The 72,089-nt window shown below is 36.2% G+C and overlaps 2 pseudogenes; one reads left to right on the forward strand and one right to left on the reverse strand.

Annotated features, from left to right (window-relative positions):
* The first annotated feature begins 36,557 nt into the window (after positions 1-36,557).
* Positions 36,558-37,170, forward strand: LOC143541119 (RING-H2 finger protein ATL80 pseudogene; annotated as a pseudogene).
* A 2,541-nt stretch (positions 37,171-39,711) lies between these two features.
* Positions 39,712-40,729, reverse strand: LOC143541120 (uncharacterized; annotated as a pseudogene).
* Positions 40,730-72,089: the final 31,360 nt, after the last annotated feature.

The following is a 72,089-nucleotide window of genomic DNA, read 5'->3' on the forward strand; positions in this document are numbered from 1 at the left end:
TTTCGAGCAAGGTCTCGAGCAAGCTCGAGTAAAGACAGAAGCATGCTCAAGTAACAACAGAAAAATACAAGTGTTTTCTCGAGCAAGGGCCTCGAGCATGCTCTCTAGCATGCTCAACACAGAAAAACACTAAGTGTTTTCTCGAGCAAGGTTTTGAGCAAGCCCTCAAGCAAGCTCTCCAGCATGCTCGATGAAAGAATAACACAAGTGTTTTCGAGCTAGCCCTCGAGCAAGCTCCCCAGCATTCTCAATGAAAAAAAAAACACAAGTGTTTTCAAGCATGCTTGAGTAAAAACTGAGTATGCTCGTGAATGGACTTTGACTTATGTGTGCTCGTGGACTGAATCCATGCTCGTAAATGAATTACACTTGATATTTTTGGTGCCGTTGACCGTTTGACCAAGCTGACATTTACGGAAGATATATACCAGGGGTATGTTGGTAAGTTTTATCCAATCATCAACAAGAAAAAGGAAATCAAAGCCTTATCAATTTTTCACAAACTTCATCAAAGAGCTTTACGAGAACAAGTGTTGACCAAGCTTACGGATTTAATCCTTTATGAGTGTCAACTAACATAATGTTTTGTTTATCTTTGTTAATTACAGAATCAACAATCTTGATAAGGATGGTCAAGGTTGTTTCACCCATACTTGATTTGAAGACGCAATTTTCAAAGACAATTGCAACGAAATTGGGGGAGTAAAAATTCTTGAATTTCATTGCAAATTGCTTGCTTCAAATCAAGTTAAAAGAATCAACTTAAGGAAAAGTTGATCAATAATCCAAGATTCTTTAGAAATGTTTCTTTGTTTGTAAGTATGGTACGATCGAGCATGATTTACTACTTCGAGCAAGGTTCTGAACCTTAAATGGTTGATTCTTCTAAGTGTTAAAGGCTTCGAGCAAGCTACACTTCATCTAGCAAGAGTATTCTTCTATCGAGCATGGATTGCCAATCGAGCAAACAGCTTGATCATACAGGTTTTAACCAAGTGTTACAAGCACAGGATGTTCGAGCATATGGGGACGAGCATGGATGCAATAATAGGATGTCACGTGAATCAAAGCAAATACTTCGAGAACAGTTCAGTTACCGAGCAAGATTTACATCAGAGCATGCTAAAGATTGCTGAATAAGAAAAGCTGAAGACATCAAGAAGAATGAGCTTACTCGATGGACTTGTTCGAGCAAAGCTTGAACAAGTCAAGAGGAACGAAGCTTACTGTCACACCCCGACTAGCACAATGCGGAAGCGTAAAACGGGAATGTAACAGACACCTCTGGTATCAACACATTGTTTATAAAGAAACATTACAAATAATTTACAATATATTACATTTCTTTGTTCTATCATTGTTTTACAGTCTAGGTGGTACAAACAAAACTAGTTTGTTAACTAAACGTTCTTACTACTAACACCCTTGCTTCCATTCACATAGCATCAACCACACACTTCAGGCAAGTAACAGATCACCAAATTACTCCGATTTAGGTATACCTGAAAAGCAGTTTAAAATGGGTCAACTACTAGAGTTGGTGAGTTTCACGAGTTTCAAGAAAACAGTAATGAGTATTCACAAGTCAACACTTGTAATCATGAAATAAGTATGTATGTATGTAAATGATGTATGTGATGTAATTATGCTAAGCTACAGTGAAGCCTGGACTGTTCGTGCTGCGTGTCTCTTCCCACGCTCAATCAACCACTGTGGCCCCTTTCCGCCCACAACATGCCCCGGTAGCTATGTCTAACACTACATAGCTGGTTCGTAAAAATATAATATTGACATGTGCAAACGGGATAATGTCTCAGCAACCGTGCTGGCCCCGCCTGGGTTTGTCAAACTAATAGTACTATTCACAAGCCACCGGCTCGAAGTTAATCACTGTGATCGTGGGGACTTTCATGTGTTAGGACTTAGATAATTCACATCATCACATGTTTCAGATAATTATATAGATATAAGCAAACATGCTTTTCACTCCAAAAGTTCGTAAAACAGTTTAAAAGTGGGGTCATGAAACTCACGGTTTAGTAGATAATCAGTACTGTATCAGCTTGTGGTTTGTTCGGTCCGCTATCAATAGTTCCTATGATCAATATTATTATAATATTAATATTTTAATATTATTATAATATCAATACTAAACTGGGCTGTATAACTAATCTGGGTGTAGCTGGAACGCTCAGAAAGTGGCAATAGGCTCAGGTTGTGATGTTGTTCAATGTCTAATACTAAAAACTGAACTTGACTCAGATTCCCGTTTTCCCAGCTGTGCCAAGTTGTTCGTTTACGCGTTCAGAAAACAGTTATGGGAAAATAAGCTTGGGTAAATGTATTGGTTAACAAAATGATTAAGTTATAAAAAAGATCACATACTGGGGTCCTGGATTAGCCACGGGGCCCGTTTCCATTTATTCAGTTAGATTTAAGAAGAAACGCGCACAATCCACCCGGATTGTCCAGGTTTTTCATAGAAACGCGCACAATCCACCCGGATTTTTGATCACTCTTGGTGTTTTGATATTCCCGCAGATTCGCTAGTCGCGAACTTGCCGGTTGTTATAAAAACTGAATTTGTTTAATATTCAAATTAGCATAATTAATTAACCGTTAATTATTAAATTATGAAAATTTAACCACTTATCAATTAAAATATGTAGATTTTAATAAAAATATTTCTGGAATTTATTTACTGATTTATTAATTTATAAAAATTCGTTTTATCAGCTATATTTCGCTTGAAAATCGTCCGTTTACCCCAAACAATTTCCAAAAATTCCACAAAAATTCCTGAATACTCAAATCATGTCCCAAAATAACCTGTATCAATTCCAGAAGGTAAAAAGCTCGTGCAATATTCTTTTCGGCCCAAATTCGGTTGTAAAAATTCACACGAATGCAAATAAACAAAACACCTTTAACCTTCTCCAAATGATCCCAAAATTCATATGTGATCAAAATACATAAAATCTGAGTTCCTAGAAAAATTTCATAATTTTTGAAGTATTTAGCTATTTTTCCCAAATAAACGTCCCAATTCGGTAATAAATTCGCCAAATATTCTCGGATGGTCGAAAAATTACCAAATTTGTACAGGGACTCACTGACATGGTCCCTGATGTCCCTGCAAAATTTCAAGTCCTAAAAATATGCACATCAAAACCTTAATCTAAATAGCCCGTAAGCGAGTGTTTCGGCATTACCTTAGCGGGTTTGGCTCGTTTCCGACTTTTTAATCAAGTTTTCAGGTTCTTGTGCTTCTAAGAAAGCTAGGTACAATTCCTATATCACAAACCATGCAATTTTTCATCAACATAACAGCCCTTAACTTAGGGTTTCGGCTAGTACACAAAAACGAACTTTTGAACCGTAAAAACGTCGTTTCAACCCTTTAATCCGTGTTTATGGCCAAAAAAACTATCAAAACAGGTTCCTTACCATGTGTATGATCAAAACATGCTTATGGACCATTTTTAGGATTTTTAGACGGTTAGGAATGATTTTTAGTAACCAAGACATGTTTTTATGGTAGTAAAGGAGTTTAAACAAGCCGAAAATCGATTATTTAAGACCTCTTTACCTTGTTTTTGCTGGTTTTTGGCTGGAAAAAAAGTTGTGTCCAGAGTTTTCAAGAAAATTATGCTAAAAATATCTTGTATCTAGTTTATATGTGAAAGAACAAAAAGGGGGGGGGGGCTGCTGCTGCGATCGAGATTTATATGGGCCCACCTTGGGCCCATTTTGGCCCAAGTTTCTGATTTCTCAAGCCCAAACACGAAAAGCCCAGTCCAAATTTAGTTCGGGTTCGGTTTTTGGCGCGAAAAACTTATCGGGTGCGTTAAACAGCGCGAAAACGAGTGTTTTTCGGCTATTTTTGTGTAAATTTATAAAAACATACTATATGTTTGTAAAAATCAAAAATATTTTCACGGATCGCTTAAAACATTTTAAATAAGTGTTTGGTAAGTCTTTTTCGGCTTAACGGATGATACAATGCTTGGTTTGTAACTATCTTTCGCGTTTAAATCAATAGCGGGTAGTTAAACGAGCATGATTTCGTTTAACTTGCTTGCTATCAAACTAAGACCATATTTCTAATATTTTAGCTTGTATAGATCGTATATCACTTATAGATGGCCCCCCGAGATATCTGGGTCATAACCCGACCCGTTCGGTTAATCGTTCGTTTGTTACGCAAAAGGCGTTTATTTGCTTAATCGGTAAATACGTACTGAGGTGTACCTTGTTTTGGCTCAAATGTCACACTTACTCAAAGGGAATACGTATTCTTCGAAAGAGAATATATTCCAATTAAAATCTTCTCGAAGATACTCATCGAGCATACCTAGCAAAGGAAAGGTTTGAAGATGACTTACAAGGAAAGAAACGGATTTGAAGAATGGAAGATTATTTGTTGATCACATAGAGTTGAAATTCGATGGCATTGGTCTAAGGGGGAGATTGTTGGGACTTATATTTTAGACCGACGCATCGAATTATTATAATTATGGGTGAAAAATAATTAATATTTTTGGTCTCAAACAAGGGTGGATGGATTGAAGACCAAGACATGCTAGACTAGTATAAATAGATGTATTTGCTAATTTGTCTAGTAATGAGTGTATTGTGTTTATTGTGTGAGATCTAGGGTTTTATCTCTTAGAGAGAGCCTCCGCCTCCAGGATGAGCTGTCCTGGAGGTGGCTGATCTTTATTGTATGTATGTGTGTATGTATGAGTGATTTGTACGACAACCTTTTGATGAATGAAATCATACTGCCACCTCTTTATATTTGTGAATCGATTGCATATATTTGTTCATCCAGCTTATTGTTCATTGTAATTGATTCAGGCTCTCTCCTGAACACCACTCATCCGTCCAAAACCCCCTTTCAAGAGCGAATACGATTCGATCCTAGCTCAGATCCGAGCTCCACCATTAATAATGACAATTATCACGCTTCCGCACCGGGGCTCGGTTCTCAGAAAACTTCAAACCGTAATCACACAAATGTTGCTGGATCCAGAGAAACTGTGAACAGCAACTCGAGGCCGCCACATACTACGCTTCGGCTGTTGAAGTTGAGACCGTTGTCTGCTTCTTACACTGCCAGGAAACAATCCGGTTTCCTAAGAATTGACATCCCATCGTTGTCGATTTGAAATTGATCTTGCAACCTCCATAGTCCGAGTCAGTAAAGGCGGTGAGATCAAAGTTGTCGTCTTTGGGGTACCATAACCCGATGTCTGGAGTTCCCCGTAGATAATGTAAGATACGCCTTACTGCTGCCAGGTGAGTCACTCGGGGACTCGATTGATACCTAGCACACAAACAGACAGCAAACATAATGTTCGGTCGAGAAGCAGTCAAATACATGAGTGATCCAATCATAGCTCGATGTAGGGTCGGATCTACAGTATCCTCCAATTCAGCCAGTGATAAATTGTGACCCACGGGAAGAGGAGTAGAGGGAATTTTTCCATCGGATAAATTGTGTCTCAAGACATCGTTCACATATTTTGTCTGATGGATAAAGATCCCGACGTCAGACTGGTGAACTTGCAAACCCAGAAAGAAACTAATTTCTCCCATCGAACTCATCTTGAATTTTATCTGCATTTTTTGCTCGAAGTCTTTTCAAAAACTATCGTTTGTCAAACCAAAAATAATATCGTCAACATAAATTTGGATGAGGAGCAGATCATCACCCATATTCTTGTAAAATAACGTACAATCCACAGTTCCCCTCTTGAATCCACTTTCAATCAGATGATCAGCCAACGTGCTGTACCAGGCTCTCGGGGCCTGATGCAAACAATATAGAGCTTTGTTTAAACGGTAAACACGCTCAGGAAAGTCTAGATCCTCGAAGCCATGAGGCTGTTTCACGTACACTTATTCATGAATTGCTCCGTTCAAAAATGCCGATTTAACATCCATTTGATAAATTTTGAAGTTTCTGTAGGCTGCATAAGCAAGAAATATTCGTATAGCCTCCAGTCGTGCCACCGAAGCATACACTTCTGTATAATATATGCCTTCTTGTTGATTGTAACCAAGAACGACCAAACGCGCCTTATTTCGCACGATAACCCCACGATCGTCTTTCTTGCACGTAAAAACCCATTTTGTAGGAATCACCTTTTTAACGCGATCGGGTTTGTCGATTAAGTCCCATACACCCAGTCTAACAAACTTTTGCAGCTCCTCCTGCATAGCTTCAACCCATGATGGTTCCTTGAATGCCATTGCGACACTTGTTGGTTCTATCTGTGATAAAAAGCAGGTGTATTGTGCGATACCAAGGATACCCGAAGAGTGAAAATCCGCATAAGCACAAACAATCGAATCCTCAATAGGACATACATTATGATCCGATTGATCATCACATATGTTAGCCAATTGGTGCCTTGTGCGAACCCCGTTGTTCACATCACCAATTATCTGATCCTGTGGATGTTGCGAATGAATCCGTAAAGTAGGATTCGCAGGAACAGATACATTATCACCCAAATTGGTGATATTCTCCTCTGCAGTGTCTAAAGAGACAGATGATGAATCATCACTGATTAGAATAGGCTCGGTAGTCTCTTGAGCTTCAGCTACCATTCCAGATGATGAATCAACAAACTCAGCATCATCGGAAAATTCAGAAACATCGTTTGACGTTTCAGATACATTAGGACAGTCATTTGCATCAACCGAGGAAAACCTTGGACTTGGAAGACATTGATCCTCCAAATACGATCTAACGAGATCTTTAGGTATATCAGTAACTGTTGATGTAAATGAATTAAATAATTGTTCATAATCGAACATCCAATCGGGTCCTGTACCAGTTGGTGGAGTAGTATAACTTTGACAATCAACGTGATACCATTCCTCTACGCAGCCAGAAGAAATATTGAAAATCCGTTTCTTCGGAGAATTATAACCCAAGAAATAACCTTCAAAAGCTTTCTCCTCGAAATTTCCAACATCTTTCTTCAACACAGTACATGGACACCCAAATGGTTCCAAATACTTTAAGTTCGGTTTACAATTATGTAGAAGCTCGTAACTAGTCTTCTTGCTTTACCGTTAGTACGCGATTCAATGTGTAGCAAGCAGTATTCACAACTTCGTTCCAGAATTGAACAGGTAGCTTAGAATCAGCCAGCATTGTACGTGCAACTTCAATCAACGTACGATTCTTTCGCTCAGACACACCATTCTGTTGAGGAACATAAGGTGGACTGAATTCCCGATGAATTCCTTTCTGTATACAGAAGAAATCCAATACATTATTCATGAACTCAGTTCCATTGTCACTACGAATTCGTCTCACTTTTAGTTTGTAAAATGATTCGATCTTTGTAATAAGGTTCTGAATTAGCACTGGAGTTTGATCTTCCGATCCCATAAATAACACCCACGAGTAACGAGAGAAATCATCCGTCACAACCAAACAATAAAAATCTCCAGCAATGCTAGCACGGTTCACTGGACCAAAGAGATCCATATGAAGTCGTCCCAGAGGAGTAACGATATCGTTTAGTGATTTGGTCGGGTGAGATTTCTTCTTTTGTTTCCCCTTCTTGCATGCGACGCAATGATCATTAAATTTAAAGTTCTTGAGGGAAACTCAATTCACTAAATCATTTGTCATCAAAAAGTTCATTTTTCTTAAGTGAATGTGTCCCATGCGTCTATGCCAAAGAATAGAGTCTTTCTCTGTTGCTTTAGACACGAAGCAAGTAGATGAGGGCGAAACTTTTTTGACATCGTAACTCATGTCAAGTACATAAATATCATTTGATCGAGGTGATCGCATGACAACCATGTCTTCTGGAATTGTGAATCCTAGTTGAAGAATAACACATTCCTTGTCGGTAAAAATGGTGGTAAACTTCTTATCGCAAATCTGTGAAACACTCAACAGATTGTGATCCACCTTTTCACAATAATTAACCTTTTCAAACGTAATTCTACCGTTTGAAACATCTCCTTCTTTGGTAATCATCCCTCCTTGATTACCAGCAAACGCCACATAACCCCCTTCAATATCTTTAATGTTGTGCAGAAGGTCTATGTTACCAGTTATATGCCGAGAACATCCGCTATCCAATATCCATTTTTGAGTTAATACGGACCTAGATGTACCCTGCATAATCAAGTAAAATGATTAGTTCAAAAAGGCAGCCCAAGCCTCAGTCTTGGGCTCTCCCTTTGAAACCTTTGGAGAACTTAATAAATTAACACACATATTCGGTACTTGAGAATAAGTGGCAGTTTTCTTAGATTTCTTCTTAAGATAACCATCACGGATTCTTCCCGAATCTGTGTTTGAACAAATGGGTTGAGCACGGTCAACACATGTGTTCAATACATTAAGTGCATCAATCCGAATAACTTTCCTCGGATTGATGTTCGAAAACATTATCAAAGAATCATCAACTTGATTTTCTTTTATGTTAGAAAAATCATTCGTTTGGCAAGTTAAATAATTTTTTATATTATTGATCTTTGCTTTGCATCGTCTTGAAACGTGACCCGGTTCACCACACTTGAAACATAGTCGAGTCTAAACTTCGTTGTGATGATGTACCGGTCGGTTGTGATAACAAAGTTTTCAGACTATCAGATTTAGGTGTCTCAAAAGTGACCTTCTTTGATGACTCATGTTTTAAACCCTTCTTTGTTTTGTAAAATTCAAGATCTGTTAAATTCGATGAATTTTCCAAACCTGACGATTTGATGAATTTTATAGGTTTAAAAACATTTGCTTTTTGTTTTTGAACATTACTAGTTTTTGATTGAAGAAATTTCCTCTCAAGTTCAGTCATTTGAGTAGTTTCATCTTGAAATACACTTTCAATCAATTCTGGTTTAAGAAGATTCAATGGAACTTCTTTGTCTGAGAACACTTTTGAGAGACCTTTTAATTTAAATACTTTTCCAGTTGAAGTTTTCAATGGAGGATTAATAAATTGCATTAATTCCTCATCAGATACTGAAAGCTTGTCTGTGGAAATTACATTAACTTGTTCCTTTGGAATTACTTTAGGAAGCTCGTTAGGAACACTTGAATTGTTTAAAGAAACATTTGAAGATTTTGCATCATAAACAACTTTTTCAAAATCTTCTGGTTCACACAAAATGTGATTATCAATTGGAATGTCCTTATTTTTAACAATCACATCTGTTTCAGTCAACTCCTCAATTGAACCGTCCATTTCATTTTTGGTAAACACCTTTTTGCTTTCAATAGTAGCTGGTTCACGAGTCGGTTCACATGACTCAACATTTTCAGGTTTAATAGTAGGCATATTTAAAGAATTTTCTGCCTTAGGAATGCTACTGTAATCCTGATTAAATGGAGGAGGAATTTCAATGTATCCCAAACCTGCTTTTCTGTTTTTTTTTGTGTGAATGATTAACCTCGATTATTTCATTCAACAAGAAAGAAGAATCTCTGAATTTACTAAGTTTATGATTTAATTCCATTTTTTCTTGTTCGAGATTTGAAATGCAAGTTCGGAGACGAAGAATCTCCTTTAAATGTTGATCCACTTCAATAATTTTACAATGAACCTTAGCTTTAAGATCATGATTACTATCTGATAATATCTGAATTTTCAGATTAGCTTGCTCAAGCAATTTTGTCTTTTGCTTATAGCATTCCTTGATAGTAAATTAATCATTAGTAAATGTATTGTTTTGAGTTAATGATGTTTCAAGTTTGGCTTTTAACACAGCATACTCAGAACAATCCATCATTATTGATGCAGGATCATTTACACTAATTTGAGGTGTAGGACATACCTTATCTATCTTAGCCATGCAAGCATAAGATTCAGTTTTCTCAGGAGTTGATTCTGATTGAGATAACAGAGATTGATCACTGTCAGTTTCCGAGTCAGATGAATCACTACTCTCCAAAACATTTTTGCTACTGGCATCCTCAAAATTCTTCACAGGCTCAACGATAACAACGTTTTCCTGGTTTCCCAATAAGCGCTGAGACCAATCAACTCCATCATTTATCAATAAAGCTTGAGTAACGGGAGATTTGTCTTGATCACCAGAGCCAACAGTGTTACTTTTATCTCCTCCAGATGAAGACTTTGTAGAAGCACGGTCAGAATTGCGTGAGCCAGAATAATCTTTCTTCGGCTTGTCACACTCTTTGGCAAAATGGCCAAATTCACTGCAATTATAACATTTGACTTTTAATTTATCAAATCCAACCCTTTTGTTCAACGTGGGAAGATCTTTTCCCGTTCGTTGCATGAATCTTTTAACCTTTCGAACAATCATGTCCATGTTCCACTTCAAATCCATAAGCTCAAGATCATCTGGGTCGATTTGATCATAGTCCTCATCTGTGAGATCACTCGTAGCAAAATTACTTCCCACCAGTTGTTCATATGAAGTCATGAACACACATATAAAAGCGAACTGTTGTTCAGCTTCTTGTAAATTAACCTTGGGTAGGCTTGAAGTATGAGCATTTGAGTTTCCAGTTGCACCACTCGCCATGAAACATACATTAGGAGAATTGTTTACGTTAGGACCCTCTTGAGATTGAGCAAAAAATGCATTAATAGGCACTGAGCTTGTCGCATTGTTTGCCGGTAATGCACCACCATAAAGTAACGGATTCTGAGTTGATGACTGCTGATTTTGATTTTCTTTCAAGGTAGATTGACATTTAAGATCAAATTCCCTTTCTTCGATCTTGTTAATGAATTGTACAGCAGTCAGTTCAGGTTTCTAAAAGAAACCGTTCTCTTTAAGCACGAACTAGAAAGTTGAATAATCTGTAGGTAAAGCATTCTTTAAAGTATCAATCTTATCTTGTTCAGTTGGCTCAAGATCAATAGATGACATTTCAACAATCAAATGGCTGAAACGGTTGATCATTTCTTCTACAGTTTCATCTTTCATCAGGATAAAATTTCTAAATTGAAATTTCACCAAAGTCTTCTTGCTTTCGAGAGTATTTCCCGAACTTCTCGTTTTTAAGGTAGTAAACAGTGAAGCACAGACTTTGATCGTACTATATTGATGAAAAATATGTTCCGGTAAAGCCATAGTGAGTGTAGAATATGCTTTCGTTTCACTTTCAAAGTCCTTCAACTCATGTGTTTCATAATCCTTAAAAGGTTTCGGAGTCCAACTTGTATTGTCATTACCGATCAGTGGTGCAGCATAAACATCATCAAGAAAACGAACACTGCTAGGATGTACGGATCCCAGATGTGCACGGAATCTTGGTTCCCAACGGGCAAAGTCCGATAGTTTCAACAGCTTCGGACACTTATTATGACTTCCAATCTCGTTATCCATCGTCAGCATCTGTTGTAATAAGACATTCTGTGACGCTAATGCATAATAAGATGAATTCTGAGCAGCCATGATAAACTTCAGGGATTAAAATTGTCAAACTTTCTTAGGTTATTCGTTTACTATTCACACGAATGAACCAGTAACGAATGGGATATTCGTTATACTTTAACGAATGGGATATTCGTTAAAAATTGATTACTTTAACGAATGGGTTGTTCGTTAAAATTTTGCTAACGAATGACAGTTAACGTATGTGGCTTAACGAATCAGGCTTAAGGAATAAGATTGAACGAATGAGTTTTGACCTTGACGAATGAATGGTTAGGTCTTATCGAATGAGTGTAAACAGTGTAACGAATTAGGCTTCATCCTAACGAATAAGACTTCATCATAATGAATAAGTCTTCAACGATTCAAACTTCCAATTTCAACTTCCAACTCGTCCGAATCTTACTGAAACTACTCAAAACTTATATCAAAACAATCCAAAACCAAATCCCAACCTTAATTGCCTAGTCCGAACTCACAATCACAGAACAAACTGGTTATGTTTCTACAATTATCAATTTACCTTAAAACTCAATCAATTCATCATGAAACGAATCAATTGAATACGATTAAAACTCGATTATGTATCGTAGATCAGATCCAAGGCTCTGATACCACTTGAAGGAACCTGGATACGGATCTAGATCTTGATAACAATGATACATATGTTGATTGATATACGATTAAGTTATAATACGTTATGGAGATGACAATTTGACAGAGTACCGAGAGAGAATGATCACTGAACTGAAACCTTACATTAATGAATAATTTACAGACTATATATAGGGGATGACCACATTCGTTACATTAAACCATACGAATGAACTCTTCATTCGTTAATACTTTAACCTATAACGAATACCTCTCATTCGTTATCTCATTCGTTAATCTGGGTTAACGAATGAGCTTACAATTAGACGAATGTGTTACATTCGTTACAGGGTAATGAATGTAACATTACATTAGAGCGAATGGCTCATTTAGCCATATTTACATTAAGACCCCTATACTTTATACTGAATACATTAATACCCTGATAAAGACTAAGACATACAAAACGTGTATCAAAATTATCTTAGTGGGTGCATGCAATGGTTTGGATTGGTCACTTGGAAGGTGTATTCAAACAAAAGACTTCTAGCTTCTCTCTTTCATTTGTATGCAAAAAATTTCACAAGTAAATTTTTCTCTCCTTCTCCTTTTCTCTATAAATTTTCGGCCAAAAAGGGAGGACCCAAGGAAGGAAGAAATTTTGAGTGTAAATCCTAGCTACAAGGTGTTTTCTTGAATTCTTGAAGGGTATACAAGCTTGAGGAACTCCTACCTTGAAGTTCTAGCCTACCATTCATCATCTCTCTCACATTTCCTTTGGTTTTGAAAGGTAGTCTTGACATGCATGGACTTATTGTGAGATGCATGTTTTTGATAGTATGTATTTCGTATTTGGATCCGGGCATGGGTTTTGCATGTATAAAATTTGTTTTATACATTTAAAATTAACAAGATTTAAAACCTTTATCCGCTGCGTTTTTGGTAAAAGTAAGGTTTTATCACATTGATAATCTTGTTAAAACCCAACAATGGCATCAAGAGCCGCTTATACGGATGCATGCTTCATTAGACCAAAAAATTTTATGGTTTATGGTGGGGTTTTACCATATGGCTGAAAATTTTAGTGGTTTTGGTTACCCCATGGTTTTTCAAGGTTATACTTTACATGCATGTGATAATCTTGAAAAACTAAGTCATTTGGATGATTGAATGTGTTGTTTTCACAAAACCCGAAACTTTCGGCGAAACTTTAACCACTTGGAGCATTTGCATGTGGGATCAAGTGAGAGTTCACCGACACAAGCTTTTGTCCTTTTGGGTCCCTTAGGAGAGACCTTTTGGCACACTTTCTTCGGTCAACAAGTGTAGTCAACATAAGGAGGCTATGGTTAAGAACTTGTGGTTGTATGTTTTATGCTTGCATGGTAGATTTACTTTTGTTTGTGTTATTGCAATATGGTTTGCTAACTACTTAAAATCAACAACTAGCATAAAAATGGTTCCTTAGAAATCGTTAGGTAATAAAAGTTGGTTTTATTAAAGTCTAATGATTTCATAATAAAATGGGTTTTATTAATAGGAACTTTGAAGGTTTTTCAACTAAGTACCATACATTTGAATGCATGCAAATGAAAGGTACATAAATGGTTTTCCAATCTAGAATTTAGAAAACGAAAATCCCTTTTATAAAATAAGTCGAACACCATCCTTTTATACAACACTCGAATCACTAGGGAACTCGATGTGGGATAAAGGTCACCTAACCATGTTGGAGGAAACTTGTGAGTTTGAGGTGGGTTTATCACATAAGTGGGATAAAGGTCACCTAACCACTTGTATATGTAAACTCACATGTGTGTATAAGTAGGACGACTTAACTTTAAACCATGTGAATAAGGTCACCAAAGCATGGTGTACAATGGTATTGATGGGATTAAACATGCCAAATAAACATGAGATGTTTAACTGATCCCATAAAACTAGAAGTTGCAAAAGGTTGCAATCGTCAAATGTTGACTACCTTGTTAATTTAAATAGTAGGATAAAGGTCACCTAACTACTATTTGAACATAACTTTGGGTTCTAGATTTTAATCTTTAATTGTCTAGGATACATAAAGGGTATTAACGATTAAAATTAATTATTGATATCGAAAATACAAAAATTGAGCTTTGTTATATTTGTAGATGGCCGCAATCAACAATCCACCTAACGTTATTATCCCACCAGTAAATAACCTATCACTAAGATTTATTCTTGACAAGGATTGGTATCGAAACTTGAGAATCATTCTTAAGAAAAAAAAGAAATACTACGTAACAGAAGAGCCTATTCCCGATGAACCAAGCATTGATGATGTCCAAGACCATAACGATTGGGTTAAGCACAAAGAGGATTCAGTGCAAGTTTATTGCCTCATGTTGGGAACTATGATTCCCGAGATTCAAAAGGATTTTGAACTTTATGGGGCATACGACATGATCACCCAACTTAAAGAAATGTTCCGTACACAAGAAAGGGTGGAACGCTTCAAAAAGGTTCGAGCGCTTCATGCATGTCGTATGGAAGAAAACTAATCCATTTCCTCTTATGTGCTTAAGATGAAAAGCCACATTGATTGTCTCTAGCGCCTTAATTGTCGCGTCTCAAACGAGTTAGACACGGATTTGATCCTAAATGGCTTAACTAAAAAGTTTGAGACATTTGTTATGAATTATAACATGAATGGGTGGGACAAGAGCATTGGTGAGCTTCACGCAATGCTCAAGACAACCGAGACGGGAATGGGTATGAAGATTTTACCCGTTCTCACGATCAATGAAGATGGAAATAGCAAGAGGCATCACCCAGAACCCAAGGCAAAGGTTGCCAAAGGTAAGGGACAAGTCAAGGGCAAGTTCAATAGAAAGGCAAAAGTGGAACCACCCAAACCAAAGAATCTAAAGGTTAGCTTGGAGGATCCATGCTTTGGATGTGGGGAGATTAGGCATTGGATGAGAAATTTTCCAACCCGTCTCAAAGAGTTGAAAGCTAAGACGGATGCGGGGCAAACCTCGGGTACAACTTTCATGATTCATGTTGATCTTAATATTATTCCCTCTAACACATGGGTATTGGATATCGGATGTGGAACTCATATTTGCCATTTGTTGCAGGGGTTCAAAGGAAATGAAGGATTCAAAAGGGGAGATATTAGTCTCTTCATGTGCAACGGAGCAAAGGTTGTTGTCGAAGCCTGAGGGGACTACATTTTAAAGCTTCCAAATAGTTTGGAAGTTATTTTAAATAAAGTTTTGTATGCTCCTAGTTGACTAGGAATATTATCTCCGTTTCACTTATATGACAATATGGTTAAGATTTTAAGACATATGGTTATGATTGTATTTTATGTTTTCATGAATGATGTATTTTATTTTAAAGCAATGTCATCTCATGGAATTTATGAATTGGTTAATGATAACACATCTTATGATAACATATTATACCAATCAAGCACCAAGAGACTCAAAATGGATTTGAGTAAGACTTATCTTTGGCATTGTCGTCTTGGTCATATAAACAAAGATCGCATACATACACTTCAAAAGAATGGTCTTTTGGAATCAAGTGAAGGTGATTCATTTGATAAATGCGAGTCTTGTATGTTAGGAAAGATGACCGAGGACCCCTTTAGTGGAACAAACCAAAGGGCAAAAGACTTATTAGGTATCATACATTCGGATGTATGTGGTTCTTTTAAGGCAATGACAAGGAATGGTGAAAGATACTTCATTACCTTTATTGACGACTATAGTCATTATGGGTATGTGTACTTATTAAGACACAAAGATGAAGCTTTTGAAATGTTCAAAATCTTCCAAAATGAAGTACAAAATCAACTCGATAAAACCATCAAAGTACTTCATTCGGATAGAGGAAGTGAATACCTAAGTGATGCTTTCCAAGATCATCTTAGAAGTTGTGGGATCATCTCACAACTTACTCCACTTGGAACACCACAACACAATGGTGAGTCAGAGAGGAGAAATCGAACTCTATTAGATATGGTTCGATCGATGATGGCAAGAAGCACATTGCCTCTATCATTTTGGGGTTTCGCTTTGCTCTCCGCGGCCCGTATTCTAAATATGGACCCAACCAAGAAAGTGGACAAGACACCTTTTGAAATATGGAATTGAAGGGCTACATCATTATCATATTTAAAGGTATGGGGTTGTGACGCTTATGTCAAGAACAACACCTAAAACAAACTTGAAAGTCGATCCACTAAGTGTATCTTTGTAGGATATACCAAAGATTCTATGGGATATTATTACTACAACCCAACCGAGCAAAAAGTGTTCGTTGCTCGAAAGGCCGAGTTCTTGGAAACTAAGTTCCTTATCGAAGGTACTAGTAGAACGCCGGAACTCGAGGAGGATCGAGAACCACAAGCCGATACACCTTTGGTTGATACTAGCAATCAACAAGAGGATATTCAGAATGATCAAATGATTGATCAAAACATACAAAACGTTCGAAAATCCGCTAGAATTAGTCATCCACCCGAAAGATATGGATTTTTCATGGATGGATTCTATGTGGTAGATTTGGATGAACCCACCACATACCGTGATGCAATGTCACAATCCGATTGTGACAAATGGCTTGAACCCATGAACGTTGAGATGCAATCCATGCTTGACAACCAAATATGGTATTTGGTTGTGCCACCTCTTAATTCCAAACCGGTTGGAAGTAATTGGGTTTTCAAGAAAAAAACCCGATATGCATGGAAACTTGGATACTTATAAAGCAAGACTTTTAGCAAAAGGTTTCACTCAAACTCAAGGGGTTGACTATGATGAAACTTTCTCTCCCGTAGCAATGCTAAAGTCTATTAGGATATTGTTTGTCATAGCCGCACATTATGACTATGAAGTATGGCAAATGAATGTCAAAACCGCTTTTCTAAATGGGCATCTTGAGGTAGATGTCTATATGATTCAACCCGAAGGTTTTGTTGATCCACAACATCCTAACAAAGTATGCAAGTTAAAGAAATCAATCTATGTATTGAAACAAGCATTTATAAGGTGGAATCACCGTTTTGATGAAAAAGTTAAGAAATTTGGATTCATCAAGAATGGTGATGAAGCTTGTGTGTATAAGAAAGCTAGTTGGAGCATCATCACTTTCTTAGTATTGTATGTTGATGACATACTATTATTTAGGAATGACATTCCAACCATGGAAGGTGTAAAAACATGGCTTGGAAGTTGTTTTTCCATCAAAGATCTTGGTGAAGCCGCCTATATTTTGGGAATAAAGATCTATAGGGATAGATCAAGGTGGTTGATAGGTTTAAACCAAAGCGCATACATTGACAAAATCTTGAAAAGGTTTAAGATGGAGAACTCTAAGAGAGGTTTGGTATCTATACAAAGAGGAACCATATTGAGTGTGTCTCAATGTCCAAGCTCGAAGGAAGAGCAAGATAGAATGAAAGGGATCGCATACACATAAGCTATTGGATCCATCATGTATGCAATGGTATGCACTAGACCGGATGTGTCATGTGCTTTAAGCATGACAAGTAGATTCCAACAGAATCCGGGAAGTATCCATTGGATGGCGGTTAAGAGAATATTGAAATACCTTATAAGGACTAAGGACATGTTTCTAATATACGGTTCGGGTGAGGAGGAACTCGTTATAAAGGGCTACACTGATGCGATTTTCCAAACCGATCGAGATGTTTCTCGATCACAATCGGGATATATTTTCGTTATGAATGGTGGGGCAGTCTCTTGGAAGAGCTCGAAACAAGATGTGGTAGCATTGTCCACCACAAAATCGGAATACATCGTCGCCTCATTGGCAGCTCAAGAAGATGCGTGGATAAGGAAATTCATTGCCAATCTAGGGGTAGTCCGTACCATTCAAGACCCTCTAGAGATCTTTTGTGACAACGAGGGCGCGATTACTCAAAACAAGGAACCTTGTGCTCTTCAAAAGACGAGGCACATTAAGCGGAGGTTCAACTACATAAGGAATGAAGTTGAAAAGGGAAAGATATGTATTTGCAAAGTTCACACCGATCATAACATTGCGGATCCACTCACGAAGCTCCTTAAAAGGCTAAAGCATGAAGGTCACACTTGTGCCTTAGGACTTCCATATTCTAGTGATTGGATATGATCGAGTTTTGTGTTTGGATATCGGAACAATTTTTATTTTTACTCATTCATATGATTATGGTTTATGATTATGACATTTTGAGTTATGTTCCATTTTATCATGTTTAAATCCATGAATAAGTTACTTATTCTAAATGTCCATAGTCGTTCATATTTGTGGGAACAAACATGCAGGTAAGACTATTATGAACTTGAATTGGTGGATATTCATAAGGTATGAATATAGAGCAAGGGTCGCTGCCAAGGTTCATAGATATTTATGAGATATAAATATTGGACTGACCCGCTCTCAAATATTACTACATGGAATCTTTTTGATTGATCATAAGTAAATTTGAGGAAAGGCGAATATCATAGTATCCTACGACCTGAGTTACATATTGAGTCTTGATATTCACCAAGTATTATGTTTTGACTTAGTTCTTCGCTGCTCTGAAACATGACAGTACATAAGTCTAAGATCAGGTATAGTACTAGGTGATTGTGAAAGACATATATAGTCAAAAGGGGATTTCTCCCTCTTATTCATTTAGAGTAAGATGTCTAAGGCCTGCAAAGTTAAATCAACAGAGAATGATCACTCTATGTCTATGGATTTGACATGACAGCTGAGACAAAAGGATAAATGATAGATTCACCTAAATCATTTCAAGTATGGGACTTGAAGGGGATGATGTTATTGAATGGCACTTCGTCATGCGTATTAGGGGTAGTAAATCGTAGTTAGGCGGTATTTGCTACTTGCATCAATCTTCTATGTATCTTGTGCAAGTGGGAGATTGTTGGACTCGGTCTGCCCAGGACACATATTATTATTGATGTGGCTAGTACGTTATGATACAAGTCGGGCCATACCCAACAACAAGCTAGACAAACACCAATTATATTTGTTTATTTATGATGTGATCATAGTAAATAAATATTAACACTTAAGCTATTTGGAAAAGGATTTCTAAATACATTGTATTTGTAAAATAAATAAATCATATGGATGATTTATATTTTGAGAGAAGACATTATATAGTATTATTTAAGTTGTTAAATAACAATATATATAAGACTAATTAACTTTGCATGATACTTATGTTATACAATTACTAAGAAATAACATAAGATTATATAAATGTTTTATGTTTTAAAAATAAAAATATAAAATTTGAAAGGGAGAGAAAGAGAGGGCTGCCCCCCCCCCCCTTGCTTCTTTTATTTTTATATTATTATTATTATCTTAGTGGGTGCATGCAATGGTTTGGATTGGCCACTTAGAAGGTGCATTCAAACAAAAGACTTCTAGCTTCTCTCTTTCATTTGTGTGAATCATATTTCACAGATAAATTTTTCTCTCCTTCTCCTGTCTCTCTAAATTTTCGGCCAAAAAGGGAGGACCCAAGGAAGGAAGAAATTTTGAGTGTAAATCCTAGCTACAAGGTGTTTGTTTGAAGGCTTGAAGGGTATACAAGCTTGAGGAACTCCTACCTTGAAGTTCTAGCCTACCATTCATCTTCTCTTTCACATTTCCTTTGGTTTTGAAAGGTAGTCTTGACATTCATGGACTTATAGTGGCATGCATGTGTTTGATAGTATGTATTTCGTATTTGGATCCGGGCATGGGTTTTGCATGTATAAAATTGGTTTTATACATTTAAAATTAACAATATTTAAAACATTTATCCGCTTCGTTATTGGTAAAAGTAAGGTTTTATCACTTTGATAATCTTGTTAAAACCCAACATTTACTACTTCGAGGATGGTTTTCAGAACCTTGGGTGGTTAATTCTTCTAAGTGTTAAGGCTTCGAGCAACCTACTCTTCAACGAGCAAAGAGTATTTTTCTATCAAGCATGGATTACCAATCGAGCAAACAGCTTGATCATACAAGTTTCAACCAAGTGTTACAAGCATAGGATGGTGGAGCACATGGGGACAAGAATGGATGCAATAAAATGTCATGTGTTCAAGGAAAGGACTTCGAGCATAGTTCAGTTCCCCCGAGCAAGATTTACATTCCAGCATGCTAAAGATTGTTCAATAAGTCTAAGGACAAGACTGAAGACATCAAGAAGAATGAGCTTGCTCGATGGACTACTTCGAGCAAAGAAAGGATTGGTCAAGAGGAATGAAGCTTGCTGGAGGAGAATATCTTCATTGAAGATATTCTAAGTAAAGTATGCTCGAAGAGATTTATCAAGCATACCTAGCATAGTGAGTCTTCTCGAGCAAGATACTTACCTTGCTCGACGACTCTTACACTTGTATTTGTTTTTATCTTTCATTATGTAATAGATAGGGATTCTAGAAGGAATGTCATGGTCTATAAATAGGGTCCTAGGTTTTCCATTTTAGGGTAACGTTGGCACACAAGGATTACGAGAATCATTTTAAAAGAATATTCATTTTGTTTCCTCGTACAGCAGCCGCCGCCACCTTCACGAAACCCTAGACATTCCTTTACTGTTTCATTGAATGATGAAATTTATTACAGTAAATCTTTGTCTTTGTATTTTGCTTACACTGAATATTTGTTGTTGTTTCGTTTGTTATAGTCACACCTTCGGTCCTGTCCTTTGGATATCCTGATTCCGCCGGGATATTCAATTAGGCCTTTGGGTTATAGAGTTGGTGTGTTCTTGTCAACCTTACCAAGGTTTGCACCCGACTCCCGGTCTTGAAAAGTGGTATCAAAGCTTTGGAAGCTCGCTGAAGGCCACGGGACCGAAGGTTTGTGACAAATCTTGAAGCTTTACTCTGTTTCTCTGCATCAAAGTTTAGATCTGCTGAAATGGAAGACCAGGAAATTTTGACGAACAAGATTCCAAGACTTCTTGGACAAGAGAACTATAAAAAATGGAAGGTGCTTTTGAAGCAAATGTAAACTATAACGACCCAGAACTTTGGACGTCTATCACTGGAGGAAATTACGTTCCTTCAACTGCTTCGAACAACAATGCCACTATTGAGCTGAAAATGAAGAAATGGAATGATAAGGAACTGTCAATGCTGAAGCTAGGTCTGTCTTGGGAAATATTGACAACTGTCAATCATCACAAAACTGCTAAAGATATGTATGACGCAGTTATTGATATCTTTGAGGGCAATACAGAACTGAGAGACATTAAGAAGGATAGACTGAAGCAGCAGCTGGATAGATTCAAGTTCAAAGATGGTGAAAGATTAAAATCAGTGCTGCAAAGATTTATGGTGATTGTGAATGATATAAGAACAACTGACCTCCAAATCTCTGATTTTGAACTGAACAAGAAGCTTCTTTCATCTTTATCTGGTAAATGGTACACAGCAAGCAAGTTTATCAAGGAAAAGACAAGCTTTCCTAACTTTAAGTTGGATGATGTAATAGCTTTCCTCAAGGCTGCAGAACATGAAATGATCGAAAACCACCTGATTAGAGAAGATAAGCCCAGTTTTCAAGTCAACAATGCTCTTGTAGCTCCAATGGGAAATCTCTCAACCAAGAATCAGCAGCCAATCATTGAAGAGCCATCTGAGACAAGTTCAACATGTGGTGGACAGCCAAGATTTAATATTCAGTTGATAGAAGATGATGTAGCCTCAACAGCAAGTGGACAGTTCACATTTGTGCAGAACAATACAACTCAGGGAACTAATTACCAAGCATTGTTCTCTATGTTTACTGAGTCATATCATGCATTTGTGGCCAAGAACCCGATCAACACAAGCATTGTGCAGGAAGACCTTGAGCAAATTGATGCCGATGACTCGGAAGATATGGACATCAAATGGCAGGCTGCCATGTTAGCTGTGAGAAGCAAGAGGTTATACAACATAACAGGAAGATCAAGCTTCAATGGACCAAATGAGAGAATAGGTTTTGACAAATCAAAAGCTATCTGCTACAACTATCAACAACCTGGACACTTTGCAAGGGAATGTAATTTGCCCAAGCAAGTTGGAAACCAAGTGAATCAAAGTCAGTTTTACCAGAATCAGAATCAAAACTTCCAACATCAAAGAAATCGGATCACAAATCAAAACCCATATCAGAACTAGAATAGACCCCAGCAGCAACCTCTTCAACCTCAAAGAAATACCCAGCTACAAATTCACAATAACCAGAACAGAGTCAATCAAAACAATGTGAATCAGATTAGGGATTAAGGGAATGTTGCAGTCACTAGGGTACCTCAAGATGGGGAGTTTGACTAGAGTAATCATGCAGCTGAGATGGAAAAAGCAAATGTTGCTTTCATGGCCAAAGTGCAAGACAAACCAAAATCTTCAAGTGGACAGGTACATTCTGATATTTCAATTTCTGATCTTCTTATTACAATTGATGAACTCAATCAGGAAGTTGGAAAATGGAAGACTGAGTTTGGTAGAAAGGAAGCATTTCTGAATGTGTATGAAACTAGTGAAGCATCCTATGAGACACAAATTAAGGGACAGGAAGAAGATTGTATGCAAGCATACAGAACTCAATCAAGAATGACAGTTGAGATTGAGGGACTGAAAAAGATGTATGCTGAAGAGAAACTTAAAAATGTTGAACTAACAATTCAAATGGATTTCCTGAAAAACCTTGTGTCTACTGGAAACATAGTGGGATTTGTGGATAAAATGACAGATGAAGAGAAATACAAAAAGGTGCCACCACCTTTTTGTGATAGTTATCCACTAAAAGTAGACAAGGAAAGTAGGAATGAGTATTTGAAACAATTTAAGAATGTGTTTGAAGACAAAGCTGAATTTATAAAACAATATGAAGATGTGATTGTTGATGTGCTAAGAAGCAGAATGAACAACAAGAGGAAAAGAAGGATGTAAAGAAGGATAGTGAGAAAAAGAAACGGAGTGAATACTCCAGTGAGGAGAGTAATTGCAGTTGTGGCAGTACCAAATCATCTAAGGGTAAGAAGAAAAAGAAAGGATCAAACAAGAAGAAAGATGAAAAGATTCCTCTACTGCAAAAGATGACTCCCAAGATGAAGAGAAATTATGAACAAATAAGAAAAGACCATGTAGTATTTGACATTTGTGCCAAAGAAATCTTCATATGATCAGTCCCACCCTCCAATCTATCCAGTTTTCTCTAATCATGAACTGTTTGATATTGGAGATGTGGAGTATGTACCCATAAGAAGATTTACTGCTGAAGAAGAAGGAAGCTGTTCAAAATTACCATCTAAGTTGAAACCAATTGTGCTTGTCAAGGAGAATATCATTTGGTTCCTGATATGAACAAGCCAATCAAAATGGACTTCAGCAACTCTTTATGTCCAAAGACATCCCTAGGCTTTGACTTCCCCAAACCAAGTGACAAAATTAAAGACAGACAATTGCTTGAGGTTATGAGAAGCTATGCAAAGGTGTGGTGCAAGAAGTGTGATGCTTATGGTCATTACACTGATTCTTGCTGGTTTGAAAAAGAAGAGTTTGTGGTCCCTGATGTGGTTTATGGTTTGATATGAAAGGATACAAGCAAATGTATCAAAGATATTTGAATGAAGAGAAGAACAGCTCAAGTGATGAAGAGAAAAGATCAGTTTTGGAAAAGAGACTGAAACAAGTTTTGAAAATCAAGGATGATACAAAAGTATCAAGCAAACCTGTAAAGAACAAAAGGTCAAATGACAAAGGAAAGGCCAAAATGAGACCTGGTGTTGTTAATGGGGATGAAAAGTTCTTGATGAAGCAAGGTTATGAACCAAGAGGGTTTCAGTGGAAGACAAAGAAGGAGTCAAATGAACAGAAAGACTGCGATTGAACAAAATGAAACTCGTATCATGTCACAAGTTGTGAAAGTTGGGTCATACTCACACTCAGTAGAAGAATGTGAAGTTATCTATGAAGATCCACTTCCACTTTTAGTTCCAACTTCTGATGAATCCTCACTTGAATCTGAATTGCAAACTGATGCAGTTTGTGACTCGGAATCCAACTGATTCTCTTTTGTGTATATGTGCAGGAACAGTCCTTGAACAGTAATGACTTATGGTACATGGACAGTGGATGTTCCTGGCACATGACCTGTGAAAAGGGAGCTCTTATCAATTATGAAAGAAAGTATGAAGGTCCAGTTGCCTTTGGGAGTGATGAAAATGGAGGGAAAATTGTTGGAAGAGGAACACTCACCAATGGCTACATGTTGAAGGATTACAATACATTCTACTCAGCATTTCTCAAGTTTGTGACAAAGGGTACAAAGTGGCTTTCAATGATGAACATTGCCTAATTCTAAAGCCTGAATTTGTGATTCCAACTAAGATGATCATGATGATGGCTCCAAGAAATGGCAACCTCTCTGAACTGAGAATGAATACTGCTACATCTAGAGGTGGTTCATGCTTTGTTTGCAAGGCTACTGAAAATGAGACTAAATTGTGGTGTAGGAAGATGTGTCATGTCAATTTGAAGAACATGAACAAGCTAGTGAATGGTGAACATGTTATTGGCCTTCCCATAAGAGAATTTAAGCTTGAAGAAAAATTCACATCTAGCCTAAAGGGTAAACAACACAAATCCTCTCACAAAAGCAAATTGATAAACACCATTGATGAGGTCTTGGAACTGATCCACATGGACCTTTTTTGTCCAGTGAGTGTTTCAAGTATTGGAAAGAAACGATACTGCCTGGTGATCACAGATGACTACTCAAGATTTACTTGGGTATACTTTATGGGCAGCAAGGATGAGTCCCCAGAGTTAATCAGAGCATATGTGCTAAAAATGGAAAATCAACATGAAAGGAAAGTGAAAATCATTAGAAGTGACAATGGGATAGAATTCAAGAATGGAATAATGGAAGAATTCTGCACTTCTAAGGGGATCTTTCAGCAATATAGTGCACCTAGAACTCCTGAGTGGAACGGTGTTGCAGAAAGAAGAAACAGGACATTAATTGAAGTTGCAAGGACCATGATTACTGATGCAAATCTGCCAGTTACATTCTGGGCAGAGGCAATCAACACTTCTTGCTATGTTCAGAACAGGGCTCTACTAAACAAGACTCCAAATAATACCCCATATGAGGTTATCTTCAAAAGAAAACCTTATATAAAGTTCTTAAAGCTTTTTGGATACAGATGCTCACTGTTGAATACAAAGGACTATCTAAATAACTTCTAGTCAAAATCTCTGGAATGTTTCTTTGTGGGATACACATCTCATTCAAAAGCTTACAGAGTCTATGTGAAAGAGCACATGGTAGTCATTGAGTCTTCAGACATAATATTCAATGTAAACCACTTCAATAATGTTGAAGGTCCCAAATGGCTATTTGACTTGGAGGAGATGATCAAGTCATTCAAGATTTATAATGAAGACATGGATGACAACATGTACAGAACTAGCTTTGAATATAAAGGAAAACAAAAAAAAGTTGATCTGGACAAGCAATGGTCATTTGTTGCTCCTGATCCAAATGGATTTACCTTTAAGAGATGCAATCAAGGAGCATCTGAAGTGGAGATGAATGGACAAGAGGCTGTAGTAGAAGTTTCTAATGAAGGTCCAAGTGATATAGAGAGTGAATCCATACAAAGTCAGCAACCTGTTTAGCCTGAAGTGTCAAATCAATTTGAAGATCGGTTTCGGTCTTTGTTTGACTCTCTACAAATTGGATCAAATGAAGCATCATCATCTAAGATAAATCAAACTCAAGAAGTTGTTGAAACTCAAGAAAGAATTGAAAGTGAAATTTCTGAGATCAATATGACCAATCTTGAGACAGAAGTGTCAGCACAAAAAATTGTGCAGACTACTTCTGTTGAAAAAAATCATCCTGTAGTGAACATCATAGGAGACTTGCATGAGAGAGTGACTAGAAGTTCTTTTGAAAGAGCAAATATCTGTCTGCATGCCTGCTTTCTATCTCAAGTTGAACCAAAGAACATTAATCAGGCTTTAAAAGACAACAGCTGGGTAGAAGCTATGCAGGAAGAGTTGGCTCAATTCAGAGACTTACATGTATGGGACTTGGTTGACAAGCCCATAGGCAAGTATGCTATTGGAACCAAATGGGTGTTCAGAAACAAGAAGGATGAGAGAGGAATTGTCATGAAAAACAAGGCAAGACTGGTGGCTCTAGGGTGCTTACAAGAAGAAGGAGTGGATTTTGAAGAAGTATTTTCTCCAGTTGCAAGACTAGAAGCCATCAGAATCTTTCTAGCATATGCAGCATCTATGAACATAAAAATTTATCAATTAGATGTGAAATCTGCATTTTTAAATGGAAAGATAGATGAGGATGTGTATGTGACTCAACCTCCAGGATTTGAAGATCCAGTCCATCCTAACAAGGTGTACAAGCTCAGCAAGGCATTGTATGGACTACATCAAGTTCCTAGAGCATGGTATGATGAGCTATCAAACCACCTGTTAGACAATGGTTTCTGCAGAAGAGCCATTGACAAAACCCTGTTCTACAAAAGATGGAACAAGGATCTGCTGATATTGCAAGTCTATGTAGATGACATCATTTTTTGCTCCACCAATGAACATATGTGCAAAGAATTTGAGAAAGTAATGAAGTCTAAATACAAGATGAGTTCAATGGGAGAAATGAACTTCTTCCTTGGACTTCAAGTGCAGCAAAAGGCAGATGGGATTTTTATCAATCAATCAAAATATGTCCAAGAGATTCTTAACAAGTTCAAGTACCAAGACTACAAGACAGTGTCTACACCAATGGACACATATGAGAAGATGGTACCTGATGAGAAGGCGGAGCCGGTGGACCAGCATGAATATAGGGCCAAGATAGGATCACTGATGTATCTTACAGCATCTAGGCCAGATATTATGTTTGTTGTGTGTGTCTATGCAAGATTCCAAGCTAACCCCAAGGTCTCACATATGCTAGCAGTAAAGAGGATTTTTAGATACCTCAAAGGAAAACAAGATTTGGGGATTTGGTATCAAGAGAACCCTTTCTTTGACTTGATGGCCTACACTGATAGTGACTATGATGGTTGCAACATGACTAGAAAATCAACTTCAGGAGGATGCTAGTTTTTAGAGAACAGGTTGGTGTCATGGCAATGCAAGAAGCAGACTACAGTGTCCATTTCAACTGCTGAAGCTGAATACAATGCTGCATCCGCTTGCTATGCACAGATTCTATGGATTCATAATCAACTGCTGGATTATGGTCTGAATTTCTTATTTACTCCAATTTTAATTGATAACACTGCTGCTATGTTCATTGTTAAGAATCCAGTGCAACATTCTAAGACTAAACACATTGAGATTAGACATCATTTCATTAGGGACTGTCAGGAAAAAGGCTTAATAGAAATGAAATGGGTAGATACATCTGATAATCTGGCTGATTTATTCACCAAGCCTTTAGGTAAAACCAGGTATCACTTTCTGTTAAAATGCCTAGGAATGATAAATGTTGATGAAGTTTGATTGAGGATGGGTGCTTAATTGAGGTGCTTACTGATTATCTATGTTTCTCACTTTGAATGTTTGCATAATGATTTTCTTTGTTTAACTGATCATTCTGATTGCATGAATCATGTATGTGATTGTCTTTGTGTGAAAAATGTTATATCATTGACAATTACAGCTTTTAGTACTTTGATTTTTGCTTGCATGATGTATTTCTGTGGTTTAAGTACATCGAGCATGAATCTGTACTTGATACTGTGCTTGTTGCTCCTCGAGCACAAGCAGGAGTACTTGGAAGACTTTTCTAAGTCTTTCAAGCACAGATGTCATAGCTTAGTTGCTCGAGCATAGATTCTTGCCTTGAAGAACTTTTTTATGTATTTCGAGCATGACTTTGTGTTTGATGGTGTGTTAAATGTTCTTCGAGCACAAACAAACCATACTTGAGATCTCTCAAAGTAATTCGAGCACAAATGATTTGTTATTACTGGTCGAGCATGGACATGTGTTCTGGAAACTTTCTAAGTATTCCAAGCACAAGTCTATTGCTCAAGCACACGGTTTAAGTGTTTCGAGCACAAGCACTGAAATGATAGATCTTAAGGTTGCTTGATAGATTTCAGAGTATGCTCGATGAATTTTTGAGCATGCTCGACAGACATATGTACTTATCTGAATGATTTGTGCTGTCTGAAGGAATGTGTTTGATATTGTTAAAGTGTGTGCTTGTTAAATGTGCATAAATGACAACAATGTTTTCAGAATCAATGTTTTAAATGAACTTTCAAAAGAAATGACTTTGAAACTGTTAAAAGTTTTTGACTAAGCAACACAGTTTTTGGTGATCTCACATATGAGATATGATAAGATTATTCAGTTATAAGCTTTATAGAAGCTTAAAGGTCTTTGGATAGAAATGGTATCCAACCTTATGGGAAATGATAGTATATTAGTTAAACTCCTAACCCATGGATTATAGGCTTAAAGATCTTTTGTTCAGTAAATTGACATAATGTATGGCATCTTTTCATGAGTATAATGACATACGTGATACAAACATAATGATCATGCTAAGCTTGATGTGGTGACTCATTTGAAAATCAAGATATGTTTCCTTGCACATCTCTCCAAAGATATGCAGAAAGGCAATTATCCGATCATACACGAGCCTGCTGGTGTCTTTGGTCACACAAAATATTTATAAAATATCTGAGCAGATATCTATAAGTATTGCTATATAAAAGCATATAAAAAGGAAAAAGAAAGAAAAAGAAAAATATGAAAAAGAAAAATGACTCAAAAATAGCATATAAAAATATTGTTAGTTATCAAGTAATAATATATCATGACTTAAGGGGCACTTCAGGAACTACAAAGGTGGGGCACTCAAATAAGTCCTAAACACTCTGAATGTAACGCATGTAAGTCCGGATGGCATGTAAGTCCAACGTTTCAAAAAACAAATTTTGACCAAGGCATCAGGGGGTTGAAGTCAAATTGGGGTGATTGGAGAAAGCTAAATAAGCTTTAAGAAGAGATTAGGACAATCTGAGGTCTAAGATGTAATCATTCTATCTTTAGCAACTAATTGAACTCTAAGTATATCACAAATGTTATGATACTCATGCTAAGTGCTACTACCCAATGTCAACATGACCTAAGAGTATTCTTCTATCGAGCATGGATTTCCAATCGAGCAACCAGCTTGATCATACAAGTTTTAACCAAGTGTTACGAGCACCGGATGGTCGATCACATAGGGACAAGCATGGTTTCAATAAGAAGATGTCATATGTTCAAGGCAAGGACTTCGAGCATAGTTCAGTTCCCCGAGCAAGATTTACATCCGAGCATGCTAAAGATTGTTCAATAAGTCTAAGGACAAGACTGAAGACATCAAGAAGAATGAGCTTGCTCGATAGACTAGTTCGAGCAAATCAAGGATTGGTCAAGAGGAATGAAGCTTGTGGATGAGAATTTCTTCATTGAAGATATTCTAAGTAAAGTATGCTCGAAGACACTCATCGAGCATACCGAGCATAGTGAGTCTACTCGAGCAAGATACTTACCTTGCTCGAGGACTCTTACACTTGTATTTGTTTTTATCTTTCATTATGTAATGTTGGCACGCACGATATACGAGAAACATTCTAAAATAATATTCATTTTGTTTCCTCGTACAGCCGCCGCCGCCACCTTCACGAAACCCTAGACATTCTTTTACTATTTCATTGAATGATGAATTTACTACAGTAAATCTTTGTCTTTTTATTTGCTTACACTGAATATTTATTGTTGTTTCATTTGTTATAGTCACACCTTCGTTCCCATCCGTTGGATATCCTGATTCCGCCAGGATATTCAATAGGCCTTTGGGTTATAGAGTTGGTGTGTTCTTGTCAACCTTACCAAGGTTTGCACCCGACTCCCGGTTCTAACATAAATATAGGCATGAATGTACATGTGCGAATTTTGGTCTCCTAATAAATTACATACATTAAGAGATATAATGAATTATGAGTTTTATAGCTAACTAGGTTTTATAACCCGCGCAATGTGCGGGTTTGTGTCAATAATGTAAATTAACCACAACTTCTAGAAAAGGCATATGGTAATGTCAAACATACACAAATGCATCAAAAGTATTGTGTCATACAATCTAGTGATCAGTGATCACCAAGCAAACCTTTTATACATTAGGAAGCTTTTGACTTTTAAGAGTCGAACTACAAACATCAAACACCTTATTCAGACTTTAAAATCCTGTTTACATATAATGTTTAACATAACATAATTTGCTACCCTCACACAAACTGCAAGAGCATAGTATCCCGACACCTTTGATTATTCGTTGTAGATTATTTACCTATAATAAAAAACAAATCTCAATTGAACCATACTTGAGTTTGAAAGTTTCATGAAAGGGAGGTATTCTCGAAAATATCTCGGTTGTCCAGCTTATATACTCCTCGAACCAACCATTGAACAGTTGAACTCTTACTGAAACATAAGATGAATAAAATTACAATATGTATATTATGTCATCATTTGAATTGACATGAATTTAACAAATCCTACATTTGCTAAAAAAAAACAGTTTTGCTACCTTGTCCTACATTTCACACCAGACAAACAACTCATACTGATATGTATGTTTTATTTAGAGTGTACCTTTTCTTTTAGAAGAACCCCTACAAAGCGTGTTTAGCTAATTTTTCACAACCATTAAACCCATTTATTTACTGTTTTTCCGGGTACAAATTGCAATAAAACCTGCACCCGAAGTTACTTCCTTTAGCCCATTCAAACTCGTAACCGATAACTGTTCGTTAGTATTCAATGCTTAAATCAAATGAAACCTCACTAACCCATCTATAAAAGTTCAAACTTAGTATATTACCTTTTCTATGTCGTTACTTGTCGTTGGTCTCCTTGTAGGCCAGCCATTTTTATTATCAATTAAAGTGGATAGTTACAATGAAAATCACATGTTATTAAAGTGTCACTCAACTTGCAGCTTCTCTTAATCAACTAAGTTTTACACTTATTAGCAGCAATACACAAAGAATTGAACTAAACCAAAGGATATACATGTACAGTTCATAAAGTTCCCACTCAATTCACTTTCCTACAAACCTATAGTTTTGAGTTTCTAACTTCAAATGAGTTGTTAAGGTCCTAAACTTGCTACGATGTTTGCATAAACATTGAAACACTTAAAATACATGCTACTTGATTACATGCATGAATTTCATGTTCCAATTAGAGTTAAAATTAAATAGGTCATATATGAGAGTCTTAGTTTATAATCATAAATTCATTGAAATATGTGGAGAAAAAGAGCCCCAAATTTTACCGTGTAGCTGAATAGAAATGACATTGTGTTGAACGGATACGATGTCTAAATTCTAGCCTTCGGCAATAACGTATGCCCTTTGCGTCTTCGAGGGATAAATGATGAAACAGAGAGAAACCAAGCCTGCAAAATAAACACCCAAGCAACCAAAATAAACAACCACCAGAGAACATCCTTTTAACCTTAAAAGGATACAAAAGGCCCGAAATTAAACAAACATACCTACGGAAAACACGATGAAGCCTACCTCTGATTGCCGGCAAACCACCGCTACAACACCGTCGCCTGGGGTTCTGAAGTGGAACTCGGCAACAGTAGAAGTAGATATGTAAGTAATCATCGGGAATCGCCACCGTCGGTTATAGCCCAAATCGGTTGAGAGTCAAGGCGGTGGCCAACAAAGTGGAATCAAAAGTTGTGAGCAGTCAGCCGCTTTATGATTGATGTGTATTTCAAAAACATCAGAGGCAACAAATTAGAGGCACGTGTAACATCCCATAAAGACGTGGAGTAGCCAGAAATCAAAACAAAAAGTGCAATAGTTACTGCATGATATACAACAATTTAAAGCCCAAAATCAAATAAACAGTAAAGTTATGAGTATTAAGAAAGTTCCAATTTAATATATATAATAATAACACCGGAAATGATTACTACAAACAAACCATAACATAAATATAACCTTAAATTTTCTTGAAGGATTATGATAACAAAATTAAAATAATACCATATTAATAGCTGGAACCACAATAAGTTTTTGTACAATAAAATACACTTGAATTATGATCAGTAAAGTTTAACCGGAGCCATTCACATATAGAATATTGGAATCTGCTAGCATATGTCCAAATGAATATTATAATGAAGAATATCAACCGAGTCCTGCTTTTGAGATCCTCCTTTTTGGTATTAGATTTGCAGATGGACATTATGAAGAATAAAATAAATAATGACATTCCCAAAGTGAGATATCAATCCTTTATCCATAAGTATAAACACCTAGTAAAAGGTTGCCTGCCATACTTTCACTTAAGTCAAAGTGTGAGAATAAATCAAGCTAACACCATGGTTAAACAAACAACTCTGACTGCAAACTTCCCCAGGAGACGGCTGCCAGTTGGAACAAGAACAAAGTGACATGATAGCTCTAGATGGAGTGTAATTAGACTATTGCTTGTTAGACAATAAACCTTCACTCTTTTTCTTTCTTTCTTTAGTCACAACAAACACAAATCCACACACACATTGCATGGATTAGAGATAGTAAACAAATACAAGATCCGAGAACACGTTGCGGAAATCAATAACAGCTCCTAGATAAATCAAAACAGATCTAAAACCCTTCATTCTAAAACTGATCACATGGATCACCAGCCCCTATATAAATAAGCATTGCACTCTTCACCAACCACACCACACCACACTTGCATTGCTTTACTCTTAAAATTGATTCCACACTAGAAGTTGTTGCGGTTAGGCCAAGGATAAGGGTGGGGGCTAGAGTGCTTAAGTTAGAAGGTTAAGTAAGTAATGACGAGGCTGGGAAGTGCTTATTAGTGTTGTTGGAAATCACCCACCTTCAAACCTTGTAGTTGTAAAGTTTAAGTAAAACCTACAACGTCATAATATAAACTAGAACCATGGCTGAAATGGTTAGTGATCACAACACAATCATGCTATAAATTGCCTTTTAGAACATTTTAGAGACTAATCTTCCTTGCAAGAAACTTTGATTTATGTAACATGTGTGTCTAACATAAACAAAACCATAAACATGAATTATTTGAAACGGTAAAGAATAGATAATACATACTTCTAACCAAAACAATAAGCTACCAAAATAGGATAATAAACTGTCCAGAAACAAACCATGAACTTTGATTATGGTGTGATTTAAGGTGTTGAAATATATTAAGTCTGGATAAAAGTTATGAAAATGAAACCTATTATATGTATATTGAATTTGATAACAAAGTATGGCGAATAATTTAATACCATAGTGAAAGCAACAACCTGGTAACACTCACCTGACGGTTTTATAAAGGAAAGATACTACTTTATAAATGTTTTAATATGTATATCAAAAAAGATTTTAAACCCCAATTAATAAGCTATGACCTTATATAATGAAAGTGGAATGCCAAATGGTCTATTAGGGTTTTCATTAGCATGCAATGATAGTTGTGTAAACGAGTCTCGACTAAACTTTAACTTAAATGATTGAAGTGACATAAAAGAATGACCAAATCAAACAATATATGAAAACTTACAAAGAACCATCATAATGTAAGGTTCGTGTAGGTGGCTTCGAACATTCCAAGAATCTAAGATCCGTTTGCTTAAACTGTAAGTTCTTTTGGGCACATTTTAAATGCTTTATATGCTTTTTAGGGGAAATATGCTTACTTGTTTACTTTGAAAGCAACATGAAAGTGAGGCTTAATGTCATATGTTTATGCCTGATATTATGTGTTTGAGTAATTTGCAAGAGGTTGTTATCATGTTAAGTCCCAATTTTGTATGCATAACCTTTAACTTGGTGTGAGCCGCTGGTTAATACGGATAGTACTTTCGGGAGGGACGTCCCCATTCATTGTTGGCCACCACCACGTAAACCCATGTGTGTTGAATGAATGTATATTTCTTCTATGAGGTACTAACGTTAGTTATAAGGAGTTAGAGAGGGGCAACATTATCATTATTGTTAGGTTATGGACTCATGTTGAAATTAGAAAGCTTACTTTGTGCATATTTACATGGCATTTGATGAGAAAGTTTCACGGTTTAAGAAAATATGTTTTATTGTGTCTTAAACCTACGAGCTCGCCAACTAGTTTTAGTTAACATTTTCTAGCATATTTGTCAGGAAGTAATTGAGTCAAGGATAAGAAAGCATGGTCTAATTACACAAGGAGATTAATATAAATTGTTTGCTTATGTTTTATTAATTTGGATAATCTACCGGTTTGTAGTTAAAACAATGATCATGTAATAGTATTTGATAATGATTATGAATGCATGAAGTGTTTCTTGGTAATCTATGTATTCATGATCCGATTATTTGTAAACCTTGTGTTTCCGCTATAGCTGGGTGTTACAGTACTAGTATCAGTTTGATACAAGTACGTGTTTGCTCGTCTCGAACATTAAGATGGCTCATAATGCTAAACTTTATGTCTGGATATCAAATTGGTGGACACTAAGATGGCTAATAATACCAAATCTTCATCGAAAACTAACTTGATTTTAAAAGGTTTAAAATAATTAAGAACTAAAAAAGAGAACTAAATGGAACAAAATTAAGTGGAAACTCAAACAAATATCAAACTAACTTGAGTAGAACTCAAATAACGAGAAACTACTATATAGGCTAAGAATCCTGTTGACAACTTGACTGTTCACGGAATAAACAAACTAAATTTCACTAGATATAAAGAAAAACTGACTTCAAAATCGCACATATTTGCTGGATCACCACTCACTAACCTATTTAAACGACCCTAAGCGATATGAAGACTCATCGGGATTACGACGTGCTAATCCTATGCAACTTTAACCTAACCGAACAACGGAACAAGACCAAATCAACTTCATATCACCTCTTATCACATGTTACTACTATGGTCTCCTATCTCTAGCTTAACCAAAAAATTAAATAAAAAACACATATAGATGATTAGATGGTTAAACAAGTACTTCTAAGCTAATGACACGCATTCAACCAAATAAAACAAGAGGAATAATCATGTTATCAAACCTCATAACCACTACAGAAACACATCATAAATCATCGAAAAATAACTTTTTAGTAGCAATCAAGGCAAAAGAATAAAGTCAAAGCCAAAATATAACAGAATCATATTTTCAGTGACGGATTTAGGAATTTTAGCCAGTGGGCACCAAAAAAGGTAGACCTAAAGCATATCAAGTCAAACTGAAACTGGTCAAATTAAAATGGTCCGGGTGAAAACTATACGTTACCTAAACTCTGTATACAAATGTAAGCAAAATGTTTCATTAAACATAATAAACGAAATAAACATTAATATTGACCTATGCGTAATTTCATATTTTAAAACGGTCAATCACAACTTAATTCGGAAAATGTTTCTTTTTCAACAACTACAAATTACAAAGCGCATAATCTTTCATATTTTCGCAACTATCAATGTATATAGCATATGCTTGTATCCCACTCTCGTATATGTTGCAGATTGCAAATTTCTAATTGATGAAGTGATTAAACAATTAAGCAATTTGTGCTTAATTGTTATTTTTTAAAACAAAATTAAACATGGGCTTGAAAGTTTGGGTTCAAAAGGTTGCTTTTTTGGCACTAACAAAATTATGGATGGGGCCTTTAGTCTTTGGGTTTAATAGATTAGAAGTTTATAAAGAAAACTATAGATTTGAGGAGGTGCCTGTTCTCTCCCTGACCAAATACTTAATTCGCCCCAACATATTGTATTGCAATGAAATTATCTAGTCGTAAATTTAAGTAGTAGCAAAAACAATTATTAGAATTTCTGCAACTAATGTTGTTGTTACAAGTGAAGCTTTTAGAATATATGAAAATGTTATGCCTGACATTTTGGTCGACAGTTAATTTGCTAATGAAATATTTATGAAATACTGAGAAGAGGAATAAGCTTTTAGTGGTAGGACTATACGATGACTTTTAGGCCACTTTAACTTTATAACTTAAATCACTTTAATACTTCTTTCTAAATTGACATGTTGTAAATTTTGTTAAAACCCATTGTGACCTAAAACAAATATACCATATTTCGAAGCTGCCTGTTAGCACACCTGATCCTCTCCACCCATTGTACCACGTATAATCATTTGTCAATACTATAAAAGCCCAGCCCTAATCCTAGGATTACCTGACCCGAAAGTTGTCTATATTGATTTGTTCACCGTTATCTTGTATGTATGTGTGCATATGTATGTAAGGTATGTGCCTATTTATGAACATATAAATTTTGTTACTCTTGGATCATTTATTGGCCTCTTGTGTTAAACGTGGTCTTTTTGTTTAGTTATTCATTTTTATAAAAAAAAGTGCATTGACATAATGGGTACTTTTGATTTCTTTGAAAAAACTTTGCTTTCCAAATGAAAAAGCACATAGCCACGTTGACTACAGCTTCAGACTTGTTAATAAGAAGTGACCATCCTCCACCTATATATACCTCAACTTAACCCTCTCAAATTCTCACACTCACCTTACCAAATAAAGAACACACACACACATTAACAAAATTACTTGAAAGTGCAATGACCCGTCCACACAGATTCCTATCCACTTTGGCAGAATCGCCTCATGAAGCCGCCGTTCAAGCCGAGTTCACCTTCATCCTTGCTGCTATATTATGTGCTTTGGTTTGTATTGTAGGATTAATAGCCGTGTCTTACTGCACATGGCTTCAGCGAAGATCACTAGCCAATCGGGTATCAGCCCAATCCTCAACAGCTAATAAAGGAATCGAGAAGAAGCTCGTTGAGGAGATCCCAAAGTTCACATATATTTTGGCTAAGGAAGAAAAGGGTGAAGATTGTGTGATATGTTTGGTGGAGTATGCGGATGGAGATGAGGTCCGAGTGTTGCCCCAGTGCGAACACAGTTTTCACATCGAATGTATCGATAAGTGGCTTGATTCTCACTCGTCGTGTCCCTCGTGTAGACAGACTGTGGTGATTAATAAATGCGAAAGTTGCGTTAAGTTCCCGATAACTATAGCCGGAAAAGCTGTGTTGGTAGAGGGCAAACAACACAATGGTGGTTCTAGTTCAAATAATAAATTAGTACAAGAAAGTTAAGCAAGTTAAGTAGTTCACATAATAAACCAAAAGTAACCTTGTGTATATTTTGTTGTGACTTTTTGAACTATATATATATATATATATTATAAGGAAAAAGTACCTTGCTAATTTTGAAGAAAATAATTAAATTAGCAATTTTTGTGGGTACCATGTCATGATTATTTAAGTCTTCAGATTGTCAGATATCATTGTTTACTAACTTTATATCTAGTGAAGATACATCAGTTAGGTGTGTTATTAAATTTATACATTGTATTAGTTTATTCTGTTGAATATAAAAATAAAGAAGATACATAAGTGAATAAAAAGCCAACACATCATTAAGGTTTATGGATGTAGGGAGTGAGTGGATTCACTGCATTAAAAAGGGACTACGGTCACGTCTTTTAAAAACAATTGTCTTACCACACTTTTGCTTAAAACGTGACTATATGTAAAATTTAACATTTTTGAAACCCATTAAGCCACACCTTTCATATACTCGTGTAGCAAATGTATAACAATTTAACTTCAAAACCTTTAGCCACACCTAAAGAAAAAATGTGTAATCATATTTTACTTGTACGAAACCTTTAGCCACACTTTTAGAAATAAATATATCATTGAATCTCCTCACTAGGATAGAGTGTAGTAAAATGTGACCAACTGTCACGGTATTTGATTCATGTGATAAAAAGTATAACCTATAGACACAATTAAAGAAAAAAAACGTTACATATACTAGCCATGCTAGTGAAGTGGTGGCAACTGTGATCAACTGCCAAAGTATTTATTTGATATTTTACTCATCTGACCAAAATATACAACCTTCAACCACACTTTATCACGAAAAAGTGTGTCATTTATTAGCCACACTTGACTAGTGTGGCCAAATGTGACCAACAACAACGAGTATTTATTTTGTAGTGTGGCTACAAGCTAACATATATGACTACTTATATTAGCTTGTTTGACTAAAGCTACTAACTGTTAGGCTGGTTGTTAAAGTTTATATGTGTGGCTAAATATATCAACTGTCATGGTTTTTGTTTGATGACGTGCGACTAAAAGGTAAATATACATTACTAGAAAAAAGGTCTTTAATGACCTGCGTACAATGACACAGGTTGATTTATGACGCCCAATTGTGCGAGTATTAACAAAAGTCATATTTAAAAAAAATAGAAGATTTATGATACTCATCTTTGTACGTCATTGAACCAGCATTGTCATAAATTAAAAAAAAAATGTGTCATATATGCGAGTCATTTTTCAATCAAAATAAAAATATCAACCTCCACCCTATTTCTCTCCAAATACCGCTTAAGTGATTTTCCCCAAATTCAAACCCTTACACTATGTTCCCAAGTTCATTTAAAGAAAGAAAAGAAAGGAAAGAAAACTAAAAGAGAAAAGAAAGGAAAATATGAGATTTTATTTGGTGTTCTCGAGTTTAATTAAAAGGAAAGAAAAGAAAAGAAAATTAAACATTTTATGTGTTCCCAAGTTTGAAATGAAAGAAAAGAAAATGACAGTTTTACTATTATACCCTTTAAGTTAAATTATAATTAAAAAATCCATGTTATAACATTACTAGCATACCTTCTCCAACTATGTTGAATTGATTGCAACTGGTATGATACTTGATTATTCTTCTAGATATTGAAAAATTAATTTACTCATTTTGCCTTATAACTTTAATTTTAACATTTGCCCGCTTGCCTTCTGTTTCGATGTAATCCAAAAGATAAATTATAAACCTATTAATAATGTATATGTAAAAAACATATAAGTTTCAAAAAAAAAAATTTAACATTTGACTTTATGTACATGTTCAAACGAATCTAGATGGTTGCTGCACATCCAGAATATGATATTGCTTCCATGACATTTAATGTCTAGCACAATCTTTAAATTTGCTTGATAATCGGTTCAGTAAATGAATGTAATTTTGTTATACGGGTTAACCGGAATAACCCGACAAAGTTAAAATTTGAAACAAGCGTAATTGCCTTGACATCACAGTTGACTAAATCCTAGTCAACCTGCCAAATCACAACTTAAATTGGTAAAAATTATCAATTTTATGCAGCAATATTCATAAAAATCGCTTATAAATGTGATATTCAAGCACATCAAAAAATGGTAAAAATTACGCAATGCACTTGTGAATCATCAAATCTGTAACATAATAACCAGTAACAGTAGGTAAAACACAAAATTCATCACAAAAACAAAAATAACAAGCTCTTTTTCTATAATTCGAGCTCGACTCGTGAGTTATTTTTTCAAGATCAACAATGAAATAGTCACTGAAACAACATATATACACCTGTGATTTAGCATCAAAACAGACTCGAACTTTAAGGATAAAAAACGCAATCACACTATGCATCTGTGAATAATAAAATCTGTAACAAATAATAGCAGTAACAGAGTTGCAACAAAAACATAAACAATCCCAAAACAATAAAATACCAACAAATAAATTGAAGTCATAAATGTACCAAGTTACTAAAAAAGAAAACTTCAACTAGATAAAATGCATCATAAGCTCGCTTAGTTACCTGAATCCATCATATATTTTAGTAAATCTAATCGCATCTGAGGAGGACAACTAAATAATGTCCTTGCATCTGATTGGTTGGCCGCCAAGTACCTTAAAGCTCTTCGTATTTCATGGGATTCCAAACCCATTGGCTCCAAAGCATTGCAAATTTCTTCACCGTGTACTCTTGATGATAAACTCTTTCTAATATTTTATTGCCTTCTAAAAGAGCATTAGCCACACTGCCAACATTGCACATAATCATAGAGGCTAAATCTTCATTCTCTTGTTCAACTTTTCTTTTTCTACTCTTACATTTCTTTGCACTTGAAGACTGCTCAGGTAGAGACGACATAGCATTTACAACTTGAATATCATCATCAATATTGTATTGGCTTTCCAATATTACATCATTTACAGCACAAAAAGAATCCACTTCTGGAACTGTTTCTAAGTTAATTCCGCCATTCTTCTGGAAGCGAGCATTTCTCTCTTTAGCAGTTTCAGCTTGTGCCCCTGATGCCCTGTCCTTTGCAAAAAGTTTTATCATTTCATTAAAGTTTGAGACTTTCTTCGTCTTCAATGCTTCAGCTTCAGGCTTCGACTATTAACAAAAACAAGATAATTAGTTTTATAATCGATAATCTAAATATTCATGTTTATAATTAAAGTAGTGGTAGGCTTTTTTAACCGCACCCGAACACCAAATTCCAACCACGGTGAGCCAAGACCCAATATAACCAAACCCAAATACAACCAACCCGAAAGAACGGTAAGCCCGAACACGAATAACCCACCCAAAAACCTAAAGAACACCCCTAAATTAAAGCTTACCTCTATTAACTTTTTCCAGACTTCATCCTCTGCTTCAATTAATTGAGTAGTTAAATTCCACGAGAACCCACTCAATGAGGTTCCACGAAACAAATCGTACCATTGAGAAAAATGTTCTTTCAACGTTTTTAATCGGTTTTTCAAATGTTTTTTGGAGACCTTCATTTGGAACTTTATGCTCAACTCCTCCACCATATTGTCGTATGCTGTTGAGGTCAAAGTTCCATTAACCCTATTGCCGTTATCCTTTTGCGTTATCATAGCTTGTATGAATGCGTTGTCCATATTTTCCGTCCACTTTAGTGTTTCCTTCTTTACGGTTGCTTCGTGTTTGCTCATTGTAGTTTTCTACATGGTAACATAAATAAAGTTCGAATATTTAAATATGTAAATAGTTGCTTATGCTAAATAGAATTACTAAATGCACACACAAGTAATAAAAAAAGAACCAAAATCATCAATTAATTGAAATCATAACAGACTTAGCAGTCAATACAAAACCAATATGAAACACTAAAATCTACTATTCTAAAACTACTTTGACATGTCTATTTCATCGTTTGGATACATTATATAGTTAGTCCACATGTTTGTTGCAATTGAGTTCCTTAGTTGTTCGTATTCGGTACTTCCCTCACGTATGTCTCTTGTATTTCGACGTTCTTCCTCTTGCGGTCCATCTAACACCTCTTGTATGACCTCATCTTCAAGATCTTTGTCACGGTCTTCCTCAAGTAAAAAGTTGTGTAAAATACAACATGCCAAAAAGATATCAGATTGTGTTTCGCAAGAGTAAAATGGTTCGGTTGTACTTCTGATGATAGGAAACCTTTTTTTCAAGACACCAAATGCTCGTTCAATTGCGTTACGTAATGATGCATGACGAAGGTTAAACAACTCCTTTTCATTCCGAGGGGCTCGAGTGGAGTACTCTTTCAAATGATACCTAACACCTCTATATGGTGTCATTAGGGTACTCGTATGAGGTAAACCCGCGTCTACTAAACAATATTTACCTATAAACATGTTGTAATTAGTATTATAACAAATATTTACACAATTAATTAAACTTGGCTTAAAAAATACCTGTTGGAATAACTAGTTTATCTTCTCTAGTCAAGGCATTTTTAATAATTCTTGAGTCAGATGCTGTGCCCTCCCATCCAGTTAGCACGTAAGTAAACTTTAAGTCAAATGTACAAGCAGCTAGCACATTTATCGTAGGGTATCCCTTACGACCGCGATATCTAGGGGCATCCCTGTTAGGTACTTTGACACGAACATGTGTTCCGTCAATTGCACCGATGCAATCCTTAAAAAAAGGATAGAATCTCTTTTTCTCTTGAATTTCTGTCGGGACAATATCACCTTTAGGTTGTTGTATGTAACGATCTTCTAATGATATAATCGCTTGCAAAACTCTATGGAGGCACCGACTAGTTATTGATGCAGAATGACGGTATAACCAAGAGGTAAATCGATTTCTCAAATCGTTACCTACAACATGTAAAAAACTTGCAACTTGCTCTTCAACAGACATGCGCTGAGTAGGTCGAAGTCCACCATCACGCTTTAAGATACCACACAATGTCATAAAAGCTTTCTCACTCATGCGTATAAGGTCACGATATTTACCACCATATAAAAGGCTGTGTAACATCTCTTCTCGTACATTTCGTCGTTGTAAAATTTCATCTCTAGTAGGTAAATTAGCACGCTTTATGCTCTGTCTAAGTAGTGCAACAAAAGCCACCAATAAGCAAATCAGGTGAGTGGCTTGCAATTGTCTGGCACGAACAAGTTCTACTACCTTGTGTATCTGATTATCCATCAAACTGCCTAGTTGAGAGCAATTAATGTATATTATGGTTAATAAATAAATATATATTATGATTAATTCTTATTGTATATATTGAATACATATATGTATTTGTTGTTTGTCTGGTATGTATATGTATTTGTTGTTTGATTCCATGAAATTATGTGTTACATATGTGAACTCCAAGGTTTGCCAAACTTATGTTTTATTATTGTTAACACAATTGATATTGTTAGTTGCGTACATATATGTGTCTGGTGATTGAATCCATTTAACTTTGTGTTACACATGTGCACATATTCATGTTTTGTTGTTATATATATGTACTTTGATGGTGGATTATACTTAATGTAAAACCCTTTTTTTTGTGGTAGTGATCTGCTAATTTAACTCGTGTACGGTGTTCTAAAAGTACTTAAAGTGTTAGTTATATGTACCATGGATTATGATCACACATCTATTCTTGGTTATAGAGTTAATTACATATGTGTAAATGTACTAAACCAGATGGGATAAAGTAAACACATCAGATCCAATAGGGGTTTAGGACCTGGAATACACTTTATTCTCTTTAACAAAAGACATCTTCACTGACAATTTTTTTCTTTTGTCAAGAGGCACATGGAGATTTTTATGGGGGATTATATAAGAACTGGGACTATGTGTTTCAAACGTATGCAAAGAAAATGAAGACTAAAATCGCTATACCAAGAAAGCAGCTTGTTGATAAAATGCTACTATCCGAAGCAAACTAATATAAGGAGAATGTTATTAGAAAATTGGAGGGGCTTCTTTGGAGAGGCTCATATTTTGACCCGTTTGACTAATAGAGGCATTACAACATCAAATGAATCACAAGAGGCTTCTGTTAATGCCACTGAGGTTGCACCTCGCATTAACAGAATCAGTGAAGGAAGCACATAATGCAGGCATGCCTATACTTGCGTATTTGTAAAGATGCTTTTTTTTGTTAAAAGGTTGTAATTTATTTGCAGACACTTGATAAATAATCAGTGAAGGAAGCATGCACTCTAATATAGCAATCCTAAATCAGCAGTAATAGCCAAATCCACATACTAAAGCAATGTATATAACCAAATCACAAGTTCCTTCAAAGTTGCAGTTAGCATTTACAACTAAACAAACCAAATGCAAATATTTTACCGATACCGAACCGAACATTTCGGTACCGGTACCGACCCGAACATTCCGGTATTGGTACCGGTACCAACTATTTCTGAATTTCGGGATCGGGATTTTCGGGATCGGTACCGTACCATCCCGAGCTCATCCCTATTTACAACTAAACAAACCAAATGCATATATTTGTTTGAAAACAACTGTATTTATATTCCAATCTTTAAAGTTGTAGATAGTATTTATATTCCAATCTTTATTTCTTTTTGCAAATTGGAAAGGGGAATTGATGTGAAATTGAAACTGAAACTGAAATCAGAAACTAAAACAATTTACAATAAACGCATCTTTTTTAAAGTAGGGTTACGCATATATTCAAAATCATATACAATTGACGTGAAATTGAAATTGAAACTGAAATCAGAAACTAAAACACTGCAGATGTTGGTTAAAGAAACATAAGGCTGCCATAGAAGATGCAATCGAGATGAATGTAGATGTTACCTGTGGAAGCAATCGCTGACTGCCTCTGGTGGAAGATAAAGAGAAAGGGAATACTGCAATATGTATGGAGGATTAGTTGAAGAAGATATGGCGGGTTGAAGATTTAATCCCGCCATTTTGTTTGTTGAAGAGGGTAAAAATGGAATTGATATATAAACGTGATCTTTATCTATTTCTTTCTCTCTAGATCTTTCCAAAAGATATATACACTAAAAACTCTTTCTCTTCTTTCCCCATCTCTTTCTTTCTCTTCACAAAAAAATATCTGGAACACCAAATTTGTTTAAATCATTCCAAATCTTTTCTTTCCTCTCATTTAAATAAACTTGGGAACAGAGCGTTAATTCATCGCCCGGAGTTAAAGATGAAGGACTTTAACAACATAAATCTCATTTCCCCAAAATTCAAACCATAGAATTCTCAAAGAGGCGAAAATAGTGAGACAAGTAAGACAATCGACAACGTCATCATCATCCATAACAGCTTTATTATAGCCGATCTGCCACCATGTTTCGCAGGTGAGTAATCGGCACAATCCCACCCCGGTTTGATTCTTCCTGATTTCAGGAAACCCTCGTTGAGATCCTCAGAAAACCCATGATCCAGGTTTTGTTTTAGCCGTTAAACCCTAAATTAATAACAATGTTTGAATTATTAGTGCGATTATTCACAATTTTGATTTTTGAATCTCGTTAAAATTATTGTTGATTAGAATTTAGGGCTTCATTCATGATTTAAGAGCATTTTTGACAGATTGATGTTTAGAGTTTAGCTACAATATGAGCTTCTTTGTTACAAATGTTTTTTCTGCTAATTTCTAATTGTGTTTGTCGTCAATTGAGAATGCATTCCAGCTTAGGAAATGATGATTATTTTGAATGCGACAACGTGAAGTATATGTTTAAATGACTAGTTGTTACTAAGTTATATATGAAAGTATGTGTAGTTTCAAGTTGACTAGCTTGGTAAAAACTCAAGCTCGTCTTCGTAAAAACTCAAGCTCGTCTTAATAATGTGCTTAACATGATTAGAAAAGGTGGTTCAAGTCATAGTAGCGGTCCTTTAATGTAAACGAACATTTTGAATTTGATAAGTCTAATACAACAAAGCTGATGGAAATAAAAATAAAAATCTAGTTGCTAACAATCAAGCGAGTCTCAGTTTAAGTCGTGTTTTATATTGCTAAAAAGCTCTTCGAGTCTGCTATTTTTTATATTTGAAAGTGAGGATCTAATTCAAAATTTAAGGGGATTCAAAAAATGTCAATTTCAGCAGCTTCATAGAAAGTTCAGCAACCTGTTTGACAACATTGAATGCTTCTTATATGTTTTTGTAAAATTAACCGTAGCGTCGATGAAGGTGCATTTTATATGGTCAGAAATCACTCTAAGTTTTCTATCTTTTATATTTGAACATGCTGAACTAACTTGTTGATACATTTTATGTCATCTCGGTCTTCGTTTATCGTGTTTTGGTCAGTTCCAATAGTACATGGACTAGTTTTATAATTGTTATAAATCATTCGCTAGGGATTGTCTAACAAAAGGAATTTGATTTTGTTATCCCATATGCTAGGGATGTTAGCTTATAGAGTTAGTTTATATAGGCCATTCTATAGGGTTTGTCTAGCGAATGGCGTAGCGAAAGTAGCCCATTCGATAAGCATGTTTAGCAAATGGGCTAGGTCTATATATGCATGTAACTTTATGATCTAATTAATGAATTCTGGTATTTTATGATGTGTTATCCCATTACTCTGTCCAACTTCTTTCTCAAAACACACACAAACACATAGTGAACCCTAATAATGTCTAATCAACTATAATCACAAGACTAGATCCATAATAGATTTGAATGTTGATGATTCTAGCATTCCAAGTGGTATCAGCGCTAAAGGATTGTCTGATTAGTTGATTCATGGACTTAATTAGGTTATTAAAGTCTTTTAAATCTTGTTTCAATATCGGACTTATACAAACTAGTTTTAGTTCAATTCATTCAGATTAACGGATTAAGTGTATGTTATTTGGATTAAGGATCATTCGGTTTGATGTGAATTGGATTCAGATTCTTTCAGTTAAGTTGAATTGATCTGTATTGATTGGATTGATTGAAATTGATATGGCAGGAATGCACAGTAGTTTGAATGTGTAAATTTTAACTTTGTTTGGGTCAAAAATGATTTGAATTTGATTGGTTTTGGTACAATTTGTTAAGTATTTGAGTTCGGAATTGGTATTGGTATGGTTTGTGAGAGTTGTGGATTGTTCTGGACTGGAATTGTTGTGGTATGAATTATGGGTTTGAGTTTGAAGTTATGGGTTCATTCGCTATTTTCTAGGCTTATTCGCTAATTTCATCAGCTCATTCGTATAGTTAGTTGAAGTTGGCTGTAATCGTTTTAACAACCCATTCGTTAAGAATTTCACCCATTTGCTAATAGTTTCTACTCAGTCGCTAGACATTTCATTCTCCTTATAATCTATTCTTGATAATAGTGCCATTCGCTATCTATACTCATTCACGGTTTATATTCATTCATGTTTCACTCATTCGCTAAACAATTCATTCATTTGTTACCCTGTCATTTTCACAATTTTACTCCTCATACTTCCATTCTTAATAGTTTGTACCCATAATTTTCAAAGATTGCAAACTATTACGTTTTCGCCTCCTAGAATGCCCTAATGCAGACGATGTTTAATTATGATAATGAGATTGGGTCTCATGCTAAAACCCCAAAATTGAATAGCCTTGATGACTTTCAACTATGGAGTCAAAGGTTTAGATCTCATCTGGGTGTGATTGATCCATAGTGCTTATCTCTGCTTGATACTCCTTATGACAGAACAAATATAAACATTGATGGTGTTGGTGAAACAAAAAAACACACTGATCAAATGACAGCTACTAAAAAGAAGAAATATGATTTGGAGATTAAGACCTATGCAACATTGACTATGGCTTTACTAGAAAACATTTTCCATCAATTTAGCCATATCACGGTTTCAGCCTAACTTTATGCAGCCTTACAAGCATTGAGTTTGGGGAACACTCAAGAAACTAAAAAGTCAATGTTGAAATTCCAATACAAGAACTTCAATATCACGTTAAATGAGACTTTTGGTGAGATGTTGACAAGGTATTGTCACTTCATAGCTCAGTTGAATATGTATGAGCTACACAAAGATGAAGCTGCTAGGGTTGACACTTTGAAAGATGCTCTCAAGCACTTACTTGATATGTGATGGTTTTGACAGAGAATGGTTATTTCAAAGAACCAAATCTCACTGCTATTATGGCTTGTTGAACATCTAACAAAATTTGAACCTGATGAATAATAATAAATATTCTTTTTTTAAGAAATCAACTGTAGGAGTGGTATCGTGTTAACATAGATGTTTTACCAATTTTGAGAGATGAATTTTAAAATTATGTTGCTAAAAAGTGGACAAATTGGTTCGAAAAAGCCATGTAGCCATGACCAAGGACAAGTTAGGGGAAGTTTTAAGTTATCTATTTGTTGATACACTTGTTAACTTGGCTTGTTTGTTTGATTATATTTGTGTCGAATGGGAAAATCTAATGACCCAAGAAGCAACCCATCGAGACACAAGGGCCATGCTGGCACGTCATCATCGGTGCGTCCGGATCTCCTTTGCCAAAACAGAAGTTGATTTTACATGATTGATTATATTGAAGAAGATGATTTTATGCCTAAGAAACCTAAGGTATAAGAACAAGCTGTATCGGTTCCCCTTAAATCTATATGGGAAGGAGGACCGTCTTCATGTATGCATGTGTACTGGAAGCCGGAATTTTTTAATGATAAGATGGCTAAGATGAAAGACAAGCACTTGGGGTTTATTTGTGAAAAATAGGTGAATATTAACGAGTTCAAACCATTCGGGATAATTAAGATGTCTCAAAAATTAGGTTGGGAAGAAGCATTGAAGTTTTATGACCAAGAGAAAAGGGTACTTTATATGCAACCAATTCAAGAATGGATTTCCACGTTGAAAGTAGAGTTGGGGAGGACTCCACAAAAAATGATGATATTGATTGGTCGGGTAAATGGTATTGAGGTAGTCATGTCAATGGAGAACCAGCTTTGCATTTTCAATTTTGATTCCAAACCATCTACGCAATATGTCTTTCTAACAGAGGAGGACAATGTCTACAGTAAACCATATAGATATCCGACATGGGAAATAATGAAGCAGGAATTGTTTGCTAAACTTGGGATGTGTCTGTAGGCTCAGGTTTTAAGAATGAAAGGAAGGTTTGGTTGTTGACTTAATTGAACCTTATAATTTCTTGGTTATACCGGGAAATATCTTAGGGTTTTGTTCGCTTACGTAAGCTTGTGCAAGGACTAGGATGAAAGTGAAGTTTAGCCTTACTCGAGCCTTTTGTTAGTTTAGTTACAAAAAGTGAAGTTTTCTAGAATATGAATCACCTATTTATACAATGCTTGGATTAGCTTTAGAGTATCTAGATGGCTTGTTATATAAATTAAAATACATATACTTCTAGTTTAAGTGTTTAATACTTCACTGCTTATGGTTTTATGGCCATAATTCCTTTTTTGATAGGATGCTTCAAGATTCCGAAATTTTAGGTCTTTTTGCGGTTTGTCATTCGGGTATTTGTATAGCCTAAGGGCTTTACAAATATTAAATTAAGCTAAAAAGCTAAACCCGCAGTTACTACTGCCAGAACAGCAAATGCAAATCACTTATTCAAAATAGTGATAAAAAGTCATAAATGATTATTAGGTTCATTACCGTACATTTAAAGAATGAGTTGATCACTCCCGTTATTAGCTACACGTGCTTCTCTTTGGCGCGGTTCATATCATTAAGAAATACCTTACTTGAGACACAACGTGTGTAAACCCAACAGATGAAATCGTTCACATTAGTATGGGATGATGCGTTGTGGGGTGTTTCGTGATAATGGGGTGGGGACCACTTGTTAGATAGTTACTTAATTTTACCTTAACTGTATCTAATGTCCATTCTGGTAGACTTTGATGCTTGAGTTTAGTTGCACAACAATATCCTTGATTGTCTTAGCTGTTACACATATGCTTAAAGGTTGTATACCATGTTGTGAGAAGATTTGATCAACTAATTTTAAGGTTTAAGTCAAGTTGGGGTGTCCTAGTTTGGTAAAACCATAATGAAGCGTGGTAAGATAGATTCAGGGCTTTCTATTGTGGGCCCCACTTAATCATATGAACTAGTATATTTGTCACTCCTTATTTTTCTCAGTAAGTAATAGGGCATGGGTTTAATTGGACAAAAATACTGGTAATCGCAGTTTTTGTGTTAACATGTCATTAATCAAAATAAACTAAGTGTTTTGAAGGACCAGCTTCTAATAATGATTCCATTGTAAATCTTTTTGGGGACGAAAACGATAAGTGCTGGGATGTGATGTGTGGGTGACATGATGCACTTTTAAGTGTTTAATCATGGTGTATTAGTTGCTAATATATATATATATATATATATATATATACATATATATATATCAAACATGATTACTTTTATTGGTTTTATGATTGCAGATGCTCAGATCTTAAAGGAACTAATTTGTAGTAGTTAGGATGGCGAGGAATCAAGTTATGCTTAAAAGGAAGCAATTGGGGGTTCGGAACAGCGAACATACATCAAGAAAATGGAAATTAGAGAGTTTGGTGTTGAGTCCACCGTAGCTTACCAAAGAGATTCAGCCTTGCGGTGGCGTAATCTCGCCGTAAGCCAGAAGAAGTCCACCGTAAGGGTGGAGTCCAGCGTAAGCTACGGTGGACTTGACATGTAACATCGTTTTTTGAGGATTTTCTACCACATTTATGCTTGGTTATACCCTAGGTCGATTATCCTTCATACCCTATCATACTTGGAAGATTTTGGAACCATTTCCACCTTTTTTGCATCCTATAATCACAAGAATCATCCATGCTTTTATTCTTTCTAGCGATATTCAAGATATTCAAGATGCATATGCAAGGCTAAAGCTCTCATAACCATATCTGGGCGTAGGGTTATGGTTTTAGTTTGATCGTTTGTGATTTAATCCTTCACTATGGATTTGGATTTGGATTTGGTTAATCATTCGGTTAGTTAAATCTTTGTTTTTTTTGTGTGATTGATTAGTTTTCCATAATTAAATCCTTTGATATTTAGACAGTTAATTAATTTGAGGTCATCAACATTTAGGATTGAGTTTTTATCGTTATTAACCAATTTATCTTTAACCATTGAATTAATCACATTCATCACAACCTAAAACTGGTAATCAATTAGATAATTATTCAGTCGTGTCAATTGTTTAGATTAAGTTCTGATAATCAACAGGGACAATTACATAGTCTTTTGATTATTTATTTAAACAAAGTGAGTCCCATATAAGTTTAATTAACTTATCCAATCTGCTTCGCCACCTGAAACCTGGCGTTCGGTTATCTTCTCATAATTGTTAACAAATTACTTATATTTGTTTCCTAAGGTATTTTATAATCAAATCAAACTATTTTCAAAAGTTTGCTTAACATTGTCTGTCCCCCTAGCATAATTAGTTATCAAGTATTAAACTGATTAACACATTCCACTAATTCCCTATGGATTCGACACCCTACTTGTCCTCTCTAACAGAGGTATTTTTAAATATTTTTTATTGACCTTTCGACCTCGATCAATATGTATATTTCTTTCTACACATATTAAAATCAACACCTACACATCTACCACTTTACATACAAATAATAATACTTTTACCCGCAAATATGGTCCTGACACGTTTCATCACCATAAGCCGCGCCATCAGCCATGTCACGTGACACGTCATTATACTTATAACCACACATATATATTAGTTTTAGCCACACTATATGTCTAAGTATAACATGTTATATACCTACACATAATTGATGTGTGGGTGATGATCTATCCAAACAGGTCGCGAGTCTACACATAGTGACACTTAGGGTATGTTTGATTGGAAGCTTTTAGGAGCTTCTAGCTTCAAGCTTTGTTTGATTGAAGGAGCCTAAAGCTTTTAGGTTACGAGAAAAAGCTTGAATCTTGAGTCTCTTACTAGTAGCGTTTAGAAAAACTACAGGCTTTTAGTATTTAAAATTAGTTAAATAACCTTCCAAGATAAATATAGTTAATATAATTTTTTTTAGTTATGCCCATTTTGGTCATTTTATATATTTTATTAAAAGCTACAGCTACTCTGCCAAGCATCTAAATATATCTTGAGAGCTACAGCTACCAGCTTCCAGCCACTAGTTTTCAACTATAGCTGCCAGCTAGTTTTGTCAAACATGCCCTTAATTTATGTGTATGTAAAGACAACTTTCAACATATGATTAGGTATTACACACACACATATTATGTGTGGGTAAAAAACCAAATTTCTTGTGGTGATTGTCCAACAAATGTTTTATTTGTATTTGGAAAACAGATTCTCGTTTAATATTTTGGCCAAAGTTGTATATGATTAACATCATTAATTAAGGTATTAGAATATTATAAGTTAAATATATATTTGTAAATAATTAGTTAACATTATTGATAAAATACGTAGGAATCCTTTAAAATGCCCAATGATTTAAAAATTTCTTTATGTAGAAGAGTAGTTTCAATGAAATGATTTTAATACAAGAGTTACATCCAAAAAGTTTGAGGTATATATACTAGATTACTAGATACTTTTTTTTTTGCAAATATAATTATTTTTTTATGTAAAGGTTTTAAATTATGATGAAGCATCTCCACAAATTTCTCTGAGCTAAAGGTACTAATTATCACACATGTCTTTTTTTTTAAATTATAGTTAGTTGATATAGAAAATATTATTAATTTTCAATAGATGAATTTTGATGAGGGCACACAGACAATGTAGCTATTATATGATAAACTAGTATTTTAGATTTGGTAACAAGTTTCTATTTTTTATTATTTCTTTTATTTTTTGCATTTTTAACATTTCTGTTAAATTATAATGCATGCAGTCACCACGACAAAAATCAGATTGGGTAAGTAGTTGTTGGAGCGTAATGTCTATTGCTAGGGTCTTAGATGTATTAGATATGATTGTATAGGGCTAAAATGTCAAATGTATAGTTTGTGTATTGTAGTCAACTCATAAGTCACAAGTCAACGCATATCTTATGCAGCGTATATGTTATACCCCGTATAACATATACGGACTTGGTGTACTTGCTGATGTTTCCTATAAATAGGGGACTTATGCATTGATAGTGAGACTTTTTGGTGATTTGTCAGAGTGAAAGACTAGAGAGAGAAAGTGTGCAAAGTGTCATATCTTGTAATCTTTCATGATATATATGAAAATGACCTTACTGTTTACTTGTATGTGTTCAATCTCAATAGATTTCGCACTTTGAGATACAAGTTGTAACATTCAGAGGTCTTAAGTGTAATCTACTTCAAGATCACAAGTCATTTCAAGTGGTATAAAGAGGCCCTAACAGAAGAAAGATGGGTGAATGCTATGCAAGAGGAGCTTACGCAGTTTGAGAAGCTCGGGGTCTGGAAGTCGGTTGATTTACCTGAAGATAAAAAGCAAATTAACACCAAGTAGGTGTTCAAGTGCAAAAGGGATAAAAATGGGATTATTGTTAGAAACAAGACAAGAATTGTTGTGTTGGGATTTAACCAGAGAGAAGGTATCGATTACAATGAGGTTTATGCACCAGTTGCGAGGCTAGAGGCTATTCGGATATTTCTAGCATTTGCTTCTTGGAAAGGTTTTAAGGATTATCAGTTGGATGTGAAGTCAGCATTCCTTAACAGGAAGATTAGTGAAGAAGTCTACGTGGGACAACCACCGGGGTTTGTCGAACCTATTCATAAAGACAGAGTGTATCTCCTTGATAAAGCCCTTTATGGTGTCCATAAAGCCCCGAGAGCTTGGCAAGAGACGTTGTCACGGCATCTTTTGGACAACGGGTTTATCAGAAGAATCGTCGATTGTACACTTTTCACAAAATCTGTTGATGGACATCTACTGATCGTGTAGATATATGTCGACGATATTATCTTTGGGACGACAAACGATGTTATGTGCAAGCAGTTTGAAGAAGTCATGAAAAAGAAATTTGAGATGAGTGAAATGGGGGAGATGAAGTTCTTTCTTGGACTTCCAGTCGAACAGTTGTAAGATGGTATCTTTATCCATCAGAGTAAGTATGTCAATAACGTATTGACTAAGTTCAACATGACTGATGCATCAGCAATCAGTACTCCTCTACCATTGAATCATGGTATCGGTCCTGATCCCACCGAGGAGAAGGTTGACCAAACCTTATACCGATCAATGATTGGCTCTTTGATTTGTTTGACTACTTCAAAGCCAGACATCGTGTATGCTACCTGTTTGTGTGCCCGATATCATTCAAATCATAAGGTTTCACATCTCATGATCGTCAAGAAAATTTTACGCTATCTAAAGGGATGTCTGGGGGTCGGTCTCTGGTATCCTAAAGACGATGAGTTTGTGTTTAGGGCGTTTTCTAATTCAGATTATGGAAGCTGTAAGCTGAATTCCAAATCTACAACGGCAGGGTGTCAGTTCTTCAGCAAGCGACTTGTCACCTGGCAATGCTAGAAACAAACCACGGTTTCGTTGTCTACCTGTGAAGCTAAGTGTGCAGCTGCTTCTAGTTACTACTCTCAGGTTCTTTGGATACAACAACAAATGCGGGACTACGATTTGAATTTTCTTACCACCCCTATCTTCGTAGATAATAATGCAGCTATATCGATAACTAAGAATCCGGTAAACCCACTCTAAAACTAAACATATAGAGATACAGTATCACTTCATTCGTGATTGTTACGAAAAGAAGTTGATTACCGTAGAAAAAATTCACACCGATGAACAAAAAGCAGATATTTTCACCAAAGCTTTTGATAAGTCAAGATTTCATTACTTATTAAAACTAAATGGGTTAAAAGTTTTGGACGGTGTTGATAAGGGGGTTACCGAGATTACAGGTGTGTTGGATACCTAGTGATCCTAAGCGTCAGAGTCAAATTGTCTTTTGTAAATATTTTTCGTATAGTTTTTGATTTTAGGGGGAGAATATTTCAAAGAAAAACCAAAAACATTGAAAAATTTGAAAAAGCCAAAAACATTGAAAAATGTTGCTCCTCAGAAAATTAGTTTTTGAAGCAAAAAGGGAAGATGATAGTAGATTGATCATCTGGTCCCAAGTCTAGTAAAAAGTGGGCATAAAAGGCTGTGTGCTTAACTGTATTGGTGCATTAGGCCTTTAAAACAAATAAGTAGGGAAAAGTAAGTGAAAGTTAAAATTGCCAAATTGATGGGGTGTTTGTTTCAAAACAAAAGTCTTGATAATGATGGCAGAAATGTAATAGCTGGTCATACTCTAGTCTTTTAATCAGAATGATTGTTTAAATTTGTTAAACATAGCTATCAGTAAGTGGTTAATGCTTCAATGATGTATGGTTTTATGGCCTTAAACCCTGTATTGATGGGATGCTTTAAGGTTCCTGGATCCATTGGGTCTTTATGCGGTTTATCATCTGGGTATTCATTTCGATGAATATTTAAACAAGCTGTAAAAAGCAAACCCGCAGATTAAAGCTGCTTTATAAGTCATTAAACTTGATCGTAAAAGTACTTATGTACTAAATTCATTACTGACTTGATCAAAATCCGATGTTAGACACACGTTGTCCCCTTGCTCGCGTCTTATTACCATTAAGAAATGGACCACAAGGGACAAAACATTTTCAAGTCAACAGACGAAATCGTGCATACTCATCCATGGTAAAGGACCTATTGGTTTTGCTTTATAACGGGGGTATGTCTTGTAATGGGGATTATTTGCTGATTTGCTTAAAAACCTTTTGTCTTCTGATTCTAAGGTTTAAGTCAAGTTGGGGTGATTAAGTAAAAATCAAATGACGCCTGAATCAAGATTAGAACTAATATTTACCTGATATCTTGTGCTTAAATGAATCAATTAAAGGTATCACAGAAATTCCTGAATCATTTGTTTTGAAAGGTTTAGGTGGACAACAATACCAATGACTGACTTAACACCAATCATAATAAACGCTAAAAATAAAACTATGATAGAAGGACAATTTGGTTAATACGATTCCCTGCTTAAACTCACAAAAATATGTGATTTATGTATTGATTTGTTAAGTTTCATTTGATATTTGTTTCTATTGAAAAGCCAAGAAGATTTTCTTTCTGGTATAGTTTTCGACTCTTGATGTAAGGGTGAACTATCTCTCTTGGTGTTTTTCATGAACAACAAAATCTTGTTTTTACCAAATCAAACACAAAAGATTTAAAGTTTATCTGTTTTATTCAAGGTCATTAAATTGGACTTGGTAAAATAGTGATTTTTTCAAAATTGAGCTTATTTAAGTTATTCTAATGTACAAGGACATTAATTTGTACTTGTGACATTACATTGGTGTGAACAAAACATAAAATCAGAGTTTGATTGGAAATACTTATGCAACGTATAAATATTGAGACTTATACGCTGTATAAGTTATGCGCCGTATAAGTCTCATACTTATACGCCGCATATGTCAAAGATTGATATATGGGTTATACGCCGCATATGTCTGGAGGGTATATATATCACATATGGCGCATAAGTGAAAACTTATATGCCTGATCTTTCAAAACATCCTTTGTCCTGAGACCCTGTTAACAGTAAGAATTTGCTATCAAAATTGAATAGTGATTGATTGTTTTGGTGATTTACACACAAATTCAAATCTTAAAGGTGAAATATTGTTTCCAGATCTAAGAATGAACGGTACATGTGTCATGGATAAGTTAAAACGTTAAGATTAATCCAACTTTTGGGATAGATAAGGATCTTATAACCCTATGCTTGAAGTTACGAGTGTTATGATAATACTTAATTGCATTATAATTGATTAATTGTGTTGGATCTAAGAAGTGTGACATATACGTTCATATACCATGATTTCTGACCAGTCAAACTTGTGAATGTTATAAAATTGATATCAAATCTACACTAAACAAACTCAAACGATGTTTGTGGGATCATTTAATTGTTCATAATTGCTACAGTTTTAAAGATTTTGAATTTGGGTCAAAACAGGACATATACGACATATATGTGTTTTGCGTTGACTAAAGTCAAAATTGCCACAGACATATACGTTGATGGACTTATACGCCGTATATGTTCCATACATATACGGAGTATAAGTTATACTTCAATCTTATACATATACGCTGTAACTAGACATATACGTGAAAACCAACTTATACGGTGACTTAGAACATATACGATGTATTGGACTTATCTGATGGATTAAAACACATACGTTGATGAATCCATTTTAACCTGATTATGTGTTTGTGTTTGCAGATGGGCAAGAAAGTTAAGATAACTGATCCAAAGCACAATATATGTGCTTATCTGAATGAAGAGGATCCCAAAGCTACAAAGTTTAAAGTAATCATACCATTCTTAAAGAGATCCAGAATATACAAGGCCATTACGCATTCAGTAGATCCGTATGAGAATATTGTGACTGAGTTCTGGACTACTGCCAAGTTTTTGGTACACATATTCATTCAACTGTTCAAAGGCCGAAAATTGTAGTGAATGAACCACTAATAAGGAAGGTCTTGGAATTCGGAGATGAAGAGTCAGATCCTGTTGATTTGGATGAAAGAATGGTAAAAGGGTGTATGCTTATAACGGGTTACAGAGACACATTGAACAGATTAGCGTTGAGGAAGACTGCTCTGTCAAGGCCATTTAATTATCTCGTTCATATTATGGTACATTGTCTTGGACATCGAAAAGGTGGTTACGAGGAGATCTTGGATTACCAGATGAGTATGATGGCGGCATTGTGCTTGAATTTAAAGTAAAATTTCTCCCTTATGATTTTAGACAATATGAAGATGAATTTCGGAGATGAACGGTGGTTGCAGTATCCAAGATTTGTGCAGATGTTCGTTGAAGAAGTGTTTCCTAATGTCAATAAAGAGGGAACAAAGATCTTTCTAGATCATGTTACTGGAAATAATTTGTCAAAGCTTTCTACTTATAAGAAGATCAAAGAAGCCGATATTCCAAAGTTCAGAGGGTTATTTGGACATCTCAAAAATCCATCTTATGTTGCACCATCTGATAACAAATGGAGAAATGATGGTAGTGATTTTGACAGAGCTGAGGAAGAAAGACTCATTTTGGAGTTTAAACTAGTGGGCGAGTGCTTTATTAAGATTGAGTCTGATACTGAAGGAGAATTTGTCACTCCAAAGAAGAAAAAGCGAAAGATTATGAAGAAAGAAGTTGTAACACCAGTGACTGAGAATGAAGTTTACTCAACTACTTCTGATAGAGATCCGGAGGAACTGAATCAGATTCTGAAGGTCGGAGGATGAGATTGCCAATCCTAGGGCTAAGTTTGAGAAAAGAGCTAAAAATTTAAAGAAACGTAAGTCTACTGATGATCAAGACGAGACTTATTTACCTACAGAGATTGTGGAAAATCCTGTTAAACAGGCTAAGCCGAAGAAAGTTCGTATCAAGAAGATGTCAAAGAGGGCTACATCTCCAAAGTTGAAACTGATAGATGATCCAGAGACTGAAGAAACAGAGGTGATTGTAACGCCTATCAATCCAGCATTTGTAGTAGAAGAACCAGTTGTTTATTTGGGTAAAGATGACAATGTTTTAAAGACACCAGTGGTGGAACCATCTCCACAGGTACAAGTTCCACATGTTTCACCAAAACCAGCTGAGAAGATTCCTGACTTCAGTTTACCATCTCTTGATGCAAGCTGCTTTGGAGATTTTCCTACCTTTAAAGAACATGATTCGTTACAAGCAATTGTCACTGAGCAAGGGAATACAATTGAGAGTTTGGTAATTGAAAATGAAAGATTGAGGAAGGAAATTGCTGAACAGAGGAAAATGATAGGGGATGGAGAGTTGAGAAGGAAACCGCAGGCAGATTTGTTGAATCTGCATATGCAATATTTTGCTGTTTTGGAAACTAAGTTGGGAATTGATTTAAGAAGTGAGGTTGGAAAATCTGATGATACTGTGTTTACAAAGGTATATGGTGGTGAAGCTTTAAATGAAGAAGTTAATTTTAGAATACAATATGACCAAGATCGTGTGGACTCCAAGGGTAAAGGAAAGATTGATGAGCCAACAATACATGTTGATATATCTGATGTTGGTGGATCATCATCTTGATTTGTGCCTGAACCAGAGCCAGTGATAGAACAAGTAATAGCTGAACCAGTGATAGAACAGGTTGTGATTGAACCAGTTATTGCAGAACCTGTTATTCCTAATGAGCTAGAAGAGGAAGAGAAAGAAGATGAAGAACCATTAGATTATGGTGATTCTCCATCGTATAATGATCCTGATGATGATGATCAGGATGATCCAAGTGCTGGTGGTGGTTTAGGTGTGTTAATAGGTTCTGGAGAAAGTGCAATTGCTGAGAATGTTAGTGAACTAGTGACTGAAAGTGAACCTGCTCAAGAACAAGGTCAAAGTGAAGGTAATGTTGAAGAGCAGAAAATACTCGATGTTGATCCAATAGCTTTTAAGCCTCCTGTGCGATTTTCATCTACTGAAGAAGAATTAGAAGAGGAGAGATCCAAGTTACACGAGCAGATCTAGCTTGTATGCTAAATATTACTGAAGAATAGTTCGAGTTTGATTTTGAGAAAGATATGGGTTTGGTTGAGGAGAATGTTCTGGTGAACAAACATATAGTTGAGGAGGAATTGGAAAAGGAGCCTGTGACGTATGTGAATGTTGGTGATCAAGTATTTCTTAAATTTGATGAAGAATTCAATGAGGAAATTGATATAATTAGTCAAGAATTTGATGATCAAGGTAATCCTATACCTGCTAAAGACAATACAACTAAGGAAGCCGAGGTAAACAGTCAAGAGCAGGAGGAAGGGTTTGAAAGAAAGAAAATCAAGCCGAAACATATATACTTGAATCCAGTCAAGTATTTTAAGAAGAAAGAGAAAGAAGTGAAATTGGGAAAGGTGGTCAGTATTGCTTATCTACCTAAGATAAGGAGAATTGCTGTTAGAAGAATATATGGCATGCAATACTTTGAGAGCCTGTGTGAATTAAAATCTTTACCGTTGATGGATGTGGTGGACATAGTAGAAAAAGAGTTATTGAATTGTCCTAATCGTGGACCGGTGAAGGAAATATGGAGTTTATTAAACGTCAAGCTAAATGCAGATTCCGAAGCTGAAGAAAGATCCAGAAACGGATGATTTTGTAAAAACGTGGAGATATAAACAACCTAAAACTCTAAGAGTGATTCTGATGTACCCGATGGAACAAGACTTTCATGTATACTTTTGGTGGTGGTACTATGATGAAAATAGAGGTGTAGCTCAAATTGTATTAAACTGTGACGGAGTATGGGATGTTTTCGATGTGATGGATCCGATGTTGTTGGTCAATTGTTCAGAAAATGACATTCAAGTATCACGTGATAAACATCATACGTCTGCTATGCAATACCAAAAGGTGATGAAGATCTGTCATAAATATAAGATTCATTATGAAGAGGTTTGGAAAAGTAAATTGTTTGAGTTTGGTGAAAAGGAAGCACGGAAAAAGAAAGAAAGAGAGGAGAAGATAAAAGAGAAGATTAGAATTGCTGCATTGAAAAGATTTCAATACAATGCCGTTGGAGTATCGATTCCAACTAATCAGAAACCCTCATCTAAACGTTCATGGGAAGATACGAGGAGGGAGTATAGAGAAAAGGTTTTTAAGAAGAGAGACTGAAAGATTGAAGATCGAAGACCTAGCAACATCCAAGGGGGAGTCTGTTAGAGCATAATGTCTATTGCTAGGGTCTTAGATGTACTAGATATGATTGTATAGGGCAAAAATGTCAAATGTTAGTTTGTGTATTGTAGTCAATGCATAAGTCACAAGTCAACGCATATCTTATGCGGCGTATATGTTATACGACGTATAACATATACGGACTTGGTGTACTTACAGATGTTTCCTATAAATAGGGGACTTATGCGTTGATAGTGAGACTTTTGGTGATTTGTCAGAGTGAAAGACTAGAGAGGAAAGTGTGCAAAGTGTCATATCTTGTAATCTTTCATGATATATATATATATATATATATATGAAAATGAGCTTAATGTTTACTTGTCTCTGTTCAATCTCAATGGATTCCGCACTTTGAGATACAAGCTGCAACATTAAGAGGTCCTAAGTGTAATCTACATCAAGATCACAGGTCATTTCAGTAGTTTAATTATATTTTTTGATTACTTTATAATTTGTGAATTGTGGTATAACTTTATCTGTTATAGGTGATGAACTCTTATAAAGCTCATTCTCTTTCGTCAATTCAAGATTTTGTAAAGCTGATTTTTATTGGTGTATATGATTATGATCATATTAGGTTTGTACATAAGTGGAATATGTATATTGAAATGTATATTCTAGTGGATGAATAAATATTTTTATTATATATTACGGTTTTATGTACCCGTTGTAAATAATAAGCCGGTTGTATTTAGTTCATTGGAAAGACAACGGTTCACGACCCATTGTAATGGTTGTAAATACTTATAAACACAGGTTTTGGGTCCATTGCAATAGGTTGTAAATACTTAAAAGCGCCGGTTTTGGGCCATGGGTATTAACACCGGTTGTTGCCCATTGTTAAATGTTTTAAACACCGGTTAGTTGCACGTTCTAAGTCTTTCTCAACAACGTCAATGTTTCGTTGTATTGAGTTACTATACAACGTTTTTTTAACGTTGTAAATTACAAAAATATACACTAGCTAGAGGCCCGTTGTAAATTTTAATACAACCTTGAAGTGTTAACCGCCATTTAGATATAATACACCAGTCGTTGAACCGTTTTAAGTATCAGATTTCAACATTTGCAACACAACACATATAGCGTGTTGATACATCAATAGTCGTCTCGTTCTTGGTTTATCAAATTTGTAATAGTTATAAAGTATAGGGGCTAGATTGTAATTAACGTAAAGTTACATTCACTATGGAATGTATAGCAACTGTAGACCGTTTTGGTTTCTCTTACGCTCTGGGAGTCTAGCGTATGAGAGATTAATGTATTAGGCGATTCTCTAAGTAAATGTATAGCGAATGACGTAGCGAATGTGACTCATTCGCTATGCATGTACAACAAATGAGCCATCCCCTGTATATACCCATGTAACATTAATGACAATTATCGATATTTTTATTTTGTTTGTTCCATCTCGTTACCCTACCCAACTTCTCTTTCAAAACACACACTAACCCTGATCCATTATCGTTTGATCATATCACAAGACTAAATCCAATAGTGAACGAATCATGATGATCATGCATGGTTTCCAAGCCGTTTCAAAAACCCTATATGATCATTTTAAAATGGTCATTTTCTGTACTAGTGAGATAACATTCAAAATGAAAGCCACTCACGCTACACAACGTCAAACAACAGCAATTAAAGGCATAGACTCGAAATTATACTGTGTTGGCTAGAGACAGGAAGGGAGGTAACACTGCTAGCTTTGGAGGAGGACCGGGTGGTTGACGGCCAATGGCCCGATCACCAAGTAAGCTCGAATATTTTTTAATTTATATATGTGTTTTTTAGTAAATTGGTTGAAGCCAGTGCAAACTTTCATTAAAAATAAAAAGAAAAAATGACAAACTAAGAGCATCTAGAAGCTCCTAGACATAAACCATGAGCCTACTAGACCTCAAAATAAATCCAAACTACATAACCAAAAAAAAAAACATACAAATATAGCAAACTAAGAATTAGAAAGGTATTTTTCATATTTCATAAAACGCCCGGTTTCATTTTCTTCCGACTCCACACCACCACCACCACCACCAAAAAGTCTTTTGTACTATGCTTGGAGACCCAAAGACTATTTTGAATACACTATATGGTGGTATGGTGTTTATATCAAAATACATGTGTGTTTCAACTCTTTCACTTTCGAAAGCCCGAGCTCTCCATCATAATAGTCATCCACTTTTCTTCAATATCATTCAAAACTAATTATGTGATTTTAATGATTATACTCAATTACTTAACTCATTAAAATTTATTTTTATAAAAAAACAAATAAATAAAATTGCGCAACCCAAATTAAAACCAAGTAAGCTCATTTAAAAATTAAATTGTTTAAACTAGCCAACAAAAAACCCTTTGAATTAAGACCAAAAAGTATTTTCACATTCAACCTAAAAAAAAATAACAATTCTCGAACACAGCCTTGAGAGAGAGAGAGAAAAGGAGAGAGAATGAAAATTTATGTCCAATCACATGATAGCTAGTGAAACCAAATAAGTAAGCTCTTTAAAAGTTTAATTGTTTAAACTGGCCAAAAAAAACTTTTTTAGTTAAGGCCCAAATTTTTTTAACAATCAGATAAATTTTTTTTAATAATTCTTAAAAACGGTCCTGAGAGACAAAAAGAGAGACCAGAAATGCATGTCCAATCACATGATAGCTAGTGAAACCAACCAAACTTTACCAGATAGATTACAACTTTAAAAAATTAAATGCAAGTAAAGATGAAAATTGTTATAAATATAATAATAGTCAATCAAATACTTGGAGTTAATTTCCACTACTTAGTGGAGCGCCTCCTCCAGCAATATCGGGTGAGTGGGACCGTGTTGAAGACTTGAGAACCCTAATCCAATAGGCAAAAAGTAATGTTTTTAAATTTTAAAATAACATATTTTCTAAAGACATCAGGGTTTTACTAAAAAATCCCTTTTTTTTTTTGGTTTTTGTTTTGTGATTTATTATTAATATATTTCAATGAGTTGCTATTAATAGTTAGCTCGATTTCAAGAAGTTCGTTCAAAACAATAAACACGTATATCACCAAAACATGTAGTTCATACAAAACGAGTTCATACGGACAAAACAAAATATATAAATCTATCTAAACACCACATCAAAAACATCGTCAAGGTATTGTCGCCCCTAAACGCCGCATAATGAACATCGCCATGGTCATTGCCCTTGCGTCTGACGCCCGATCTCTGACCGGTGTTGTCCACGTCGTCACCTTGTCCGCGTCTGACGCTCGACATGCTCGCCTTGTGGTCAAACAAGGTTGGGGGGGGGGGGTACTGTGTACATCTCACCACGATGGGTGGCGCCCAAGTAACTAACGACCCAAGTCAGCTGGCATTGCATCTATGGCATCCCTTACTGCATCTATAACATTTCACTGCTCCATGAGGCGTAACCGGGCGTTAGTGCCGATATCCAAACAAACGACCCGATATATACGAGGAACGTGCTGCGGCAGTGGCTAATATAAAAACAATAATAAAATGGTTAATAATTATACGAATTAAAGGTAACTTCAATGATAACATAATAAACGTACCTCACGTGCATCCATATCAGGAGCCGCGTCCCCACCAGCATCCGTATAAGCCCTGCACCCCGTCTTAACACCCTCGTCTACTGGTTGGTTGAAAATGTGCATCCTTGCTGGGCGGAGGTTGCACTAAAGGCACTGGGACGGAAGGGGCGCGTGCCCCAACCCTGGTCACAAGAAGGTCATACGGGCTGTTGGGCCCCTTAAATGCCTGAACAATATGCATGATCGTGCAATGACCACGATCCAGCGGGCATGGAGGGATCCCTGGGATACGTAAAGCATCTACATGCTCCCCGTAACCCAACGAAATCGCAATCTGTGTGACGTACATGCCACCCAGCAAGGACCCTCGCAACTGCCATCGATAGTATCCAACAAAGTAGTCTGCAAAACCCCAACCAAAGTTGCAGGGCGTGCGAGTCAACAGGCACCGCAAGAAAATAGGTCATGGAGCATTTAGTGCTCCGCGCCTTGACTACGCCACATATAGACGTGGCAATCAGCCTATGATGGTACCTGTATGATATGATATGATATACACATGTTCACGTACCTGTGTATTGGGTCCTTGATGGCGGAGACCTTCGCTTTCATGACCCTAGCCTCGAAAGCCTCATCGCTAATCGTGCTCCATAAGATCCACAATTCGTCGTCCAGTAGCTGGTGCATGATCTCTGTGTAAAGTGCAAGCTGTACCTGCGCCTCCGTGTATAGACCGAGCACCACAACGAACTCCTCAATAGAGAGGTTCATATCGTCCCCTAACATGCGAAAAGAAATATCCGCGGGATGATCATGTGCATCTGGGTGCCTCATCCGTATCTCCTCCATACCCATCGCCTGTGGCCTGAAACAATATAATAAAATATAGTATATTATAATATAATATTAAATAATATAATATTATAGAATATAATATTATATAACATAGTTAATTAAAAATTATAGATACCTAACACATAACATAGAGTACACCTCCCGTGTGAGCTCCCGGTGCGTGGTGTGGGCAACATTGAAACATCGACTCCAGGGCGTACCTTCACCGATGTACTCGGTCGTCCGATCTCGGATGACACAATTGTCTAAAATTGCCAACAAATAACCATGTTATAACACTGGGTCATCCGTCGGAGGTGCAGATACCGGACGTAGTGGTCGGTGCCGACCTGAAAATTTAGATGTGGGTAATGAACTAAAACGTCGCCACCCTATATCTGCTGGTGCTCCTGCTCATGCTCCACATACTTGTTCTCCATTTATTATAATATAATATAAGCTATATAACATAACAACAACAACAACAAAAACAACAACTACAACAGCAGCGGCAGCAGCAGCAACAACAACAACAACAATAATAATAACTAGTGTGTTTACTTTGCGCGTTGCGTGATGAAATCGTAAACGTGATTGAGTTTTTAAAGGCAACTTTATAAACATATTATAACGACTATCACTTCGATAATAAAATGTTTATCTAAATATTAGAGAAACATGGTTGATATTGGTTCGGCTCATTACGGTATCGACGTGGTACTGAACTCACTATATATCTTACAATAAAAAAAATATTTATTCTATTGCAAACACAATTTTTTTTTTCAGGGAAACTTATATAATTTATTGTGAATACACATTCGTTTTAACGCTGCTACATAGAGAAATAAATATGTCGTAATGGCATACTAAAAAATTTAAAAACAACTTCATATGATGGTCATTAAAAACGACTAGTAACTTAAATATATAATAACAAATTTGGGAACAAACTATGTAAGGCCCAGAACCCCGGGAACCCCACAGTTGGTAATCATTCAAAACACTCGTAAAAATAATTAATCTTAAAAAAAATTCTTTTCATTAAAATAAGCATCACAGAGTATAATTCGGCGGAAAACGTAAATAAGTAAATGAGTTCGCAAAACCTAGGAATTTTGCCCAAAATCAATATATTATCTTTAAATAAAAACTTTCAAAAATAAATGTTTAATAATAAAATCTTCAATTCCCGTATGCCCTTCACCGTCCAAGTAGCTTCATGCACGTCCAAGCGATAAGGCATCCTCTTCCTAACCTGAAACTCACACTAACATGCACACAAAGTCAGCTTAAGCTGAGTGAGTTCAAGTTTTAAATAAGTAACAAAAGTCTTAAATAATCATTCCAACGGTTTTAAAACGGTAAACGGAAATACATCGGTTAGGTCACCACATTCAATAAATAGTCATTCTTACGTATGAGCATCTCTATACGTGCATTCCTATATATATATATATATATATATATATATATATTTATATAACATTCAATAATAACATTCAGGGCCGAGAAAACATACAACCCAAACACGTGACATTCAGCGCATGCAAACACAAAGTACGCATACGCAACATTCAGTAGTCGAGACGACTACAACATTCACCAAATATTGGCCATTCTAATATATATATATACACATACACACATTCTATAACATTCCAAGGCCTACCAATACTAGCAAGCCTATGCAAAATAATTTAAAACATTTCATCCAGTAAGAAAACACTTAGGTGTGCATGCTAGTCCAAAACTTAAAAATCCTTGGAATCAAGAACTCATCTGAAATCAATCGAACACCTGCAACGAGCTAGGAAATCTTTAAGTGCACAATCACAAGCAAGGGCCTGTAAAGTATACAAAACGTGTTACTAAACTAGACAGTAAGAACACTCTTGCCTAATAGGCCGTTCAAGCCCAACAACTTGGCCCAAGGCCCAACAACTTAACCCAAGACCCAACAACTTGGCCCAAGGCCCAACAAATTTCAATTAACCAAATCCACCGTACGATTAAGGTCGGGGCTAACCATGATGCACCACTCGCCCATCGGCAATCAAATCGAGTCGAATACGCGCATAATAAACCTTAAAACAAATTGTTAAACGAATCAGCCCCAAATGGGCCAAATTCCCATTTTAATCTTTTCATTCATCATAATTATGTCTCCCGAGTTGATAGGGTTGACGGTTCCTTTTTACAACTCTCAATTTAACATTTAAACAAAAATTCGCGCACCGCCGACTCGATTGACCAAGCACCAACCAAAACAGCCCCGAGCATCAAAAAAAAAAAAAAAAAACCCACAGCCCTTAGACTCCCCTAGGGCCATACACACTGATTTGGTTGGTCATCCAACCGATTAACGCATCTAACTCAACAATTTGCAATTCTACACCCGATAAACCCTAGTTCTCGAACTAAAATCGATTGACCGACCTAAACACCTCCAATGGCCACGAAATTTTAATATGATGTAAATGCCATACCTGGGGATCTTTCTACACCGGAAACTCTAACTTTTATCCACGGGAAGTGGGTCAATTACACCTTGGCAAAAAATCTGTCCAACGAAAAGTTTCGACAAAATTGAGCATCAAAACGATTAGGGGTGAACAAAAAGAGTGTTGGGGATTGTAGTACATACCTTGAACTACTTCTAGGAGCTTTGAATTGATCAAAAAGATGAAGCAATGAATGGGGGAGGGGCTACCTTCGGCCGATCGCTGCTGCAAGGGTAGGGGTTTAGGGTTTCTTTTGATTAATGTTATATTATAAAACATTTTCATTCTAGCCACCGTAATTTAATAATAATGCAACTTGGAAGAAATGTTAAGCGATTAGACGTACCGGGAGGACGTAAAGGCTTCCGAGATACGTCGGATAAATCCCGAGAAGTATACATACTCTACAAGCTTTAATTCTTGAAACCGGAATAAACGGGCGTTACAAGTCCACCCCCCTTACAATGGGTTTCGTCCCCGAATCCCGATGCGACAGGAACAACTGCGGATAATGCTTCATCATCTCATCTTCGGTGTCCCAAGTGGCCTCGGAACCACTACGGTGTTCCACTACACCTTCACCTGTCTAACCACCTTATTCCTTAAACACCTCTCCTGACGGTCAAGAATAGTAATCGGTTGTTCAACGTAGTTCAGCTTACTATCGAGTTCAATATCATCGAGAGGCACATGGGCCTCCTCATCCGCTAAGAATTTACTCAGATGGGACACATGAAAAGTGGGATGAATCCCTGTGAGCTCCTCGGGCAATTCTAACTTATATGCTACCTCACCGACTCGGGCCAATATACGGAATGGGCCAATAAACCTCGGACTGAGCTTCCCCCTCTTACGAAAATGAATAATGCCCTTCCAGGGAGAAACTTTTAACATAACCCGATCCCCAGCCTCAAACACAATAGGCCTTCGCCTTTTATCTGCATAACACTTCTGACGATCCTGCGTGGCCTTCATAAATGCTTTAATCTTGTCAAGTTTCTCAGTTGTAGCCTCGACCACCTCCAAACTACCCAACTGCTTCTGACCAATGGAACCCCAACAGACTGGAGTCCTACACCATCTACCATACAACATCTCAAACGGTGGCATCCCAATCGTGGCGTGATAATTGTTATTATTCGAGAACTCTACCAACGGTAAGTGACTCTCCCAACTACCACCAAAGTCGATAACACAAGCCCGCAACATATCCTCGAGAGTATGAATGGTCCTCTCGGACTGACCATCCGTCTGCGGGTGATAAGTAGTACTGATGAGGAGTTTGGTGCCCATCTCCTCGTGAAACCTTTTCCAAAACCTTGAGGTGAAACACGTATCCCTATCCGAAACAATAGATACCGGAACCCCGTGCCTAGAGACGATCTCACAAATAAACACATCGGCCAACTGCTCAGAATTAAAAGTCTCTCGAATCGGCAATAAGTGAGCGCTCTTGGTTAGTCTATCCACGATTACCCAAATGGTGTCGTAATTACCCCTAGGAGTACGAGGTAGTTTAGTCACGAAATCCATAGTAAGATGCTCCCATTTCCACTCAGGTATTTCCAAAGGCTGTAGTTTCCCAAACGGCTTCTGATGCTCGGCCTTAACTTGCAAACACGTCAAACACTTACTCACGTACTGAGCCACCTCAAATTTCATCGCAGGCCACCAATAATTTTTCTTCAAGTCTTGGTACATCTTGGTCGCGCCCGGGTGAAGAGAATAGCGCGACTTATGTGCCTCATCCAAAATTTTATCTCTGAATCCCTCATACTTCGGTACCCATAAATGACCATCCTTATACTTCATCCCGTCACCGACGTCTTCCAACAATTTCTCCTGACCCCAAACACGTTCTGACATAATCCATTCCACCTGCAAAGCCACATTTTGAACGCTGGATATTTGCTTCAAAATATCAGGTTTCAGGATGAGCTGGTAAGATTTTACACGGATCGGCTTCGGTCTCTCCTTCCGGCTCAACACGTCAGCCACCACGTTAGCCTTACCGGGGTGGTACATAATATCCAAATCATAATCCTTAATCAACTCCAACCATCGACGTTGGCGCATATTCAGTTCCTTTTGTTTAAAGAAGTATTTTAAACTCTTATGATCAATATAGATAACGCAGGGAACACCGTACAAATAATACCGCCACAACTTAAGCGCAAACACAACGGCCGCAAGCTTCAAATCGTGAGTAGGATAATTCGCCTCGTGAGGCTTCAACTACCGTGAGGAATAAGCGATGAATCGACTTCGCTGCATCAAAACACACCCAAGCCCCTGATAAGAGGCATCAGAATACACTACCAAATCATCGGTGCCATCAGGTAAAGCTAAAATAGGGGCATGCATCAATCTGTTCTTCAACTTGAGAAAAGCCTCCTCCTGTTCCGTACCCCAAACAAACTTAACACTCTTCTTAGTCAACTTGGTCAGTGAAGAAGCAATTTTTGAAAATCGGGAATAAAGCGGCAGTAATACCCCGCCAAACCCAGAAAACTACGGATTTCAGATGGGTAAGTTTTGTCAGTTAGTTAGGTTAGTTCAGTTAAGTAATTAAAAATCAAAAATCAATTAAATATTATTCTAAGGTAGGTTTTGTCTAGGGTTAGTAATCGTTAGCTTCTTACGTGTCCACGTGTTCGATACTCGGACTTCCTAGGTCTATACTAGTTGCGATCGGTACACTTGCCGGTTGTGTGTGGTTTTAGGATTTTCGTTTTAATATTAAAGCTTAGTTGTGAGGGTCATTCTTTTAAGCATATCCGACACACATCACAACCAAACGTGTATCGGCTTGTGGTTCTCGATCCTCCTCGAGTTCCACCGTTCTACTATTACCTTCCATAAGGAACGTAGTTTCCAAGAACTCGGCCTTTCGAGCAATGAACACTTTTTGCTCGGTTGGGTTGTAGAAATAATATCCCATAGAATCTTTGGGATATCCTACAAAGATACACTTAGTGGATTGACTTTCAAGTTTGTTTTGGGTGTTGTCCTTGACATAAGCCTCACAACCCCATACCTTTAAATATGATAATGATGGAGCCTTTCCATTCCATATTTAAAAAGGTGTCTTGTCCACTTTCTTGGTTGGGGCCATATTTAGAATACAGGCCGCAGAGAGCAAAGTGAAACCCCAAAATGATAGAGGCAATGTGCTTCTAGCCATCAAAGATCGAACCATATCTAATAGAGTTCGATTTCTCCTCTCGGACACACCATTATGTTACGGTGTTCCCGGTGGAGTAAGTTGTGTGATGATCCCACAACTTCTAAGATGATCTTGGAAAGCATCACTCGATTTCTCCTCTCCCACAACTTCGATCTTGGAAACCATATCTAATAGAGTTTGATTTCTCCTCTCCCACAACTTCTATTTCTCCTCTCGAACTCATCATTTTGGAAGATTTTGAACATTTCAAAAGCTTCATCTTTGTGTCTTAACAAGTACACATACCCATAACGACTATAGTCGTCAATAAAGGTAATGAAGCATCTTTCACCATTCCTTGTCATTGCCTTAAAAGGACCACATACATCCGAATGTATGATACCTAATAAGTCTTTTGCCCTTTGGTTTGTTCCACTAAAGGGGTCCTCAGTCATCTTTCCTAACATACAAGACTCGCATTTATCAAATGAATCACCTTCACTTGATTCCAAAAGACCATTCTTTTGAAGTGTATGTATGCGATCTTTGTTTATATGACCAAGGCGACAATGCCAAAGATAAGTTTTACTCAAATCCATTTTGAGCCTTTTGGTTCTTGATTGGTATAACATGTTATCATAAGATGAGTTAATATGAACCAATTCATAAATGCCATTAGATGGCATTGCTTTAAAATAAAATACATCACTCATGAAAACATAAATACAATCATCCATAAACTTAAAATCATAACCATATTTTCTTAGAAGTGAAACGGAGATAATATTCCTAGTCAAACTAGGAGCATACAAAACATTATTTAAAATAACTTCCAAACTATTTGGAAGCTTCAAAATGTAGTCCCCTCAGGCTTCGACAACAACCTTTGCTCCGTTGCCCATGTAGAGACTAATATCTCCCTTATTGAATCCTTCATTTCCTTTGAACCCCTGCAACAAATTGCAAATATGAGTTCCACATCCGATATCCAATACCCATGTGTTAGAGTAAATAATATTAAGATCAACATGAATCATGAAAGTTGTATTCGAGGTTTGCCCCGCATCCCTCTTAGCTTTCAACTCTTTTAGATAGGTTGGACAATTCCTCATCCATTTCCCTATCTCCCCACATCCAAAGCATAGATCCTCCCCGCAAACCTTTGGCTTCTTTTCTTTCGGTTTGGGTGGTCTCGCTTTCCCCTTTCCCTTGAACTTAGCCATGACTTGTCCCTTACCTTTGGCAACCTTTGCCTTAGGTTTCGGGTGATGCCTCTTCCTATTGCCTCCCTCATTGATCAACGGGTAAAACCTTTTTACCCATTCCCGTCTCTGCCGTCTTGAGCATTGCATGAAACTCACCAATGCTCTTGTCCCACCCATTCATGTTATAATTCATAACAAAAGTCTCAAATTTCTTGGTTAGCCCATTTACGATCAAATCCGTGGCTAACTTGTTTGGGACGCCACAATTAAGGCGCTCGAGATGATCAATGTGGCTTTTCATCTTAAGCACATAGGAGGAAACAAATTGGGTTTCTTCCATACGACATGCATAAAGCGCTCGAACCGTTTCGAAGTGCTCCACCCTAGCTTGTGTAAGGAACATTTCCATAAGTTGGGTGATCATGTCGTGTGCCCCATGAAGTTCAAAATCCTTTTGAATTTCGGGAATCATAGTTCCCATCATGAGGCAAGAAACTTGCATTGAATCCTTATTGTGCTTTACCCAATTGTTATAGTTATCGGCATCGTCAATGCTAGGTTCTTCGGGAATAGGCTCGTCTATCACGTAATATTTCTTTTCTTGCTTGAGAATGATTCTCAAGTTTCGATACCAATCCATAAAGTAGGTATAGTTTAGACGATCCTTATCAAGAATAGATCTTAGTGACAGGTTGTTAACAGGTGGAATAATAACATTAGGTGGATTGTTGATTGCGGCCATCTACAAATATAACAAAGCTCAATTTTAGTATTTTCGATATCAATAATTAATTTTAATCGTTAATACCCTTTATGTCTCCTAGACAATTAATGATTAAAATCTAGAACCCAACGTTACATTCAAATAGTAGTTAGGTGACCTTTATCTTACTATTTAAATTAACAAGGTAGTCAATGTTTGA

This window comes from Bidens hawaiensis, unplaced genomic scaffold (genome assembly GCF_021521415.1).
Source record: "Bidens hawaiensis isolate Kalapana, Puna unplaced genomic scaffold, B.hawaiensis_p1.1 tig00012470_1, whole genome shotgun sequence".
In the NCBI taxonomy this organism is placed as follows: Eukaryota; Viridiplantae; Streptophyta; class Magnoliopsida; order Asterales; family Asteraceae; genus Bidens; species Bidens hawaiensis.